Consider the following 59,080-nt stretch of genomic DNA (forward strand, 5'->3'; position numbering starts at 1 on the left):
ACCAACAGCAGCAGGGTAATTTCTTCTCAAGTTCACATGGAACATTCACCGTGACAGTCCAACTTCTGGTCCACAAAACATATCTTAACGAATTTGAAAGAACAGAAATCCTACAATGTCTGCTCTCAGACCACAACAGAATTAGACTATAAATCAATAACAGAAAGATAATTGGAAAATCCCTAAATATTTGGAGATTAAACAACATACTTCTAAATAACACATGGGTAAAAGGAGAAGTTTCAAAGAGAAATTTAAAACTGTTTTGAACTAAATGAAAAACATTACAACTTATCAAGATTTATGGGTTGCACAAGCACCTGGGTGGGTCAGTTGATTGAACATCTGCCTTCAAACAAATAAATAAAAAATCTTAAAAAAAATCCTTTACCAAGCTAGACCATGTACACTGCTAGCTATATCTGTCTCAGTGGTTCAAACTTGGACATGCATCAGAATTACTTGGATGGCTCATTTTAAACACAGACTGCCAAGGGTGCCTGGGTGGCTCAGTTGGTTAAGCATCCACATTTCACTCAGAAAAGTCCTGCTTCAGGCTCCCTGCTCAGTGCTTCTCCCTCTGCCCCTCCCCCCTCCTCGGGCATGTGTGTACTCTCTCTCTCTTTCTTAAATAAATAAAAATCTTTTTTTTAAATATTTTATTTATTTTGACAGAGAGAAACCACAAGTAGGCAGAGAGGCAGGCAGAGAGAGAGGAGGAAGCAGGCTCCCTGTGGAGCAGAGAGCCTGATGTGGGGCTCGATCCCAGGGGATCATGACCTGGGATCATGACCTGAGCCGAAGGTAGAGGCTTTAACCCACTGAGCCACCCAGGCGCCCCACAAATAAATAAAAATCTTTAAAAAAAGATTTATGGGTTGTAGCAAAAGCAGTGGTTATCAATGAACAATTAGAATTTGAAAACACAATACAATTTACATCAGCATCAAAAAAATAAGATATTTAGGCATAAGTGTCACAAAATATGTTCCTATATGAGGAACACTAGAAAACCTTCATGAAATAAATCAAAGAAGATCTAAACGGAGGTATGTTCCATGTTCATGGATAGGAAGACTCAATATTGTTATCATTTCGTCCCAACTTGATCTATGGATTCAATGCAATTGTAATCAAAATCCCAACAAATTATTTTGTAGATATTGACAGACTGATTCTAGACTTTAAATGGAAAGGGAAGACTCAAAATAGGAAACACAATACCAAAGGAAGGGAAAAAGTCAGAAGACTGACACTGCTTAACTTTAAGATTTACTTAAAACTGGGGCGCCTGGGTGGCTCAGCGGGTTAAAGCCTCTGCCTTCAGCTCAGGTCATGATCCCAGGGTCCTGGGATCGAGCCCCGCATCAGGCTCTCTGCTTAGCGCAGAACCTGCTTCCTCCTCTCTCTCTCTCTGCCTGCCTCTCTGCCTACTTGTAATCTCTATCTGTCAAATAAATAAATCTTTAAAAAAAAAAAAAAGAAGATTTACTTAAAACTACAGGAATCAAGTGAATATGGCATTAATGAAAGAATACACAAATCAATGAATAGAAGAAAGAGACCAGAATTTGACCCATAAATATGTAGCCAACTGATCTCTTCCAAAGGAGCAAAGGCAATTCAATGGAGAAACAGTAGTATTTATTTTAAAAAATGGTACTGGAATGATTGGATATGCATATGCAAAAAAAATGAAGAATCTAGACACAGACCTTATACCTCTCACAGAAATTAACTCAAAATGTATCATAGACCTAAATGGAAACCACAAGACTATAAACTTCTAGAAGATAATAGGATAAAACTTAGGTTTGCTGATGACTTTTTTGATACAGTGCCAAAAGGATGATCATGAAGAAAAAAAAACTGCTAATTTAGACTTTTTTAAAATTAAAAATCTCTGTTCTGTGAAAGACACTGTTAAGTGAATGAAAAGAGAAGCCACAGACTGGGAGAAAATATTTGAAAAACACAATTTGATGAAGGGCTGGTATCCAAAATATACAAAGAACTATTAAAATTCACCAATAAGAAAACAACCCAATTAAAAAATGGGCAAAAGATCTGTACAAAGACCTTATCAATGAAAAGATATGTACAGATGGCAAATAAACATAAAAAGGTGTTCAACAGGGGCGCCTGGGTGGCTCAGTGGGTTAAGCCGCTGCCTTCGGCTCAGGTCATGATCTCAGGGTCCTGGGATCGAGTCCCGCATTGGGCTCTCTGCTCAGCAGGGGCCTGCTTCCCTCTCTCTCTCTGCCTGCGTATCTACTTGTGATCTCTCTCTGTCAAATAAATAAATAAAAATCTTAAAAAAAAAAAAAGGTGTTCAACATCCTAAGTCATTAGGGAATTGCAAATTAAAACAATGAGATTCCACTACACATTTATTAGAATAGCCAAAATTCAAAACACTGATAACACCAAAAGCTTGAGAGTATGTGTAGCAATAGGAACTCTCATTCACTGTGGGTGGGAATGCAAAATAATACAGCCATTCTGGAAGACAGTTAGCAGTTTCTTACAAAGCCAGACATAGTCACCATACAATCCGGCTACTGCACTCTTAGGTATTTACACAATGAGTTGAACACTTATGTCCTTACAAACCTGCTCATGAATGTTTATAGGAGCTTTTTTCATAATCAACAAAAACTGAAAGCAAACAAATGTCCTTCAGTTGGTGGATAAACCAACCACGTGTATCAGATGATAGAGTATTATTCATCAATAAAAAGAAACATGCTATAAAGTCATCCAAAGACACGGAGGAATCTTAAATGCTTATTGCTAAGTGAAAGAAGACAATTTGAAAAGGCTACCTACTATAGAATTCCAAACATATGACATTCTAGAAAAAGCAAATCTATGGAAACAGTAAAAAGATCAGTGGTTGCCAAAGGTTTGTGGGTTGAGCTGATGATATACAAGTGGAACACAATGGATTTTTAGGGTGGTGGAATTATTTTATATGATACTGTAATGTTGGTTGCATGGCATTATGCATTTGTCAAAACCCATACATTGTACAACACAAAGAGTGAAACTTAATGTAAATTACAGGCTTCAGTTAAAAACTATGTGTCAATATTGGCTCATCAATGACAACAAATGTAAAACAATAATACAAGATGTTCATAACAGAGGAAACTGGGAGGGGGTATCAGGGAACTAATATGGGAATTCTCTCCTATTGCCTCAATTTTTCTGTAAATCTAAAACTGTTCTAAAACATAAAGATTATTAATTTTAAAAGGATTTTTAACACCCAGTTCAAAGGACAGGTCAAAGTGAGTTGAAATTGTCAGAGAAAGTATCATGAAAGAAGTGAAGTTTAGCTGGGTCCTAGAGGATACACAGGATTTCTAGAATTAGAAAGGAGTAAGGGCATTTCAGCTGGGATTGAGGCATGAAAAATACTCAGAGGGCTCAAATTATGAAGGAGCAAGAAATAACACAAAAGAAATCAATGCAAAGACAACAGGTAGCAATTTAATGGAAGCTAGGGGCCAAGGCAAGGCAAGAAGTGCTGAAGCATCAATTCCACTATCAGATAAACATAGGCATGGGAGTAGACTTGTTCTGAGCTGGGCCCTCAACACACGTTCATTCATTCATTCACTCAGTAAATATTTCATAAGCACCTGATATGTTCCAAACATTGTGCTAGGCACTGGGACAAGCAGTCAATAAAAGAAACAAAATCTCTGTTCTCCATGAGCTTGTATTCTAGTGAGAGGCAACCTGCCTCGTGTTTTCAAGAAACTGCAAATAAGCCAGTATGGCTGGAACGGAGTGAAGGGGGAGGTGGAAGATGAGACAGATAACAGAGGCCAGAGTATGTAGGGCACTGAGGCCAGAATAAATAAGCACTTTGGCTTTGACCCTCAGACAATCAGGGAACAACTGAAGGGGTTCTGAGTAGCAGAGTTGCTTGACTGACACCTGAATAGGGCACTGTCTCTTCCGTGCTCAGAACAGACAAGAGGGTAAGAGTGGCTGCAGGGAGACCAGTGAAATTTTTGTGGTCATCCAGGTAGGAGAAAATGGTGAATTGGGAACATGGTCTTAGCAGTGCAGGTGGTAAGAAAAAGATTATACACTCGGGAAAAGATTGCTGTTGGATTAGGTATGTCATGGAAAGGGTCAAAATGACTCTGTTTTAGGCCTAGGGAACTGACTTGAAGAAAGGGTTGCCAGTGACAGAGAGAGAGAGAGAGAATATGGGAGAAGCAGGGTCACAAAGAGGACTGAGCCCATGTCTAATTCAGCTAAGCTTGTCCTGAAAGGGAGCATTGCAAGAGTTAGAGATAAGAACAAGGCTGAGATGCAATTAAGTGGGTAAGGCTAAGTCAGAGCACATACAGGAAGTGAAGCTGGACAGGTATGTATTCATCAAACATTTCCTAAAATCAACCACTTTGTGCCAGGGATACAAAGAAAAATAAGACATCTTTCCTGCCTGGAAGGAAGTCACAGTCTAATAAGGGAAATATAAATATAAATAAGTGATTGTAGTACATCAAGCATCATAGGAGAGGTATCCAACATTTACGGAACCCCTGCCATATGCCAAGCAGTGTGGTGAGGAAGCAAGAAGTGTATACAAACTTCTATGAGAGCACACACACAAAAATTCTTGCCAAGGTTCGTAAAGACGTTCACAAGGGCTTTCACCACAGTGTGACATGAGGGAGTTGGCAGTAACCTAGACGCCCATCACTAGGGAAATGTATCATTAAAATCTATGGAATACTCAGCAGCAGTTAGAAGCCCAAAACTAGGTGTACACACAGCAACGTGGCTATAGCTCAAGAACACAGTGTTGAGTGAAAACAGTGAGAAAAACATTTCCACCCCAATACCATCTCTGTAAATGTAAAGGCATACACAAAACACTGCATGTCTTAAATTACCAAGGATCTGTATCAGCACATTGTAGTTGGTATCTAGAAGAAGAATGGGAATGTGTATCGAATAAGACAATGAAAACTAATAGCAACAATATAAAATAATAAAAGTAAGAGAGGGGCCTGGCGGCAACTGATAATAACAATATGCTGAGAATTGAGAAGTAAGTTAACTCAACTCTCGGCACCTGAGGTAAAATAGCAAATAGGAATCCATCTGAGGGACGCCTGAGTGGCTCAGTCAGTTAAGCATTTGACTCTTAATTTCAGCTTAGGTCATCATCTCAGGGTCTTGGAATCAAGTCCCACATCAGACTCCGTGCTCAGTGTGAAATCTGCTTGGGATTTTCTCTCTCCCTCTGTCTCTCCCCCTGCTGTCTCTCTCAAATAAATAAATCTTTTTTTAAAAAAAGGAATCCATCTGATAACTCTAAGGAGAAGGGTAGTTCTGGAGAACCAGAAGTGCATGTAGAGACAGGGAGGCATGAAAGTGAACCATAAGTTCAGGGAACAGCACCAGGTTTAGCGTGGCTTATAGAGGCTCTGAAGAGCGGATAATGTTTGAAGGCCTTGGGTGAACTGAACAACACCCTACCTGTGGGTGTTATAACCATTCTCATCAATCTGTTCTCTTTCAATACATTGGCATTAAAGAGCGGGCTCTGCTCCTATCCACCCTGTGGGGAGATTCTGTTTCAGCCATCCTACAGTCTTCACATCTTGTGACTACCCTGGAAACCCTATTCCAGTGGCTCATTTTTGTGTACTGTGGCCTCAAGAAATGTGGCCCTTGATCCACTGCTTTAAAACTCGAGCTTCAGGGGCGCCTGGGTGGCTCAGTGGATTAAGCCGCTGCCTTCGGCTCAGGTCATGATCTTAGGGTCCTGGGATCGAGCCCCGCATCAGGCTCTCTGCTCTGTGGGGAGCCTGCTTCCTCCTCTCTCTCTGCCTGCCTCTCTGCCTACTTGTGACCTCTCTCTCTGTCAAATAAATAAATAAAAAATCTTTAAAAAAAAAACAACTCGAGCTCCACCCCAGTAACACTGGTGCTCTGGACAGGAGTAGGGTGGGAAGGGAACTGGAGGCCCAAGCATGCCTCTAATTCTGGGGCACCTGCCTGCGGCAGTTCATCCCACCTCCACCAACTCTCCCTGGTCACAATCCAGCTGGAGCCATTTCCCAGCTCTGACTGCTCCTCACCCACCCCAGACTGGGTCCTGTCCCACTATCATAGGTGTACCTAAATCTTCATTGTCCTTATCACAGTTGCAACCCCACATTTATTTTTCTGATAATTTGATTTACGTTCATCTGTGCCTCCAGGTTCCAAGTTAAATGCTGGCAATCTTTTTCTTTTTACTCTTCACCTTATTCAAGCTTTCCAAAAGAAACCTAGCTCAAAGTGGATATAAGCACAGTGTTGAAAGAGGAATGAGAAAGAGCTGGGGTTTGTTGTACTGTGGCAGGTAAAGCGGGAGAGCTGCAAGGCAAAGTGGTGCACTGGCCCCTGTAGATAAGTCACCTGACTGCTGCACACATGCCACCCCACTCTCCTGTACAGGGTGGGCACGCAGTAGGGGCTAAATATTAGGAAAATAAAATGTAAAGAAATTAACAAGTGTTTAAGACTTTTTTTTTTAAATGTCAAGTATGAAACTGAATGGAGGGAAGGGAAGCGCATGGGTCAGTACCGGGTCTGAGGGATAACTGACGTTTCCAGAGGTCCTGACACAATCAACTGCCCCTCAGAGGGCACAGTATGTATCCACAGGGCAGCCCAAAATCTCTAGAGGAGGGGGTGGCATTACTCTCACCTTCTGCCTCTAAGGGTCACACAAGTCTGGTTCATCGTGGTTGCCACTGTTACTAGTTCAAAGTCGTCTTCAATCTAATTCTTCACCTTTAGTCTTGTCCCCCACTCCATCTCCAGCTCAGACTCTGCCCCACTTAAAAAAAACAAACCCTCCAACCCAAGCCAGCTCAGACTCGGATAAGTGAATACACTTGATCGCAACAGAAGGACCTTTCCCACGCCTGTACCTAACCTTCTACAGGAATAGACGTTCTGGCCCTTGCCAGGAGACCCGAAGCCGCGCGACCTCGGCCAGCCCGGCGACCTGTCACCGCCCTTCCCGCCTTCCCGCCCTCCACCCAGCCCGCGCACGCCGAGCCCGCGCGCCTTACGTTGGGCCCGGCCCCCAGCTGGTTTCCCAGAAGCACGCATGCGCGCGCTCCAGGGCCCGCGGGGAGAAAGAGGGCGGGGCCGAGGGGCCAAGCCCGCGGGGGGAGGGGCGGTGTCGGTCACGTGACGCGGTTTCACTGTTTACACGCGGAGCGGCCGGAGCGTTCGGCCTCAGTCAGGCGCTCGGCTCCGTTTCGGTTTCACTTCCGGTGAGGGGCCGCCTCCGAGCGGGCGGTGAGCCGACGGCGAGCGCGGGTGGCGGCGGTGACGGCGGCGCCGCTGCCGGGGGGCGTGCGGGAGCGCGGCGGCGGCGGCGGCGGCGGCTGGGCCTCTTGCGCCCGCAGCCCACCTCTCGGGGGCGGGCTCCCGGCGCGAGCTGGGCTTTCGAGAAGATGGAGGAGCTGGTGGTGGAAGTGCGGGGCTCCAATGGCGCTTTCTACAAGGTACTTGGCTCCAGGGCAGGCCCCATCTTCGCCCTTCTTTCCCTCCCTTTTCTTCTCGGCCTCGGCGGGAGGCAGGCCCGGGGCCCTCTTCCTGAGCGCCGCACCCGGGGGCCAGGGTGCGCTCGTTGGGATGTTGTTAGGGAGAGAAGGACCGGAGTTAGGGCCTGTAGGAAGACCCTCGAGCCCCGCTGCCTCTCCTATGAGAGACCCCGGCGCCTATTGGTATGAAAGCGGGCAGGGAGAAGAAGGTGTCCTCTCGGGAGCCGACGGAGAGCTGGGGATGGTCAAGGGCCGGCGGCAGGTACAAGATCCGGCGGGAATGGCCGGTATCCGCGCGAAGTGACGGCAACGGCTTCTTTCCCTTTCCTAAATATCCTCTCCCAGTGGGATCCAGGCCTGACGTGTGGGTAGTTGGCTGAGTAGCGGGGGGCGCTTCCGTCGAGCCGCCTCCTGCCTTGCAGAGAGGGTTTGAGATCTCCTTTGGCTTCTCTTTTCCGGTCCAGCATTGGGACTTCGGAGAGCTCCACTGTTCTGGGCAAGGGGTGTGGAGAAAGAGTAGTAAGAAGCTGTAGTCAGTTCCGAATCACAATGGCAACTGATATTTAGTGGCCTCTCTCTCTGAATTTCAGAAGAGATTTTAGATCCAAAAGTTTCAGGAAGACCGTGAGAAGTTCTTAACCTTAAATATTCGCGGTCCCCCTCCCTTGTTATAAATGCGGCCAAATTCAGGAATACGGATGCTTCAGCATCTAAAAACGTTATAGCAACTCTGGTACTTAAGGGAAACATTTTTAACTCTCCAAAGGCCTGAATATATGCCGTGAAACTTAAGGAAATTAACGGAAAGTACATTATTACTAGAGAATTTTAAATCGTGAGTGGAAATAATTGTTTTGTGCTCCAAGTACTTGACTGTCTTCTCTGAATGTGTAATGTTGCGGTGGACAGTATTGAGGTTTTAAATAGACATGCATAGTGTTACGGTGGATTTTTCTTTTTTAAGTTACACCATTGCAGACAACTAATATCTTAGATTTTCAAAAGGAGGTATAAAAATATTTTAATGTATCGGTCGTGCGTCTCTTGGTACAAACTTACTGTAGATCTAGTGATCTATAAATTATCGCTTTCTCTTGAATGTTCCTCTATAACTTCTGTAGTTAATATCCGACCTTAGTAAAGTATTTGGTTAATAGAAGATACACGTGGAAATTAGTTATTTCTATTGTCCACACAATTCTTAAATTTATTATAGTATAACTTAAACGTTTCAAACGAGACTCATTTGAAAAAGGAAAAATTAACAATTGACTTCATGTGTGTGTTTACCAATTCTATGGAGGTATTTGGAGATCAACATATTTCATAAGTGTATAAAATATGTAAACTCTTTCATACTTTTAGCTAAAAGAAAAAAAAACCTGCAACTATAAAAGGAAAAAACACAGCATTTGTGTTCTTAAGTCTCACCAATATAAAATTGTTTCAGTTGACTGCAGGTAAAATTTTGGTTGCATTTATTTCAGTCATCCATAATAATTCCTACTAGTTAGTGTAGAATAATTTGGTTCCTAGATTGGTAGTTTTGCTCGCTAGGTTTGTGGTGCTAACTGTAATAAATATAAGCAGAGGTTAAGGATTGAGCAATATTCTAATTTGTCTGTGATATTTGCTTAGATTGACACCACTCTTAATGTCTTTCGGTGGAATTTGCCTGCTATAAGAGGGCAAGTAGCACATCGTGGTCTTGAAGGATTTATTGTTTTCTTCCAGCAACCTATGATTTGCTCTGGTGATTTTGCTTGCAAACTGATTGGAATAGAATAAGAAATGCCCTCTGTTTTTGCTATTAATCCCCCATTTTAGTTGTTTCTTTTTTTAAACAAATTTGCTTAATTTGAAGATGAATAAAAAGAATGGATTGTCCCTTAGTTCTTTGAGGAGAAATGTGAAAATTGAAAATTGATAAATATGTATTTTTAAGGAAACCTCAAATGGTCTGTATTGGTAGAAAAATAGTTTTTATAATGAAAAGGTTTAAGTTTTTATAGGACTCATAATATTGTTGTAAGTTATAAAGTAAAACAAAAAGTAAACTTGATTTGCTTGTCCAGTAAAATGGGCAGAAAATATGGGAAATAGACCAATAAAAATGAACTACTAGGAGAAAAGTACCATTATCAAAGAAATAGGAGCGTGTTTCATCAGAGTGATAGAAAAGCCTTTAAAAAACTCTACTCAAATGACTTTGAGTATTAGTGAATTCGACTTTGGTTTGCGGGACAGAACCACCATATTGCAAGGGATGATTCTCCATCTTCTGAGCACGTGGTCCAAGTTTACAGTTTAAACTGGATAGAGTATAGCTGGGCATGTTTGGATTCTTTCTCTGCAAAATATCTAAAGCTCAGGATTCAGAACTAACAGAACCATGAAACCTAAACCAAAGATCGGACTCCTCATTTCTGTTTTTCTCTCTGGTGTTTATTCTTTAAAACGTGAAAGTTAGATTTAGTAGTTGTCAGAGCCACTACTTTTATGCTTAGCTATTTCTTTGACTTAGAAAAAGTTCGTTTTGTGTACAACTTAGAGTCTTACGTTATGTAAGACATGAAGACACTTGGATAAACTTTTACCAAATCTTTATAAAACATTTCCTAAAAACATAATGCTGAGATAAGTTCTTTCTTCTAAGGGCATTTGTCTGAAATAGTGTCGTGTTTTGGGTTTTTGTTTGGTTGGTTGGTTTTGTTTTGGGGTGTGTGTGTGTGTGTGTGTGTGTTGAGGGTTTCTTCTTTTGGGGGACTGAGTTTTGGTATATTGAGAATGGAAATGAATTTAACTTCAATTTTAAGTATAGAATATATGATTTTCTGATATGAATGTACTAGTATATCCTGATCCTAGGTTTTGGGTAGCAGTATGAAAATTACTAAAAATGAGTAAATCATGTGTTGGAAACATAAGATATAACACCTTTTTGTTTTCTGAAAATATAGTGACTGATACCCGATTCATTAATGTAATATGGTGTGAATATGCTAAATTGTATTCTTATTTTTAGGTTTTCATTTGATATATCTTATGTTTTTAAGTTTGGTATCTGAGGACAGACTTTAACATGGTGAGAAATATTATGGAACTAGCAGCTAACTATGACAAAATGTACAGTCAGGAAGAAATATTTTTAAGGAAGACATTGGTGGCCTCGCATGTCATGTTAGCTACATAGCCTGCTAGAAATCCGTGTTTTACCACAAATAAACTTGGATAAGGCGTTATTCATGTTTTCTCTGAAGTCTCCAGATCTAACTTTGCATACAGGTGTTGTTATGTATTTCACGCAAGTGAATGATTCAGGTCAACCACATTTTTTTTTCTTCCCCAAGTCTGACTTTTTAATGTTTGGTGTCTTTGTGGAAGCATCATTTTTCCCCTTTTGAACATGCATTTTCCAACTTCATGTTCACACATTCTGAAAACCTCCAAATTATTAATTAAATACAAAATTCAGTGATATAATAATTGGGTTTCTATTTCCTGTCCACTGTGGGAATTTGCTTCATGAGATAATTATAGTCAAGAACACGGTAACTGTTAAGAGATACTGAGAGCTTTTTAGGTGCCAGGCACTATTCCAGACACTTGTACATCTGTGAATAATTTAATCCTCTACCACAATCCTGAGGTACTGTTGTTATTCCCATTTTATAGATGAGGATGAAGATTACAAAGAGATTGGGTAAGTGGCTTACAACTAAGTGTCAGAGCTAGTAAGGGACCTCAGATCCAGGATTGAGATCAGATAGTCTGACTTCCTGAAATGATGAAAGTTAGCTTGAAGAAACGAACTGGATTTGATTTCCTGCCCATTTTTTTTTATTTCATTGTAACCTTCAATTTTGTTTTGTTTTTGTAACGCCTCCTTAGCATTCTTTAAGTACAGTTGCAAAGTGATGTTACCACTTTTTACTTTTGATACAAAGATGTCAGAAAGTACTCAGCTTATGTATCAATTTCCTTTCTATTAACTTGTAACTTGTTATTACTTGGTAATTCTTCATATGAATGCCCACTAAGGAAAGAGAAAGTTGGAAATCTCCAACCTTGCTATGAAATTTGCTTTTGTTACGTTGGAAGCACGTAAGAACTGAAGTATTACAAAGTTAGATTACATGCACACAGGAAAGTTCATACTATTCTCTCTCTACCTGTGTGTTGTCTTTGTGTCAGGATGAATCAAAAAAGCATGCATTTTTCTCAGAATTTGTGGTAAGTGCCCAAGTCAAGTATTCCTGGACCTGTGCTGTGGTTGGAAGGGTTGTTGATGAGGTTAATTGAGGTTAATTGGGGTTTTCCCTTTCCATTTTCACTCCTTTATGTTGTTAGTGCCCACATACAAAGGTAACAAAGTGGTAACTCACTTTATATGTAAAGCCTTGGGTTTAAATTCTATACCCCTGTCCTCTAGTACTATGTGTTTTCTTTAGGAGGGACTTTTTTGCAGTGTTCTTTCTACATTTTCTCTAAGGAGAATCATTGCCCTATATATGTGTTGTCTTCATTGATAATGTAGTAGTTGTTCTCAGTGGTGGTCAGGGCCTTACTTTGAAATTTTGTCTATACAATAAGCACTCTTGTGACCAGTGACTCATTTGTGAATTTACTAAGCCAAGGAGTGTGAGATTGAGGGTGAGGGTGAGTAAGAGTTCACCCAAATAAGGATGGACTTCTTAGTTTCATCAGTCCTTGTAACTTAATGTTCGAATTGGATAACTCTAGTCATCACACATTTTGGTAAGTACAGTTTTGTAACTGCTTCTTTAATCTATTTGCCAGTAAGTTGGGGATCCCATAATGACTTTTTGATTTCTTGCTTATTCCCCCGATGAGGAGCGTGTATCTGTCTTTAGCACTGCACTTTAGCACCTTTCTCAAACCCCAAGGATTTTCGTCACATTTTTTTTCTTCTCAGAGTCTAAATAACCTTTCAGTATTTAGTATCTTTGAGGATACAGCCTTTTCTTTTTGTATCCCAATTTTTAAATCTTTTTTTAGTGTGCTTTTGTTAAGATTTAACTTTCTCAACTGCAAGACTATTTATGGTTCTGCCTCTTTTATAAAATATGCCCCTCTCTGCTTTACCTCTCATTTTATTTAGTGTCATCTATGTCTCAGGTGGGCATTGTAGCAGGTAATAGACATGTGCGATTTCATTACAACACTCTTAGAAGGCAGGTCCAGTCCCCCCATATCCATTTGTTACTTGTATTTGAGGAGTCTGAGGCTCAGAGACCACTTGGGGAATTGAGTCTCAGCTTATCTGGTAGAACCAAAATTTTGAGCCTACATCTCATTTATAGCAAAACTCTTAACTACGAGGTTTACGGACTCCTGTAGGATCCCTTGCTCTCATTCAGTAAGATGCAGCTCCTTTTGCGCATTCTATTACTCAGTCTGCCTACTTTGGTAACCTCTCAGGAGTCCCCTGAACCTATCTTCTCCCCAGAGGATCACCACAAAACGTAGTTTTTCCGGGTCGGTCTGGTGGGGTGGTAGTGCTCTGGGGTTGTCCAGGGCACAGAGGAGTGTGGGGCTAAGAGAGGGGTGGCCAAAAGAACGGTTATTGGAGAAAATAGGAGCAGCAGAAAGATGGGACCTTTGTTGGAAGTGAATGACGGTTTAGTAAAAAGGCCTTAGAAGTCAAAAGAGGTGTTTGTCCTTGGTATGAGCACAGGGTGGAATCAACCAATAGTTTCTTTTATTTAGTGTGTTATAGCAGCAAGAAGGTATTACGTGCCTTCTGTATTTACTTAATGTGCAAACAGTGACTAAAAATGACTGATTTTGGAATAGTCATGTGAACATCCACATACAGATAAGCCTCATTAACTTGAAGGCCATGGGCTAGTAGGCTGTGATGATTATTCAAACCGTTTCTGACACTCTACATAGGTAACTGCCTTGGAAACCTTTGAAAGCTTTTGTTGTTAATAGTCACAACAGTTGCAGACTTTCCTCCTTTGAGGGAATATTTGATTTTAGGAACTAGGCAGATGTGGTGAATGAGTATGATTAAACTGCAATAACTTTGTGTCAAAGAGAGAAAAATAAAAATATAGCAATAAAGTAATGAAACTGACTTTTAGAATACTTTTAAGGTGGGTTTGAAAACAGTCCCCAACATTTGTAAATGTTTTATTAATCAATTAATTAACTAATTAGTTGATTAATTATAGAGGGAGAGAGAAAAAGAGAACCCTAAGCAGGCTTTATGCCCAGTGCAGAGCCCAAGGCGGGGCTGGATCTCACAACCCTGAGATCATGATCTGAGCTAAAACCAGAAGTCAGACGCTTAACCAACTGAGCCACCCAGGTGCCCCTGTAAATGTTTTAAATCTGTTCCATCCAATGGAATTTTCTGCAGTGTTGGAAATGGTCTCTACTGGTGCTGTTCACTACAGTAGACACTAAGCTATGTGTGGCAATTGAGCATCTGAAATGTGGCGAGTGTAACTGGAAGACTGATTTTTAATTTAATTGTAATTACTTTAAATATAGTCACAGATGACCAGTGGCTGCTATGGTAGACAGAATAGTTTTAGACAAGGGCAATAGTACTGGAAAGATACCTGAATAAGTGAGAACAGTACCTCACTCAGCTATAACAAGGTTCTCTTAACTGACTAAAGGACTTAACATTTTCAGTGTAATATACAGTATGAAGCTAATGTTAATTACATCCAAGTCATACAAACATAAAACTTCAGACAAGAATGAAAACAGAAGCAGTGGGCCTTCTTGGTAAAGAAGGTATCACCTCCAATACGAGTTTTGATTTTCATCCTTGATGGACTGACTCCCTCCCCCCACAAGCAGATAATGTTAAATTGGTATTAGCTATCAAGTAAAGAGAAGGGAGAAATGGGGTGGGGAGTCCCATTATTCCCATTCTTCATAATTTGGGGGGCTTTATAAAACTAATTCCTGTACCAATTCCTGTAACTTTAACTCAAAATCAAGCCTTTCTGTTGGTGAAGTAATAGGAAAACGACCCATTAAAGTCTCGGGGCATGCACCCTTACGAAATCTAGTATATTCTAAAACATCGTGGTTGGTATTAAACTAGAGTTTTCAAAAGCTGCTGTAGAAAGTAATCATGATTTAAATACAGCTGAGGAAAAATAAGGGAAAATGATGGGAAGAAAATATTAATTCCCCCCAAACCAACATCTATAGAAATATATACACATATTTAACTTAGAAATAATAATTTAGCCATGCTGGGTATAGCAGAACACTTGGATTCCATTATAGTCCACCTTGATCTTATAAGGAGACTTCTTTTTTTAGCATAGCTTTTCTTTTGTTCTTTTAAGCATAATTGCAGAAGATTGATGTGTCTGTTTATGTAGTTTCTGTATAAATGTTTTCTAGGGCCCTGGCTTACCAGATTATTTTTCTTAAGAGCAGCTAATTAATATTTGACTAATAAGTTTTAATTTTATATTTGAAGAAGTTTAAGGGTTTTTAAAAATCCTTTCACTTCAAGCCTTTCAAGATGTTTACCAAGACATTTGCATTGGATCGATTGTTTATAGTTCTAGCTCTTACTTTTTGGTCTCATGCATTTTCAGTTGATTTTTGTATATGGTCTGAGATAAGGATCAAACATTTATTTTTTTGCACATGGATATGCAGTTGTCCCTGGCACCATTTGATAAAAACACTATTCTTTTTCACATTGAATTGTGTTGGCTTCTTTGTTCACAAAGGATTTATTTCTACATACCCTAAGCTGTTTCTCCAGGTCAGAGCCTTTGTTCCTTACCTCCCCACCCCCTAGGCCTGGTGGGCCTCCGGTATCCACCACTCCCTTTTGTGTGGCTAATTCTTCCCCAGCCTTCAATGTTTGATAAGGAAACTCACCTTCACTTTGTCTTCCTTGATAAATGCAACATACATACCCCTCACACACATACAGTCTTTTCTCTAAGGACAGAATAGGAACCCCTTAGGCAGTGGTTCATTTAATAACTACTCACTGAGTTCTTAGTGGTCACTCTGAAGTCCAACAGTAAATAAAATAAGACCTTAGGAAACTTACTGTTAGTGGAGAGATGGTAATAATAATACAGTGGGGTAAGTTTATAGTAGGGATAAGCACAGGATGTGCTATAAGAATGCAGAGGACGGAATTTAACCTAGTCTGGGTTTTCCCATAGGTGGTGACATCTGAACTGAAACCTAAAGACTAGAGGTATCTAGATGAAAAGAGGGGAAAGACAATGGGAAAGAAGGAACGGCATTTAGGGAGAGAGGCCCAAGTAGTTTAGTACTGCTGGATCCCTGCCTCCAGGGATGTGAAAGAAGAAGCCTGGAGAGGTGAGGGGTGGGGCCAGGTCATGAAGGGCCTTTTATAGCCAGAAAAGTAGCTTGGCCATAATCCCACAGGCAGGGAGAAACCAAGGAAGGAGAGAAACTGTACAGAACAAATTTGAGTAAGAAGCTTAAATCTCTCAAGCCATTTTAAAATGAATTAAGATATAAAGCCTCTTGGGTTTCTTTATGTTTTATCCTTCTCCTCTAATTGTCAAAACAAAAACAAAACCTCCTTTCCTGAACCTATTAAAAACTTAATTTTATAGAATTACGGACAGCATGCTGCTTAAAGAATTCTTGATAATTAGTTAGCTATTACTTTAGTTATGTCATTTTATAGAATTACGGACGGCATGCTGCTTAAAGAATTCTTGATAATTAGTTAGCTGTTACTTTTGTTATGTCTTTCTGCAGATTACTAGCAATTGCGTCATCAGATTTAGAAGATTTAAACCTCTACTTTGTATTACTGTTTTTTCCTCCAAGTGCCTATGAGATTGAGAATTTAATTAAACTCTGGTAATTTGACATTTTAGTGGCATTAGCAGCATATTGTTGTTAAGGAAAATTCAGTGTGCTTGTATATTCCTAAATTTGAGATTATATTTAGTCACTTACTGTGGTATTCTCCTAAAATTTTATCAAGGAGAGGAAGATAAGTTATAACAGATCTATACTGGTTGGCATGTGGCGCATGGAACAAATTTCTTTGTTTTCAATAATCCTAGCCTAAAGTGCACCTCCAGGTTTGTACTCAACACCTGCATTGTAATTTTCAATTATTTAGCCCTCTCACTCTTTCATTAGATGCTGAACTCTGGAGCATTTTTTCATGTTTTGTTTTAACTAATCCATATTCCCAGGGCCTTACACATAGTAGGTGGCCAGAAACAGATGTGATCCATGAATGAGTCATCCTCACAAACTAACAAACTTTCATTTGAAGCTCCATTTTTTTCTTAAACAGGAATGTTGGTATCTCTATAAAATTTAAATAAAAACATGATCTTTAAGCTTAGAAGTTAACCGGTGTTTTTCTTACAGGCATTTGTAAAGGATGTTCATGAAGATTCAATAACAGTTGCATTTGAAAACAAGTAAGTGTCTTGATATATTTTTAATGTTCAGGTTCTGTATTATTTTATACTAATTATTTTTACTAGTTGAAAAAAATTCAAGTCTAGTTTGAGTGTTTTTCAGGAATGGATCTTCATGTTACTGACAAGGAAGTTCCTGAACAACTAAGTATTAAAACCAATGGAATGACTCTTCCCGCTAATGACCTTAGAGATCCCTTTCATTTAACCTTGATCCCTACATCCCAATCCCCTTGAATGTAAAGAAAAAGCCAGATTCTTCTGTATTAATAACTGAGAGTTTGGATAGAAATATTTGTAGTTGTTACAAGATGAAAATGGATTCATGGGTATTGGTAGAATTAATGTGGGTTTTATAACGTTAAATCTAAACTTGATGGTTTTAGTTGTCTAGTACATTTTATCAGGAGTAATCATATTTACTTATTGGCTTATTTTATATCTGCTTCATGTATTTATAATCAGTAATAGCAGTAAACAGTCTTTTGTGCTGGAAGAGTAAATAGAAATACTTGTAGGCCTAGGAACATTAGCTATATGAAGACATCAGTGGTATAGATGTTAGTATTTTATCAGGAGAGACAAATCTGTTGACTCAATTTTTTGAATGCTAATAAAGGCTATTTTCAGAGTAGCCATTCAAGATGCTAAAGTACATATGAACTCCTTAGCCAAAGTGTCGATGTCATGATGTTAGTATTATATTGAACTCTGAAGAATGGTCAACAATTATGTTTTGGATTTTGTGTACCAAGAGAATTGATGGTATCCCAAAAGCAGGTTGCAAATCTATAGAGAAAAGAAATGGCTTAGTAGTTGTGTAGGGCTGGAGGGGGGGTGGGGAGTCATAACTAAGGGCATGGGATTGCCTTTTGAGGTGATGAAAATGTTCTAAAATTGACTGGTAATGGTTGCACCTATCTGTTAATATACTTAAAACCATTGAATTATACATAGTCAAGTGGTTGGATTATATGGTACATGAGTTGTATCAGTAAATTTGTTGAAATAGAGTATCTGGCCCAGGCATACTATAATTTGACTGTTAGCAGATTCTTTTAGCTACCAAGAGGACAAAGTAGTATACTCTTGGATGCCTGCAACACATTTAGGGAACAGAGATAAAAGGATTTAGAATATCCAACCCTGTTCCCAGCTCTAGACTAATCTCAGTCCAGGATACAAGTATGAATAATAGAATAACTTTTTCTGAATGCATAGAGCCAAAGTTTCCAGAATTTGCCTCTGCTGGTTGAAGTATTCATGGATTTGCATGGTTACGTACTAGATAGCAACATCACACTTTCAACAGAAGAATCTTTGATAACTTGAGAGTAATTTTTTCCTTTGTAATTTACTCTTACCTGCTTGCTCTTATCACTAGATAAACACTATTTCCCATATAGGAAGAGTTATCTTTATTTGCCACTCTTTTAATTTCTCCTGTAGTCTTTAATCTAAAGTGTTAAGCAAACACTCATTTCCTCCATGCATTTAAGAATGTGTCTGCTTAATACACTGACTTACAAGATTAGTTCTCTTTTGTTTTCAGTCAGATTTCTGCTATAAACCTAAAATTATTCTCCATTTGGACCTCCTAATTCTCTTCTGTTCTGTAGCTACATAAAACTTTTTCTTCAAGATGTCATCCTGGGAATTTGAAACAAATGAACTGTTTTCCTTATGTTCATGCAGTATATTTGAGATTCAATACTGGATTTGAGCACATCACTAGTGTATGATAGGTCTCTACCAAAGTTGTCTCTGCCCTTCCTTGGGTGTTTCCTTTTTGTTTTCCTGTTAAAAAAAAAAAAAAAAACTTTTCTAGAATTTCAGACTGTATTTACCCTTTCCTTTCAGTCATAAAGCAATTCCTATTACTGTAACACCAGCTTATTTTAGATGCTATGTTTTTACCTCCCATATTTCACATTTTTGAGGAAAGAATTTGTATTTTCATCTCTGTACACTTAAGACTTAAAATAATTCTTCCTTTGGAACCCAGAAAATTATATTATGTATTATTATGTTTTTCTAGTCACCTTTAGCAATGAATTTGTGACTTGTTGAAAGTTATTTTCAGTAAATATAAAAAGGCTTTTCTGAAGTAAAGACAGTGTTTTCTAAAGCTTCATAGTTTTCAAATTGTGTAATTCAGAGAAAGGGTTCAGTCTAATATAAACTTAATCAGATTTCCACAGATTCTGACTTTATTACCTACCCTCCTACCTTATATATGGCTCTTCTTAAAAAAAAAAAATTAGGGGCTTCTGGATGGCTCGGTGTCCTGAGATTGAGCCCCAAGTCAGGCTCTGTATCAGTGGGGAATCTGCTTAAGAATCTTTTCCCTCTTCCTCCCTCTCTGTTCATCCCTCCTTCTCGTACCCCCTCATGTTTGCTCTCAAATAAGTAAAATATTTCTTTAAAAAAATTAGCACTTAGTAGGATTTTACTAAAGAAAGCTCTTTGGGAAAAAACCCAGAAGTTACTGCTTCAGCAGTTGAATCTGCCAGTGTTTTTGCAAAGTTTGTCTTTTAATATTTTATATCATTTTGCACATAAAAGAATAATTTGGTGTTTTTCAAAATTGTTCCATATCGTTTTAAATTTAAAAACATAGGCAACTTACCAAACTCCTGTAGGCTGTCTCCATCGGGTTTCTGTGGTTTAGCAGACCCCACCAGGGCATGCTGATCAGCAGCCAGCTACTCATGGCAAGAATTGACCACCTCGTGGGATCTTAAATTTAAAGGGGGAAAAGTGAGTTGTGAATTCCTGATGTGCTGGCTGCCCCATTTTGCTTGGGAATTAGAGGGCATTTAGGACCAGTTTCTGTGGTCCTTAGAATGTGGTTCAGATTCCTTTACAAGTAGAAGTATAGTGATGATGTTACTAACACTTACTGATACTAACATTTAATTTAAGCATCAAGGAAATTGCTGTTGTGGCCTTGCATTTAGTACTCTTAGAGATTGAAATTACTGAAAGAAAGACTTATTTGGAAAATTGTAATGTTGATCTGTTGTGTTTAGAGGAATATTCCAAATAGAACTATGAGGCTGCTATGCTGCATGCAGACTTTGTTGAAATGTTTCTACATTGCCATTTTGCCCCACTCAGCAAAACACTGACTGTTTTCAAAGCATTTGTTTCTTTAAACTGGAAAAACAGAAGGTCACACTTAACCAAGAGTTGATGGCAGTGTGGTCACTGTTTCCATCAAACCAGAAAGCATGTTAATTATGTGTTTGCTTATTTGCAGCTGGCAGCCAGAGAGGCAGATTCCCTTTCATGATGTGCGATTCCCACCACCTGTAGGTTATAATAAAGATATAAATGAAAGTGATGAAGTTGAGGTAAGTTTCCCCTGCCCTCAAGTTACTAAGCACTGAAGGAGGGAGCATTTAATTTGACTGTGCCTTTTGTACCTGTTGTCTTTAACACTGCTTAAACTACCTTGAAAATTATAGCCGTGATGGACGTGTTCTTTTGATTGAGCCATCTTAATAATGATCTGATATACTACATAATGCTTAAATGGGGCTGCCTGAGCAGCACTGAGGGTGCATCTTTGGAAGTCACTGCTAATTTCCTTTGCCGGCTAGGAAATTCCTTTTGCCCTTTCCTTCAATCTCTCAATCTTTATCTGAATAATGCATTGTTAGCTTACAAGTTTGTCTTCATTTTAAGCAAAATGGATTAGGAGACTTAGTCTTACAAAGAAAAAGAAATCATGCCTTGTAATAGAGTAGCATTCTAGAATTTCTTTGGCAACGAATCCTTCTGGTGTATTATTAAAAACCCATCTATGTGTTTTAACACAAACACATATAGGGAAAACCTCTTTTCACTGGGCATGCTGTGAACCACCTGCCCATTTGCCATTGATGTCTTTGACCAAAATGTGTTGTAGAGATAAAACACAGTAACAAAAACATTGTGTTCATAATTTCTCTAGCTACTGAAAACTGTTTTGGGACTTAAAGCACTTGGAGTCTGCTTTATGTTGCAGTTGGTCTGTGTAGTACCCTCTCCTTTCTCCCCTTTCTCACCATTTTAAGTTGCTTCTCTTCTTTCTCCACAATGTCTTGTTAATAGTTGCAATGTCATGAATATTTGCGGTATGAAGGAAGCAGCTAAGCAGACATTTATATACAGATAGGGCAAAGCTCACTAAGTCCTTGAATTCTTATTTCCTGTGCTAGAGGACAGATGGTACAGTGAACCAGAAGAGTCCCCTGCCTTTGATGAGGTCACATTCTTGTCAGGGTATCTAACATTATGGCAGATGGAAGAAAAAAGTAAGAGGATGGAAGGTGATTAGGGGCTTGAGTACTATTCTAGAGAAACAACTCAGGGAAGGTCTCTGAATGTCCATCCAGGCCTGTGTTCTTCTGTCTTCTAAAGTAGAGTAGAATAAACTACTATGTAATTACCAGAAATGTACTCAGTACCTACTAGGTATAAGGGACTGGGCTTGATGTTGTGAGGGATCCTCCTAGGAAACAAAAACATTGTCTACACTTGAGGACCATTAGTTGTCCACTACCCCAGGAGACTGCAGGCTTCCTGAAGGCAAGGACATTTGGTCTGTCTATGTCAGAAACGCTCTAGTAATGTTGAGGTGGACAGTGGAGACGTTTTTTTCAACTGAGTCACATGACAGGTGGTGATCAATGAGATGCTGTTGCTAGAGTGGTCTTACTATATTGCCTCACAGTGATGCATAACTGAGGTTATTGCTCTAGCTAGAGAGTTGAAAGGCCTGGGTGGTAGCAAGAGGGAAAGGTAGGTTAAATTAAGTTGTATTAGTCACTGTATTGTATAACCATTAACTTAGGACTTAGGTTGTAAAAAGGGACACAAGACACTGGGTCTTCTGATATGTCTGTATCAGGAATGCTCATAATCGTGATGGATTAAGGGAACTTTCCCCCCAACTTTGTCACATGATATGTTGGGGACCAATGAGGTCCTATTGCTAGGACGACCTCACTGTATTACATAACAATTAACTGAAGTTATTTCTCTGGCTAGAGCAGAATTGAGAATAAGTGATAGGGCAAGAGAGAAAGGTAGGTTAAGCTATGTTTAGTCAGTATGTAACTTCAATTGTGAAGGGGAGACAAGAATTGGAACCTTGAGTTACTCATCAGCCTTGGGCTCTGAGTTTTCTGTCCTCTCCTCCCTGCTTTCTGTTTTTGAGTATTTCTGTCTGTCTCTCCATATATACTATGCCATCTCTTTTCCCATTATCCTTTATTTGCTGGTGTCTTCACAAAAGGTTCCATGCTGCACGTTGTAAGTGAACTTTAACGTGATCGCCAAAGAGATCAGTTAGAAGAAATGATCCAGTGTGCAAGAGAAGGAAGGTTGTATCCAGAGGATTGCCAGCCTAGAGTTGTCCATTTTAGTGGAGTGAGAAAGGGAACAGGAGACCAGGGAGTGACCAAGAATTTGTTCATTTAGGCACCAGGAGACATGAATGCCAGGGTGGCATCCTTAGTGGGTTTGAGTGGTCAGAGGCCCTCACCCATTTAGTGACCAGGCAGTAGGCCAGGTCAATAACTTCCAATCAGTTATTTACCTACCAGAGTAAAACAAAAACAAGTTTATACAGTTTTAGATATATTTTCATAGTTGACAGAGTATCTAAGGCAAGTATGCCTAGGTTTATGAGCAATCTGCTTTTCTCGAGCATTCATATGCAGAGGACTGATTGTTATTGATCTGAAACAAAACAGGAAGGTGCTTTGTTCAGGGCTCTCCCAGGTAATCAAGTAGTTTCTGATTATGTATCTGTAGTGTTGCAGTCTGCTTTAAGGCATACAGCATATGGGTTTGAAACACACCTGGCTCATTTTAAGAATTTTCTTCAATGTCTGATAATCTATAGATTTTTGAATGATGCTAATTATGAAATAATCTATGTTGTAATTTTTGTGTAGGTTTATTCCAGAGCAAATGAAAAAGAGCCTTGCTGTTGGTGGTTAGCTAAAGTGAGGATGATAAAGGGTGAGGTAGGAAACTGCATATTTAAAAATTTTTGTACTGTTTGCCTTTTCTAAACTCAGGTATTACATTTCAGTGTGGATTTCTATTTTAAATTAATATCTGACTTGAGTCATTAAAATGTTTTCTCTACATGTTCAGTATCTTTTGTGTATTTTAGTTAATTGATCAAATAGAGTTTTTTCTTCCCTCTAGAGAACTTAAAAATAACTGTATAGGTATAGCTTATTGTTCTTAATTTAAAAACTATGACCAGGAATGACTTTTATCTATTTCTGTCAGTTTTATGTGATAGAATATGCAGCATGTGATGCTACATACAATGAAATTGTCACAATTGAACGTCTACGATCGGTTAATCCCAACAAACCTGCCACGAAAGATACTTTCCATAAAATCAAACTGGACGTGCCAGAAGACTTACGACAAATGTAAGTTAATATTGCAAGAAGTGCTGAGAACTTACAGGTGATATGCAGTTAATTTAAAAGAATATAAAATTTTAAAATAATACCAATTTTTAAATTCAATGAACTTTGGCGAAAAATGGTTTGCAAAAGTAGTGCAGAAATAAACTTTGTTCATAGAATTTTGAAAATTTTAAAAATGATCAGTGTAGATCTTAATATTCTCAGACGAATATGTAATGAGTAGAGTAAAGAAGCTTCCAAAGGTTGTCTCAATCTTATAATCCTTGGGCTGGAGTTATGCTTAAAGACCTTTTTAGGTGAGAGATTCCTTTTTGAAGATTTCATCAGGGAGGTGTAATGAGTTTGATTTGGATGTGTCACACTTTTGATAAACATTAACTTGAAATTCAAAGTACATAGAAATCCTGCTTTTTCAAGTGATTTCATATGTGTGTAAATTTTTGTGCTTTCTGATTCATATACATTTCCTTCTTTCCCTTAAATTGGTCAGCCGTTTTTCTATAGAAAAGAAACAGCAGAATAAAACTGGGTAACATGTAGCTATCCCCAAAAGTTTTCAACAGTTAAGAAAATTACTAATCATATGTAACTGAAATAAGGAATCTTCAGAGGAGAGTGTCCTAAATAATGCCACCTTTGGTAGTCTAGGAACACTAGCAATCCCTTAAAAGCATAACTAGTTTTTTCATTTCTCTGTAATCTCAGATGTTTGATTTGGCTGAGTATAACAGAGGTGGACAGCAAAGGAAACTTTCTCTGTAATCAAATACTTGAGTGGGCTAAAAGTATTTCAGGGATGTCCAGCAAAGGAACTAAACTTTTAAACAGATACAACATTTTGTGTGTATCATGTTTAGTATGAATTCATAGTTCTACTAAGTATAAGTCTCTGCATAGACTTAATGCCAGTAGTTCGCAATCATTCATCTTAATTTCACAGTGGATATTCTTTTTATTTCTAGGTGTGCCAAAGAATCGGCACATAAGGACTTTAAAAAGGCAGTTGGTGCCTTTTCTGTAACTTACGATCCAGAGAATTATCAGCTTGTCATTTTGGTGAGTGTTTTTGACCTGTCTCTTTTGATGTACTTCATTTGGAGTATTTAGTTTGATAATAATAGTGTTAATTTAAATATCCTTAGTCTATCAATGAAGTCACCTCGAAACGAGCACACATGTTAATTGACATGCACTTTCGGAGTCTGCGCACTAAGCTGTCTCTGATACTGAGAAATGAAGAAGCCAGTAAGCAGCTAGAGGTATGTGGCTTTCCCTAGTGCTGCTTGTAAGGCTATCTAGAAATGGTAACTGTGGAGTTTCAAAACTTGAATATGGGCAAGTTGTCCTTTATTTACTGTGTCTTAGCAATTCCTTATTTTTATATTCCTTATTTTTATATTTATATTTTATATTTTATATACAGTGCCTAATCATACTAAAGGTTTTCATGCCTGAGGTTTCAGAATTAAGCAGCAGTTGATATATATTAAGGAACTTCTGGGCAACTCACTTTTTCTAGAAGTTCATCAAAGCTGTTAATTAAATGAGGCAATGCTTCTTCCATATAACATGTTATCATTTAAGTACTAGAGAGTATTTAAATATCTAATCATATTCCTTTCATTATATATGTTTATCTCTGTTTAAAGGGGTATAGAACTTCTTCATTCTAATTGGTTGTCACTCTTTAAAACTCCTGTCTTCAGATTCCTGCCAGAGGCTATTTCCCTAACTTACTATTTCGTCTCGTCAGGTGCATTTTATCTACTTTTATTAATCTTCCAGTAATTTCCACCACCGTACATTTATTTTCATTGATAACTGTCTAGTATTTCCATCCATAACCATAGAAACTAAATGGATTTTAATGTCCCAATTCAAGTGTATTACTGTCAGATTCCAGAGTTCTTCATCATTATTCATTTCATAGAGGGAAAACACCATGCATTTGAAATAATAAAGAAAAAAAAAAGTTCCAAATTGCATATTAAGGGAGAAGGTAGTCAAGGCTATAGTCTCGTAAAACCCTATGAAACTTGCCACCTTCCCACTTGATGTGTGATTGCTGAACTCTCAGCAAGAGAGAAGACACTCATATCTCCTTTTGTTACTGTTTTCCTTGTGGCCATGGAGGTCTGATTAATTGGTTTTTACTCTCATTCTTTCTTGATGTCTCTATGTTCACATATTTGTGGTTTCTTTAGCAATTCTTTCATAACTTTAGACCAGAACAGCCTCCTTACTGTCATTGTGAGTATTATGGAAAATATACTCATGCCTCTTCTTAAACATCTAATTCTTCTTAAATGATCTGTTATGGTACCTTTGGTTTACCATTTATCAGTGAATTATCCGTGAAAAGAGTAAACCAGGCGAATGAACCAGGATTCAAAAAACAAGACTTCTTGAAAAGTCCTAGGAATATTTCATACATTTTGTTACTCTTAATCTACAGAATGGCTATTAGACTTTTTAAAATTGCTTACAGTAGTTAACACTCATACATTCCAATTAGTAGGTATGTTGAAGACTGAGAAACTAGTGTGCATGCCTATCTCTCCTCACTACTAATATTAAAGAGATCCACATATTCAAATAAGAAATTTCCATTTTCAACATGAGCCACTAATATGTTTGGTTTTCATTTATGGCATGCTAGAACTAAACATGAAATTTTGATAATGCTGTTTAAAGAGAGAGCAATTATCCACAAGTTCGGGGTGTTGACTGTAACATATTTCAGTCATTACTGAATATTTGAAAGAATCCATCATACTTGTGGATCCAGATCACAAGGTCTTACAGACTCTCATATTAGGTTCCAGGTGCATATGCAAGATAAATTGTAAGTCTTTGGCATTCTGTAATCATTTGATTTCATGACTGCACCAACAATTTTTATGATTCCATTCCTCAGGTTGGGCAGTGGGGGAAGGAAAGTATTTTAATATCACCACTTCGCCAGAGGGATGGATATCTAGACCACAATATCTAATGATAAGTTAAATAAATGGAGCAGTTTCCAGGAAGAAAACTGAAAAAAAATGTCTATGTACTGATATTCTTTAATAAAAATGAAGTGAGGGGCGCCTGGGTGGCTCAGTGGTTAAAGCCTCTGCCTTCGGCTCAGGTCATGATCCCGGGATCCTGGGATGGAGCCCCGCATGCGGCTCTCTGCCCAGCGGGGGGCCTGCTTCCATTCCTCTCTCTCTGCCTGCCTCTCTGCCTACTTGTGATCTGTGTCTGTCAAATAAATAAATAAAATCTTTTAAAAAATAAATAAATAAATAAAAATGAAGTGAATACAATTTTCTGTGAAGATGGTATTTAACTTTTTTTTTTTTTTTTTACTTAAATAACATTGAGTCTGTCAGATCCGGTGGGCTGGTTTTTATTTGGGAACCTTTGATCTGCTTCTTCATACTACGTTATTGCTGTCATTGGTTACCTAAGGCAGCCTTGCAAATAGGTTTTTAAAAGTTACCTTGGAAAGTTGACAAGAAGCCCTTTCCTATTAACAAATATATCAGATGGTATAGACCTTCAGTAACCTAAAAAGTACTTGTGCTGTGGGAGGTGTTTTCTAAAACCTTTTAGTTTACAATTGAAACTAATTTATAGGCCCCTGATACATAGGGTCAAGATTATTTATATGGCTGACCTAAATACAGTTGTCTTGATAGTTGATAAAGCATATTAATCGGACGTGCATTTCTCTACAGAGTTCAAGGCAACTTGCCTCAAGGTTTCATGAACAATTTATCGTACGAGAAGATCTGATGGGTCTAGCTATTGGGACTCATGGTGCTAATATTCAGCAAGCTAGAAAAGTACCTGGGGTCACTGCTATTGATCTAGATGAAGACACCTGCACATTTCATATTTATGGAGAGGTAAATATTTCACTACGTAGTTTTTTTCTAAAATAACAAACAGTATTTCATATGGCTCATCTTTTATCTTAAATCTTTTCCCCTTTGTTGTTAGGATCAGGATGCAGTGAAAAAGGCTAGAAGCTTTCTTGAATTTGCTGAAGATGTCATACAAGTTCCAAGGAACTTGGTCGGTGAGTCAAAAATTACCCTTGACATACACTACAAAAACACCAGTTAGGGAAATAGTTCAGTTATACTGCTAGAATTCCATGTTCACTCACTTGGAGAGTCATTTAACTGAAGCTTAATCTTTGAAATATGGTCTGTTGTTATGTATACAGAAAATATTTGATAAATATGATACTCAAAAATTAGAAGGTATACAAAAGATACTGCTTTGCTAGTTCAAACCTGTTAGAGCCTGGAAGAATAAATTCTGTACAGCCTCTTCAGTGTGTAGTTTCTGTATCTTAAAATTAAACATTTTTTCAAGGGACACCTGAGTGGCTCAGTGAGTTAAGCATCCAACTCTTGATTTCGGCTCAGGTCATGATCTCAGCGTCATGAGATCGAGGTCTCATGTCAGGCTTTGTGCTCCGCAGGGAGTCTGCTTATCCCCCCCTCTTTAAGTCTCCCCCACTCACACTCCTGTGTGCTCTCTGTCAAATAAGTAAATCTTCAGGGGCGTCTGAGTGGTTCAGTCGGTTAAGCATCCATCTCTTGGTCTCAGCTCAGTTGGTGATCTCGGAGTTGTGGGATTGAGCCCTGCATTGGGCTCTGTGCACTGTACAGAATCTGCTTGGGACTCTCTCCCTCTGCCCTTAACCCTGTATGTTCTCTCTCTCAAATAAGTAAATAAATCTTTTAAAAAATCGATCTTAAACCATTTTTTTTCAAAATGAATGACATTTGAGGGCTTTATAATTTGGAGGATATTTATATTTATTTGATCTCTCTGATGGGACTATTAAATGATAGCATTCTGAATTATCTCTGAATTGAGAATTTGAATATAGGTTACTTAAATCTAATGAGTTGCAAAGCTAAAAGTAACTCTGAGTGTCTCTGGGGCTTTTTGCAACACCAATGGTAGTTCTTCATTTTGACTTTGAATACTTCTGTTTCATTACTATCATCATCACGGGTACCAGCAAATACCAGAAACTCTCTACCAATATTCTCAAATGGTGAAGATCTCTTTAGCAGAACATATCAAGCAAGTTGCAGGCTTTTGGTTTTTTTTTTTTTAATCAAGAACACTACCTGTGTCTTTATACATAAAATTGGGACATACTGCCTAAACATTTTTAATTTACTGAACTTGAAGTCACAACTGATTATAAAAAAGTAATACATACCCTTTGGAAAGTTTAAAGAACAAGAAAATAAGAACTTCTATGCATTTTGTTCCCATAGTTTCGGTCCTGCTTAGCCTGCTTTAATTTTTTGTCAGCATAGAATTAATAAACATCTTCCTGTGCCATTAAAAACACTTGGAATAATATTTTTCACTTGAATAAAAATTAGTCCAAGGGTAAATACCAGTGAAATTAATGCAGAATTATTCTTTCAGCTGTGTTCTACAGACAGCTAAAGAATGTGATGTTATTGAGGTAACTTGGACACAGTTTTGTGTGTGTGTAGCACTGTCCTTATTACCTCTGGATAAGTGGGGTTTTGAATGATGATGCTTATTTTCCTTTTAGTTACAGTTTGCCAAGCAATTGTATACATTTTATAGTTAGAAAAGTTATTTTAAATTTAGAAATTCTTACATAGCCAGTAGACAGTTTTTTCAATAATTACCAAACAGAAACTTATGTGTTGGATTCATTCACTACAGTTCATTTGGGACGTGGCATGATGCCTCTAGGGGAGAGTTCTTAGGTGTTGGAGTTGGAGTTGAATGTAGATTTCAGTCCCTACCTCACTTTTTGGTAATTTGACCTTGTAACTGACTCTACCCCCTTGAATTTTATTTTCCTTACCTCCAAAAAATGTGAATAATAGTGTCCACCTCACAGAGTTGCCATGATAACTAAACAGGAGGATGTTGATAGAAAGGTTTAGATAAGCTCTGGACATAGTATGGGATTCTGTAAATGTTACTTCTCTTTTCTCCTCCTTATTTAGAACAATTCCATCCAGTTCAGTAGAGCAAAATTGTAGTAAGCTGTCAGTTGGGATTTAGAAATAACCATGTGGTATAGAATTGCATTATCTGTTATTAAAAATAGACTCTACCTCTGGTCATACCTGAAGAGAAGAGGGTTCCAGCAGTGACCTTTCACCAGAAAGCTTGCTGAAGTACAATCAGCCTCGGTTTTCTTTTGTTTCTATCGAATAAAATAAAGCAAGTCTGTTTTAGAGATTGTCTACTACAACACTAGGAATGTTGAGAATTTTCAGAAAGCATTTTTGTTTAAGAGAGTTGGCAAGGCACATCTTTAGGGAGATGTCTAATTAGTATTGCATGAGTTTTCTTTGAGTCCCACAGTATGATTTATGATCTCTTTATTTTTCACAAACTCTCTAGCACGTACACGGATTTGTCATTCTTTCCTAAAAATTTACTTGTTCTTCATCCACCTTAACAGTGCATTGGTTTAATTATTCAGTTAATTATAGTTAACACAAGACTTAGGATAGTTAAGATATTAAAAGCAGCATGTGCCAAGCTCAATTTTCTTTTTCCTGACTCATTTAGACCTTTTTTAAAATCACATTAATTCATGAAAATATAAGTGTTGTAGAAACAAACCGTGGGACAACACCGTGTAAAAACCTCTATTCATTTGAAGACAGGAGGAGCAGAAATAATTGACAAAAGGACCTGCCTATATCAGGAGTCCTGATTTAATGTCAGTTCTGTTCCCTGACCACTGAGCAGTCAGAAAAGATTATAAGGGTGAATGAGGCTGTCTGGCGTGGCTGGAGTGCCGGGGTAATGCTGATGAGAAGAACCACAAGTTCCTGTTGTGACGCTTTCCTTGGTTTCTTCTGTAGCATTGACTCAAGGCAAATTTTGGCTTCCAGATTTTTCCCCATCCCTGCCTTAGAGGAGACACTGGGACAAGCACATGATGGTCTTAGCCGGTATAAGGGTGCTTTTTAGGTATCTTGGGAAGGCACTCAGAAGCCGATGTAATTCACATGTAGACTACTGGAACCAATAGTTCTTTTATTTGCAGGGTCTTGCTTTATACTAATGGATGATGATGGCTATGAAAGCAGTCATTTCCCAGTTAAAGGGTATGACTGAGTTTTCTAAAATGAGGAAAAGAATGCCTATTTATTACCAGTATTCAAAGTCTTTGGAGTTTTAACAAATACCGAATAATAGTTAATCTTGAACTGGTTTTTAAGTTTTTTCATTGTGGTTTTGAGTTATCTTAATAAAGTGTGATTTCTTAATCTTTTATTCTGTGGCTAATAAGATAAAGAAGTCACACTTCACCTTTTAATATACCGATACAATCTATGAGTGATACACAGGAGTAATATTATGTTAACACATTGGCCTGGAAAATGTATACTTCTTTTAGATGTATGTACAGCTGCCTAAGTCCCTTTTAAACTTGGAGTATCTTTTATAAATATGACATATAAAATTCTAAAAATATTTGTCATGGGCAAAGAAGCAGATTTAAATCAGGTACAGACAGAACTAAAATTGTCAAATGAATAAGCAAATGTATTTTCTATTATCTGTCCTTTCCCTTAATTCTTTTCATAGAACTTTGCAAAAAGAGTGATATATAATACTCTGTACCAGCAAGTTTCAAGTAGACCCTTTTAGGCAAAATAAGAGCCTATCTTCAAACTTCCTTAAAAATTCAAAATTATCCCATCAATTCATGAGATTTGAATAGTTCTGATACTTGACCAAAGTAGTTTAAACAGTGACAGACAACCTAATAAACAGAAAGCCTGTTTAACTCTTTTTGAAAAGAGTTTCTGTTTTGGTTTTGAAATCTTACGTTTTATGTGATAGTTTACAGTGGGGTACGCTTACTGGTTTGAGATACATGTTTTTAAAACCAAACATGAATTACTCATTTCTTAGGCAAAGTAATAGGAAAAAATGGAAAACTGATTCAGGAAATTGTGGACAAGTCGGGAGTTGTGAGGGTGAGAATTGAAGCCGAAAATGAGAAAAGTGTTCCACAAGAAGAGGTATGTTATAGTGCATGTGTTTCTGGTTTGATAAAAGTTTCTTACTGTTTTTTTCAATATGTTAATTTAGAGGCCTCTGTAGTATAGTATGCACATGCTAGGAATGTAAAAATTCTGACAGTCATGCCAGTCATTGTTGTAGCTGGAGAGTGACTTGGGACTGGTCACTTGAATGCCCTCACATCTTTCTCAGTCTTTAAAATGGATGGTCATAAATTCTAAAAAGAGTATAAGGCACTTTTCAAATATAACTTGATGTTACTGACAGAGACCAGGTTGGGACACTAATCAGGTTTTCTGGCTTTTATCCTTTGTCTTTTTTTTTTTTTAAATAATTTAACTTTTTTTTTTTTTTTAGCGTAACAGTATTCATTGTTTTTGCACAACACCCAGTGCTTCATGCAATACGTGCCCTCCCTATTACCCACCACTTGTTCCCCCAACCTCCCACCCCCAACCCTTCAAAACCCTCAGGTTGTTTTTCAGAGTCTATAGTCTCTTATGGTTCGCCTCCCCTTCCAATTTTTTTTCTTTGTCTTTTTTAGTTTGTGTGTATGTGTTTATTTTCTGTTCTTTACGTTTTTATCTGGGCATAATAATCTCTTCCCAGTCATTAAATTTTATAACCCTCACTTTCATCTTCATGAATATATGGTTTTTGGTAGCAACCTTTAAAGTATTTATGTGGGTTGGGGGAGGTAAGGGTGTGCTCCTCTGTACAACGATACTATTTAAAATAAAATCCCCCCAAATACATATTATTCAGTGCAAAAAAATCCATACGAAGCCCATGGGTTTTCAGTGGCACCTGACTCTTCAGCTGGTCATTGCTACTGGGAAGCGGTGCCTTGCCTACCAAATAAAGGTCAAATTTTGCCGTATTTTCACATATTATCTAGTCTTTTCTTTTGTGAAAGGTTCTTTAGCTGATGTTTGATGTTTTGGGGGTTTTACGGCATAATATTTGCATTCTCTAACTCTTTCTGCCAAAAATGTTTATAATAATTTATATTCTTAAAATATGATCATTGATATAAAAAATGGGGCTAAATACAGTCTTTTAAATTGGTTCTCTTTTCCCTTTTGTGTTTTGTTTTTTACCAAGGAAATCATGCCACCAAATTCCCTACCTTCCAGTAATTCAAGGGTTGGACCTACTCCCCCAGAAGAAAAAAAACATATAGATATGAAGGAAAACAGTACTCATTTTTCTCAACCTAACAGTACAAAAGTCCAGAGGGTAAGAAATATTTGTCACTTTGAATTATATTAAAAGGAATTTCTTTGACCCAGATGTCACGGTTGGTGTTTTGGGTGTTTTCTCTGGTTAGGCTTATAGACTACTCATGTTTTTGTGTTTTTGTTTTTTTGGTTTTTTTTTTTTTTTTTTGGTTTTGGTTTTGGTGTTTTTGGTTTTTTTTGAAATCTGATTGCCATCTTATGAAAGGTTACAAACCAAAGTGATACCTACTTCTCAGTTTACTCACAGTGACAAATATGGTATAAACATAAAATATGGGGTTACAATTAATGATCACATTTTTTTCTTTTGAGGGTGGTCTTTCATTTTTTCATGCTGTTTCTTGAAATTTTGCAGGTTGTGGTAGCTCAAAATGTACCTTCTGTTAGATACATTTAGTTACTACTTAGAACCATATTTTAGAAACTGGTTTTCAATATTTGATCTAACCTAACTATTTAGAAATGGGTTTAGAAGTCCTACAGTGAAAGTCCTGCGTTCAGGCTTCTGTGTATCATTTGTTATAGTTAATGACATCACTTGCATTCCTTATACTGCTTTAGGTGTTAGTGGTTTCATCAATTGTAGCAGGGGAATCCCAGAAACCTGAACTCAAGGCTTGGCAGGTAGGAAAACATTCCTTGAAAAATACATTTTAATTTTATATTTTAATGTTTATTCCCCTTGTTAAGAAAGACTACAAATGGTCAGCAGGGTTGGGGGATGGTGGAGGAGTGTTTTGGGGTATGTTTATCCATTGCCCTGGGGAGAAAGCTCAAGTTCCTTCCTGTTGCTTATCAGGCCTTTCTTTGATGCTCACCTGCCCAGTGTCACCTCTTATCATTCCCCTCCTTTGCCTTCCAGAGTGGCTTGAACCATACTGAAGTAACTTAGAGTTCTCTGAACACTATTGCCTCTGTATGCATATGGATCCTTCACCAGAGTGCTCTTTACCTGCCAACTTCCCAATTTGCTTTGACCTTACTCCTTGTGCCTCTTTCCTTGTGTACTTGCCACAGGTCTCCTCCCCCTGACTGGCCCAAGGGCCTTTCCCCCTTCTGTGTTCCAGTGTGCTCTTCCCTCTCAGTAGCACTTCCTACATAGACATTCACTTGTTAATCTCTTTGGCCACAACATGAGTTCTTTGAGGGTGCAGGGCCCCCTACCTGGCCCGTGAGAACTATTTATGGGAAAAATGTTATGGCTCACCAGAGACTAAAAGCAAGAACTGCCATTTTATAAAGAGAAATATAACCACAAGTGCATGGGATATTCCTCTCTGCTGGGCAACTCATTTCTTAGCCCAGGCAAGGAATCCCCTTCTCCTTGCATCCATATTGAAGGCCGCTGTTGTGCTCTTGGCCCTTCTTCATTTGACTGTTCTAGTCCCCCAGTGATGTGCTCAAATTAGAGTGGCAGTTGGGTACAACAGTTTGGACGTGGGGAAGGAGAAAATGTTTTAAAACTATTTGCTCCAAAGTGATCAGACTAAACCTGTGACATAGGGTTTTAAAGTTTATTTTGGACATACGTGATCTAGAGGGAAGAGTGTAACATTTCATCATACGACATTTTGGAAAATGATAAGGTTTAACTGCTTTGTAACAACATCAGTTGGAGAAAAAACAGTCAAAAATGTTTTTGAGAAAAGGAGATCTGATGCATAGGCCTGATCATTTCCATAGTTCATATATTATTCAGTGCAAAAAAATCCATATAAACCCCATGGGTTTTCAGTGGCACCTGACTCTTCCGCTGGTCATTGCTACTGGGAAGCAGTGCCTTGCCTACCAGATAAAGGTCATTTTACAAGCATTAATTCCTAATTGTTCAGGGTTTTTTTTTCTCCCACATCAACAGCCATGTTAATGTGGAAAGGAAAAGAAAGAAAAAAACTCTTCCAGCCCCACATACATTTAAGTAGCCCAGCAGTAACCACACCTATCAAATGAATGCTCTTTTTATATAAAAGAGGTGATGCTTGCTAAAGAGACAGCTTCTTGATTTTTCACACCTAGAAACTTCGGCTAGAAAATTATGTCCTCATCAAAGCCACTGTATGGTCATCTATGGTCACATGTGTGAATATCAAAAACCATGTGTATTTCTCCAGTAGTAAAATATTGAAGTATTCTCGATTTTGAATGTCCTAATTGCCAGCTATAAGTTAGCACAATACCTTGGCTTCTTTAGAACTTTTTTTTTCCTCATTGATGGGCTAGAAGTATAAATTTTTTTGTATACTCCTTTTTGAAAATCTGTCTTTATATTAAAGTAGTACCGTAGAGAAAAGATCAAACTTTCCTTATGATTCAGCCTTTTACAATTTTTAGAGTACATTATTGAAATGTTAAATTTTGTGCTCATGGATCTGCCTCTTACCCTCAGTCCCCTGCACAGAATAATTAGTGCAGGGAATTTACCCTAATTCTTCTGGTTTGTGTTTTGTTTGTACTCTCTTGACTTGGTTAGCAAAATGGAGTTAATTTTACTTTTGTGCCCTAGTATTTAACTTTGAATTTCTCTGTAAAGAATTTGATCCAGATAAAACCTGTAGTGTATGAATTAGAGTACTTTAAAATATTGTTTTGTTTATGCATCTCGTGTCAGAGCTTATATAATTTTGAATTACATAATTTGTGATTTTGCCAACATTTAATAGTAGCATTTATAACATAATTATCTGGTACACTCAAGGGGTTGCTGTATTGATGTGTTGTTATTCACAATAGATGTGTATAATATGCCAACTACTTTTGTTTCCATATATTGATTGATATTTTCAACAAACATTTATGTACCTACTGTTTGTCAGTCCCTGTGCTAGAGATTTAGTTATTATTTGCATTTTTGTCAGATTAATCCATTATTAATTTTATAGGATTATTGTTGCCGTTTATTTTTCAGGGTATGGTACCATTTGTTTTTGTGGGAACAAAGGACAGCATTGCTAATGCCACTGTTCTTCTGGATTATCACCTGAACTATTTAAAGGTGAGAGCAAGAAGAACTTTAACTTCTAATCCTTTTGTACTAAAATATAAAAACTCCACAGTCAGTCTTTCAGCAGTAAAGGTTCATTCTAGCCTGTACATTATAATGAATGACCTCTAAAAGGTAATAGAGCAAATATTCACTTTGTTTTGCTTATTATATTCCTTTTGAAAACTCAAGTCCATTTGCTGTCATTATAAATTTAAGGACCAATATCCCAGTTCTCAATAAATCCCCCTATTTCCTATTATTTTTCTGTTAAACCCTTAACACTCAATGTGGGTACTCTTGTACATAGCCTTTTCATCCAGTTGATCCTTTCTAGCCTCTGAGTTTTTTCCAGGCCAAATTTTGTCTGTTAACACTTGCCTTTGTTTGTCCCTTTTATGTTATTTATTAAGGAAATCCCAGTGTTTCATGAAGTCCTCTGTTTAAATGTTTATCCTTTGTATTTTTCTCTATACTCTGTTACACAAAATATAAACAACTCATGTCTTGTAGATGCTCTTTTTAGTTAGTATTTGTACAGTTGTACCTTCTCTAGATTGCAAACTGGCAATCAGGAACTGGGAGGCTGAGAGGTATAGTGGAAAGAGCACTGGATTGGCAGTCTAGTGATTTGCTTCTAGTCTCTCTCCTACCATGAACTAGCTTATGTGACTTTAGGCAAGTCACTTCTCCCTATACTGGATGCTTTTTAAAATTTCTTTTAGCCAAGATATTGTATAATTCAATGAAATAAAATCTTACCATGTCACTTTTATAATTTCTTCTTTATATCCATATGCATCAAAATTACAAGTGACTAGTACTAAATAGGATTTTAAAAATAATCCAGCTTTCTGTTTTATTTATGATCCTATCTTAAGAATGTTTTTGCTGACTTCTTGAAAGAAACAGTTTTTAGATGCAAATAAGGGGGAAAATGTACAGTAGTTAGGCATTTCATTCATCTTATGGTGGTCAGTTAATAATTGAAAATGGGAAGGTTTCATCCAGCAAGGTTTGCATGGGTAGGATACCCTGTTGGTTTGCTTATTTATTTTTGTTTTAAAATGTATTTTATTTGTAATCTGTTCTGTGTGTTTCTTTTTTTTTTTTTTTTTTCATATTCTTAGCTTAAATAATTACGATGACCTGGAGAGTTAGGGTTGCATTGTAATCAATCCCTTGTTCTTTTGACTAATGTTCTTTTTTAGATCTTTTTATTTATTCTTCACAATTGAATATCTTTTTTGATTATCAGCAGCTGTCCTGTTGCCATTCTTTTCATCACCAGATCTTCCCTTGATTGGGCCTGGCATCTCTCACCAAAAGGTGACTGCTTTGCCCCAGTGGGATAACCTGGACTACCATTCTGTTTTGCAAGATAACACTCATTCCATGAGCTATAACTATACTCGTGGAGTAAACTACTCACTCTCATTGCTCAAGTCCTTTGTAAAACAGAAATTCTGGTTCAGAGCACAGATTAAATGTGTCTGTCCTTTATTTTCCAGAAGCTTCCACAACCAAGATTTTAAGAACTTGGCTTAACAGGGGCTTATCCAGTGACTGTCCATGTCAGCAGTCCCTGTGATGGCCACTGCTTTACTCAGACACCCAGCACTATAGTTATGGATACAGTTCCCTATTAGCCAGAAAAGGAGATGTTTTATGGGTAGTTTGGAAGGACAGGGGTTAGAATTGAGGCTTCATCTGGATTTGACAGAACCCAACATATCAAACATATCAGAAGCACTATGTGTAAGGGTCTGTCATGACCCCAGGTGTATATTTTGATCAACATTAATACTGTTCATTGTACTTGTCCTAGCATAGTTGTAGTCTTTAAGAGGTTTCAAGGCATGATGTTAAGATCTAACTTTTTTGGTTAGCTCTTAAATAGTTGTATCCCCGCTTCCCTGCCATATAAGGAATAGGAGCATTTTCAGTTCCCTGAAAATAATTTTTCCTTAATGGTGTAATCCTATCCAAAGGCCTACCATAATATATGTTCTTTGAAAGCAGAAGATGGCCCAAACTCAGTGCTTCATAAATTAAGATACTAGCTGGCAAATATATTTCGATTAAGATTATTTACAGTGTGTGATTCTTTTCAGGTTAGCTCGGTAAACCTTAAGTGTCATTAACCTGCATTTTAGAGTTGCTTTATTCAATATCCTATCATCAAGAAGTCCCCTAACTAGCATATCTGTGCCTTAGCAGATTCTATTGGATAATAGTGCCAAATCAAACAACTTTAAATTCTATTCAGTAGAATTTTAATGCTGAGTATTTTTGTTATATCTCTAATTATGGACATCAATAATCTGTTATCTATAGTAATTTTTCTTTTTAAGGACACCATTCAATTTCCTGATAATTCTGTGTAATAGTGTTTACTATAAATTTAGAACTGAAATTGAAATATTTCCAGTATATTTTTTATCTGATGAAAAGGAGAAAGGTATTATTAAGTAAAATGTCAAATTATTTTTACTGTTATCTTGTATATTTTAAATAGGAAGTAGACCAGTTGCGTTTGGAGAGATTACAAATTGATGAGCAGTTGCGACAGATTGGAGCTAGTTCTAGACCACCACCAAATCGTACAGATAAGGAAAAAGGCTATGTGACTGATGATGGTCAAGGAATGGGTCGAGGTAGTAGACCTTACAGAAATAGGGGGCACGGCAGACGCGGTCCTGGATATACTTCAGGTACAAACTAAGCATTTTACTCAGTAACTTTATCTGTTCCTAGACTTAATAGCTGCTAATCTCTAATATTCATTAGAACCCCATTATAACGGTTTCTCACTACATGGTTTCCAATTCACAGTGGGTCAAATTGTGTTGCAAGAGGCATACAGAGTTAAAACCTGATGATAACACTTAGAATTTACAGGGCAGGTGTGAGTTCTGTCCACGTTCTGACTTGGGGATAAATCTGCTTAAGCCCTTGTGTGTTGATGACTTTCTTAAGGCCTTTCCTGATTTTATTACTGTATAGCCAAAATTATTTTCATTTGTGTACTGTGGCTCATTTTTTGTCAGGCATGTGCTGGTCATACTTGCTGGATGGACTGTGTAAATCAGGGCTCTGCATCCTATGGCTCATAAGGTGATTTTGAGTGTCATGGCCAAAGTCAGCCCTAGGCACAGTCAAGAAGTAGGCAAAGTTTCTCTTTGCCTTCCCAGCTCTTCTGTCAGTGCTTCTTTCTTCTCTCCCAGTACCTTCCACTGAACACTGTCCCCACCTGCCAGTGCCTACTGTCTTTCTTGCTCAACTGTGTATCTGCTATGTAACTTGCTAATGGTGGTATAAGGTATAATCCATCTCACAAATATTTGCATTTCAAAAAGGAACTCTTTAAGATGGAAAAGCCTTCAAGATCCACAGGAAAGAAGCTATAATGGTGAAGCTATAATTGGTCATTAGCTCCAACAGAGGAAGAGAGAGAGGTAGTAGAGTTGATACTCTGGAGTGGGGGAGACAGACACCTACTCCTAAGGCAAACCTTGAACCTAACCCCTAACCCCTCTCCCAACAGCCTGTCCTTTTTGCTGTTGAAGTCCCACCTCACCGTGGAGCTCTTTTCTCCCACTCCAATCCCCCCCTACATCATTAATCCACCCCCTCATGCATAATGAGCTTATCTTAATAATTCCCTTATTAATGATAAATTATTTCAGTGGGAGAGGGAGGGAAGGTTGTGAACCAAGCATCAGGCAAGCATATCCCCTTTCAGCTAAGTTCAATCCCAGATCCCACAGAAGACCCTTCCCTGAGACAGTTGCCATGGTGGCCTTCGCCATCCTCTCAGAGGTGACCAAAATGTATGCATTCCCCGCTGTCCCTGGGCCAAACCTTGTTAAAAGGAACTCTCTTTATAGAGGTTTATTTATCAAGGTATTGCATTTAACTGTTGTAGACAACTCTTCCTCCAGAGAGTGCAGATGTTTAAAGGAGCACAGCTGTTTAATGATGTGGCATACTCAGGTTTGAACTTAGATGGCTAATAAAATACCTTTTTTTTTTTTACAAGAACCAAAAACATTTAAAACCAAAATTACCTCAAGTATTGTGAAACCCTTCATTTTGAATTTAAGATAATTTCTTTTACAAAATGGAAGGTGATGATACTCTTTGGGTTTATAAATTGGGAAGAGTATTGGATTACCCCTGAAACGTCTCTGGAAGCTTCTGTTAACCTAACTTTTTTTTTTTTTAAGTCAGACAATGGTATATAACTTTTAACTCTCGATAGGAACTAATTCTGAAGCATCAAATGCTTCTGAAACAGAATCTGACCACAGAGACGAACTCAGTGATTGGTCATTAGCTCCAACAGAGGAAGAGAGGGAGAACTTTCTACGCAGAGGAGACGGACGACGACGTGGCGGTGGAGGAAGAGGACAGGGAGGAAGAGGACGTGGAGGTGGCTTCAAAGGTACAGAGATGTTCATTTCTTGATAATTAAAGGCGAATTTTAACAACTGAAGTTCCGTGAAAAATCTTGGTGATTCAAGGATATATTACTTAAAACCCCATTTTTCCTGTTTTCTACTGGTCAGCAGAAGAAGGGATCAGCAGTAATCAACAGAACGTCAGCCTTCCCATGGCTTGTGTAGAATGTAAAAATAAACACCAATAACTCGTTCAGCTTCTTTGGGGATTCTGCACATAACGTGATCATTAGCTCAGGTTGACCTGTGACATAGTTGATGGAGAATTGTAATGCCTTTGAAATATTTTCTGCTTCTTGGTTGCATGGTAGATTTCTAAGCATTATGTAACTGGAATCACTAGATTGTTGATTATGTTTTATATTCTGTGGTCTAAATAAATTGAGAATGTAGGAATAAAGAACTTCTAATAAGCACATTAGAGTCGGTTAACTGTTGAACCTTTTAAAATTCACCCTGTAGGAAATGAAGATCACTCCCGAACAGATAATCGCCCACGTAATCCAAGAGAGGCTAAAGGAAGAACAGCAGATGGATCCCTCCAGGTAAACTGTGTGCCTCTTTACATCTAAATTATTTGAATTACTGTAGTTTGAGACTTACAATTTTATTTTACTTGATTTTTAAACATGTTGAAAAGTTGCAGAATTGATACATGTGACATGCTTTCCTTTCAACATTATAATTGTGGGCAGTCTTAGTTCTTCGTGACAAATATACGAAGAAAATTTCTCTAGAGACTATGCAGTCTTAAGCATTTGTGAAGACTTTGACAGTCCATTAGGACTTGAATACCACATGGGTGGTTCCCTGCAATTCTCCCAAGGAAAGGGACATCCTGGAATGTACTGAGAGAACTGAGTAACCCTGTGGACCCCTCTTCCCCTGAGTTGCAGGGATAGGGTGATCTCTTTGAGTGGAAAGTAAGGAAAAGGAGGTATCTGTCTCATAGGTAGTAATTGTAGTAGATAGGGCTGCTGGTGCTCTCAGCTAGTACATGCGAATCAGCCAGCTGTTGGTTTATAACCAGCCTCTATTCCGAGATCCCTTTTCAGTTGGTCATCACCTATGCTGAATCCATTATTAAATAACTTTAAAATTACTCCTGAGCATGTCAGACACCATTGCTAAGTGCTGTGTGTGTGTGTGTGTGTGTGTGTGTGTGTGTGTACCTTATTTACTCTTTCAGCAGCCCCCTAAGGTAAGTAGTTTTATTTTTTATTCTTTAGATGAGTAAACTGAAGCTTTTAGAAAGATTCAGTCCTTTGTCCACAGTCACATAATGATCATACGGTGGAATGATATTTGAACTCTGGTATATGATTCCCAGAACCCATATTCTCCTCTGCTTCTTAAATTCTTAATCCTTAATCCAAGTAGTTAGGGTTCCTTATTGACTATGGATTGGTTTAGGACCAACATTCAAGATGAGTGAGATGCTTTTCAAGAGCACAAATTTCATGACAGAATATTCTGTAGGATTCCTAGTAGTTGTAAGTAGGTGTTAACTTTTGGCAGGTTCTTAAGGAATAGAAAAGACCTTAGGTCTAGGTAAAGAGATGAGGAAATGATGTACGTACATGTGTTTTTCAGAGATAGAAGGCCTTTATCTGCCGGTCTTTTAATTCTCTGCTGAAAGTGACATGTTCCAGGAATTTGGCAATCTGATCATATTGCTTAAAAGGATGCATATTCATAATTGTATTTATAATTAAAATGGGACAGCGAATAAAAAGGTCTGTGTTTTCCATGTAGGAGAATAGATCCAAGTCAAAGCATTAAGCCTTTGATGGCCAAACATTTAGAATGCACACTGAGACCCAGCACTTGAACACACTTTGAAATTAGAGCAATCCATTTTGAGATCTATGTAGCATTGGTATTTCAAGCAGATCAATAGTTGTAGTTGTTTTAAGCCCATTGGTCAATATTCTCTTATACAGCATCTGGAATTGTTAGCAGTGTTTTAAGTGTTCCGTGTTGGCACTTAAACTATTTTATAGATCTTAGGATACTATTTTCTGAATTGCATTCATCTTTACACATGTCTTGGCATTCCAGTCCTTTCACACATAAGTGTTGTCGAATTTCCCTGTACCATTATTATTCTTCAGAGTTCAAGTCTTATGATTATCTGACTAGCCTTACTGAAAATACAAGCTGTAAGAAAGCAAGGCTCAAATTTTTCTACTGTAAGACTGTAAGCCTCAGTATAGAGAGGTTAATCTTACCTATGATAGATAATTCAGGTGTAAACTAAAGGCTAGTTACTTAATAAGCGAGTTGAGTTCTTACCCTGGTAAAGGGGAATAGGAAGGCATCAATCTGGGTCCCTCATGGGTTTCACAGTCTTTAAGAATAACCCATTCTTTTGAACTCTAGTTTTATAGGTATATATTATCTCATAATTAGTAATAGTAATTAATTTTAACTATTTTGTTTCTCACTATTTTATTCTGCTTAGAAGAAGACACGGTAGGATTGTGAGTTTTTATCTAACTTTGGATGCAGTGAGATGACCAGTGTGTTCCAGTTAAAGAAGAAGAGTGTTTTAAAAATCATAAAATAAATAAAAAATCCTTCCTGACCTTAATTTCTTGCATTTTCCTCTATTCTCACTCCCATTTCCCCTTTTACCATGTGGAACTTACACTTCAGGCTTAAATTTCTTGTCAGGCCAATTACAGATTACAATAGGATATGGTCTGTGTATATAACAATTATAACTTGTTTTAGATCAGAGTTGACTGCAATAATGAAAGGAGTGTCCACACTAAAACATTACAGAATACCTCCAGTGAAGGTAATCGGCTGCGCACGGGTAAAGATCGTAACCAGAAGAAAGAAAAGCCAGACAACGTGGATGGTCAGCAACCGCTTGTGAACGGAGTACCCTAAACTGCATAATTCTGAAGTTATATTTCCTAAACCATTTCCATAACTCTTATTCCGTATTAGAAAACTTTGTTAGGCCAAAGACAAATAGTAGGCAAGATGGCACAGGGCATGAAATGAATACAAATTCTGTTATGAATTTTATTTTTTTGGTATTGGCCATAAGCAACAATTTTCAAATTTGCACAAAAAGATACGTTGAAATTTTGAAACGTTGCTTTTAAGTATACATTAGCACTTCAGGGCAGGATTTTATTTTGGTTTATTTTTTAAAGTACTGAGCAGTGATATTTTTTGTTAATTTGACCATTTTCCTGCATTGGGTGATAACTTGCCGGTACATTTCAGTTTTTCTGAATAAATAGCATTTTTAGTAATCATATTACAGTTCTGTTTTCAATCTCCTATAGAGAAATCCATGAAATACTATGTCATTTCATGTCCTGTGTCAGTTTATGTTTGGTCCACTTTTCCAGTATTTTAGTGGACCCTGAGATGTGTGTGATGTGACGTTTGTCATTTTCATTAGCAAAAAAAAAAAAAAAAAAAAAAAAAGTTGTATGATCTGTGCCTTTTTTATATCTTGGCAGGTAGGAATATTATATTTGGATGCAGAGTTCAGGGAAGATAAGTTGGAAACACTAAATGTTAAAGATGTAGCAAACCCTGTCAAACATTAGTACTTTATAGAAGAATGCATGCTTTCCATATTTTTTTTCCTTACAGAAACATCAGGTTAGGCAGTATAAAGAATAGAACTTGTTTTGTTTTTGTTTTGTTGCACTGAAGTTTGACAAATAGTGTTATTGAGAAGGATGTGTAATTTTTCTATATAGACAGGAGAAGAAATAACTATCTTTTCATTTGAGAGAGGCTAAAATAAAATGTTTTCAGCTAGGAACAAATCTTCCTGGTGGAAAGTTAGTAGGATATGCCTGCTCTTTGGCCTGATGACCAATTTTAACTTAGAGCCTTTTTTTTTTATTTTGTCCTCCCCAACTTTTGTGAAGTTTTTCATATTTTAATTTCAAGGTTATTTGGGGGAGATAGAAAGGTCATTTTCATGTGTGCATAATAATCCTGTGAAGTACAGGTACTTTGTCTAAAAAACATTGGAAGCAGGTTAAATGTAAGCCTTGAAATATGAGCTCTAATGTATAAGTGGAATTGGAAAGCGGACTAGAATTGGTTAACAAATACTTCTTTTCTTTAGTTTTTTTTTCTTTTGTTTTTTGATGTGTTGGGTTTTGGTTCTGTTTTTGAGTCTTTTTTATGAATGAAATTTACTGAGGAAAAATATGTGAAGGACCTTCACTCTTCAGATATTATATTTTTCTTAAAAAATAACTCCAAGTAGGGGTACCACTGAGTCTGTACAGAGCCGTGTGAACCGAAGTTCTGCCTCTGATGTATTTTGTGAGTTTGTTTCTTTGAATTTTCATTTTATACTTACTTTTCCTTGCATACAAATAAGCATATAAAAATGGCAACAAACTGCACATGATTTCAAGAATATTAAAAAGTCTTTTAAAAGTATTGCCAAACATTAATGTTGATTTTTAGTTATTTATTCTGGGAATGTATAGTATTTGAAAACAGAAATTGGTACCTTGCACACATCATCTGTAAGCTGTTTGGTTTAAAATACTGTAGATAATTAACCAAGGTAGAATGACCTTGTAATGTAACTGCTCTTGGGCAATATTCTCTGTACATATTAGCGACAACAGATTGGATTTTATGTTGACATTTGTTTGGTTATAGTGCAATATATTTTGTATGCAAGCAGTTTCAATAAAGTTTGATCTTCCTCTGCTAAATTGATGTTGATGCAATCCTTACAAATGATTGCTTTTAAACTTTTAAGATAGGAAAAGAAATCTATAGAAAGTGTTCTGTTACAAAATGTAACTGTTACCACTGGAAGTTTCACATGTCTTAGGAAGTTAGCTGTTATCTACCAACTTTCAAGAACTTGAACTTGTTTAATAAGGTGGAAAAAAACCAACAAATGGTACAAAAGCACATTGTGCCATTACAATATGCACTAAGTCTCTTTTTTTACAAAGGCTGAATTCAGCAAGGCGCTAACTTGCTTAAATGTGAATTACTAACTTCTAAAACTGTAATTTGATTCACATGTTTTCAAATGGAGTTGGAGTTGATTCGTATTACAATATTTGTGTGCTAAACGTGTATGTTTTTCAGTTCTAAGTCATGTTTTTAAAATCTTATTAAAGTTTCAAAAATCTGAAGATTGTTTATCTAGATGTAAATTTTTATTAAAAAGTTGCACTTATGAAAAAGCAAAAAATTAGTCTGACAGATGTTTGCTCCTGGTCTTAAATTTCTAAATATAACAAATATTAGCAGCATGGGGGGTGGGGGAGTTATTCATCATGCAAAGCATATATGCCTTGCAAATAATGTTTTTTGTGCCCTTAAAAGGCAAAAACATAACCACTGGAAAATGCTTCTCCATATTCCCAGTCATAATATTTCAACACATTAATTACATAGGGTGCCACCAAACCATATTGAACACATAGTCCTGTCTGTGCTCACATAAATAAACCCTGCCACTTGAAAATACTAAATGTGTCTGTGTAGTTTAAAAAAGAAAACCATAATAAAATAAATGATGGGTTTGTAGGTAGAAGGTGCCTGAAATGGCTGTTGTAGTCACTTCAAGAAACTTGGGCACAGCCGAGAAAAAAGGTTAAAGGTGGAGAGGAGATCCAGTCAAAGTTCTCTGTGTTAGCATCCAAAATGATTTAAGGATGCAGGAGTGTCTTCTATATTGATGGCCTGCCTCTCCCCTCCCCCGCTCCCCCTCTGAAAACTCCATCTTTGTTTTCTGCCTTTCTGGGTTTTCATTCTCCTACTTACCTGGTTTTCTGCTACCTTGTTCTGCTTTCTGCCTCGTTCTGGACTCTTCCAGGGCCAGAAGAGCTGAGCACAGTCCATTAGATGTGGTAGGTTAAAACCAATCTATGAGTAATTTGGTTGGGTTTTCCTGGTTTCACAGTGATCTTCAGTGCTATGTATGAAAAGCCTGTTGGCAACATCCGCCTTGACACTCAATTTGGCTTACTCAGAGGCCTTTCTCCCATTTGATCATGATCTTAGATCTCCTGATGCTTAGGAATACAATGTCTTTTAGAGTCAGTATACTGATTTGATCCCTGTTGAGTCCATTTGTCTCGTGGCCATAAATAGCATTTTTCCTTCATGACCTTCTGATGCCTCAGATAACCAGTTATTCTGAAATAGCCTTTAGCAGATGCTAATCTTTATCGCTCAAAAAGCTTAACAGGTACCAGTACTTATTTATTCTCAGATTTTATTTATTTGAAAGAGACAGATAGTATGAACATGGGGAGGGGGGGAGATACAGGCTCCCCATTGAGCAGGGAGCCTGATGCCGGGCTCGATCCCAGGACCCTGGGATCATGACCTGAGTTGAAGGCAGCCACTTAACCGACTGAGACACTGAGGTACCCCACAGGTACCATTATTTAAATCTTGAGCATCTTTTCCACTGTATGTTTATTTAGGACTGTTTAAAAATTTTATTTGGGGCTATTTAGAAGTTTTCTTTCTGCAGCGCCTGGGTGGCACTGTCAGTTAAGCATCTGACTCTTGGTTTTGCCTCAGGTGGTGATCTCAGGGTTGTGAGGTTGAGCCCCGCGTCAGGCTCAGCACTCAGCACTCAGAGTCTGCTTGAGATTCTCTCTTCTTCTGCCCCTCTTGCTTGTTCTCTCTCTCAATCTATTTTTTTTAATTTTTTTATTTTTTTTAAGATTTTATTTATTTCTTTGTCAGAGCACACACAAGCAGGCAGAGGTGGAGAGAGAGAAGCAGGCTCCCTGCCAAGCAAGGAGCCTAATGTGGGACTCGATCCCAGGACCCTGCGATCATGACCTGAGCTCAAGGCAGCGGCTTTTCAAAATTGAGTGCATAAAGGTTTTTCCCACCAATTTGTGTATGCCATAGATTTGATTACAGGGGTAGGTTGAAAATTGGAAGACTGAGTGTCAACAAGAGACAAACAGAATCCTGGGAATTGGGGTATATGATAATGATTCAGCTTTATTCAAAATTTGGATGGCTTATGCAGGAAGGAAAAAAAATTCCAGTGTTATTTCTTCAAGTATAAAGTTCCTTTGATAAATACTAAGGCATCTTTGTCAGATTTCCCCGGAAATCAAAACCTGTTAAGATACTGTGTCAATAAACAGTACTGGTTCTCAAGGAATATGTATCATTAAAAGTTGCAAATGCATTGTAGCTACTACATGACAGGAACGGACATAGGGAGTTAATGCTGTGGAAAATGGAATTGCGGGGTAGATTCCACACTTGTCCAGGGCATAGACTGGCTCTGTGGTTACTGCATAAGTCATTTCAACTCCATGTTTCAGTGTTTCCATGTGTTAAAGGAATGGTTGCTAAGGTATCCCAACTCCAAAGTTGTATATGCATTCATATTTCATGTATAAGTATTCATGTTTTATGTGGAGAACGCTACAGAGAGTCTGTGGTAATGAACCATCCCCCTGATTTCATCTCATTAAATCATTACTAAATATTTATTATATAGCAGGTCTGTGACAAGTTTCTTAGGGATGCAGGGATAATATCTCAGACCTTAAAGAAGTTCACTGTCCAATGGGAGAGCTTGAGTCTATGGGCAGTTGCAGCATACAGTACACAGTAAGTGCTAAAATGCACAGGGCAAGGTGGGAGCATGCAGAGGGACCCGCCGGGATCAGGATGGTGTGGAGCCAGGAAGGGGCTACTTCTCAGGTGAAGTGAGTCTTACTTAAAGCAGATTGGAGGAGTTAGCCAGGTGTACAGGTGCTGAGGGCAATAATCTACGCATGAGGAAATCTGTATGTGGGAAGCTTCCAAGAGTTCCATGTGGCTCGGGCACAGAATTTGAGGGAGAGAGAGGTGAGTCGAGGTACTGTCAGGGAGGCCTACAGTGCCATGTTAGGGGTTGGACCTCAGGGTGCCTTGGAAGGGTCTGAAATGACCAGGTTTCCTCTTAAAGTGTGGCACACAGACAGGATTGTCCCATGACTCTGGGAGCCCCTGTCAGTTTACCTTGTAACCAGCTGACAGGAGGGACTGGGCCCAAATCCAACTCTCAGGAGGCTCTTCTGCCCCAGTGCAAAGCCAGCTTCCGACAGGGTCACAGGGGCCAACGGCCTGGGTTCCCAGACAGCTCCCCTGACAGCCGGCAGTTTTAAGCCCTGACTTCATTGTCTGCGTACAAGGTTGCTGTCAGGCTTGCCCTGTGGAAGGGTAGACCCCCAGAGAAGAAATAACCTTCCCCTGTGACCTTTGCATCTCTGCAAGAGAAAATGGGCATCCCTGTGCCTCTTCTTGCTGGTAATTTTCTTTTATTAAAACCTCTTCCTTTTGGATGGTGGTGTGGTGTTCGCCTTCACCCACCCTTTCACAGATGGTGCCCAGCGTGAGGCAAATGCCACTTGTTCCAGCTTCGGCCTTTGGGAAACTGAAAAAGGGGTCAACTAAGCCATACCAGGATGGATAGCAACCCACCAAGGGTAGTAGGAAACCTAGCCGAGCTGCAGTCGCTGGTGAATATGTTACTGCAAAGGCCCTGGACATGTAAGCCCCTCCATGTAAGGCAGATTGAAATGATTGGATCCCTCAACGCTCTCAAGTCAGCCAGCCCTGTGAGCTCTAAGAAGAAAGAAATCAGGAGAAGAGGGCCCTTGGTCCCAAGTGCCCTTAGAATAGTTGATTCAGTCTAACTTCTTGGATTTGAACCCTGTTCATTATGGAATGTACCACGCAGGGGCCTGTCAGGGGTGGGGTTGAGGTACACTGACAGTCACACGAATCTCCTGAGGCTTGAACTGCTTGCATGATGAAGAAGTTGCACCCATGAGGTGAGTGACACTGAGTGTCCAGCATTTGGGGTTTACCACAGCGTTCCCTTTTGCCGAATGAATTTACTATCCTGACCAATGAGAGAGCAGATGTGCCTGCCCTGGGCTTGAATTGAATGCTCATGGAAGTCAGATTCACACATCCACAAAGAGGAGACTTCCTGAGACACTGAATGCAGAGTGAGACATCTCTACTGAGGTCCTAGCGGCCTTGAGGCGCTCTGACACTATTGGCATGCTTGTAGGAAAACCCTGGGCATTGTGATAAGTTGTGAGCAAATGACTTTAATTCAGAGACCGCTGACAAGGCTGATGGCGTCTTATGTGAGGAAGACAGCCCTAATTTTACTCCTGTCAGGGAGTAAGGGATGGGATAATCCTCCAGTGGCTGACTTAGGCCCTATCCAAAGGGGGAAAAGATACAGGGCCCTGTAAGGTGCCACAGGTCTCAGCATAAGTGGGAAGGCATCAAAGCACCACTTCAGATCTCATAGGTTCCCTCAGGCAGCATGTCATGGTTCTGGGGCTTGAATGAAGGGATCGCTAAGTAAGGAAATGGGACAAGTAGTGAGGTCGTCGGGCTAAGGGCTAAGTAACCCAGATCACTATAAGGAGGTTGCAGAGAGAACATAAGGAAGTGTCCAGGAAACAACAAGAACTTACCCTTTTAAGATTTATCTATTTATTCTAAGAGAAAGTGAGCGAGCCAGCGGGGGGTTGGGGAGGGGAAAGGGTGAGAGAATGGCAAGCAGACTCTGCTGAGTACAGAGTCCCGCACCCTCCCCCCCCCCCCCCCCCCCCCCGCCAATACCGGGCTCGATCCCACGAGATCCTGAGATCATGACCTGAGCTGAAATCAAGAGTTGGACGCTCAACCGACTGCACCACCCCAACACCCCATCAATAACTGATTCTACATCAAGCACACCCTTATAGAGAGCTAATGCCAGGAGGTCCTGGGTGGGGGTGATTCCCTTTGGAGATGGAGGCCATTCGTTTTCCCTACTGCCTGGCCAGCAAATCTGCAAAGCCTCCTTGAAGAAGACTCCAGAGGAGGAAGCCAAGTGGCTAGCCATATCTTAACACTGCTGAAAGAGACTGTCGAAGACTCCCCATCTCCAGCAGGCCTCTGTGCCACCCAGGAGACTGATTTTCTAGCCCAACTGCTAATTGGCCCTTCAATTCAGATTTGAGTTCATTCAAAAGCGAACTTGGCCCAGGGCCCAGTCCTCTGCCCTCTTAAAGGGGATTGCTGACTTTCTGTGCGGGTCCTTGTAGCCTAGAACACGTGTGGGGAGGATTCAGCAGATCTGGACCTACCAGACACTAGAGCCCGAGGCACTGTTGTTCTTGGACCAGTAAGTGCACAGTAAATGAATTTCCCTGGCAGGGTTTGAGGTGGGTTTTCCTTACAGCCAAGAGACTTGGCACAATTACTACATAATAGGTATGAACATGCTGGGCTCCCTCAACCCAGCGTGGTACACTGACCTATTGAGTGGGTGTGGCTATTGCCGTCTTTCCCAGTAAATGCAGAGCCTCTTGTATTGCCAAAGCCTGCCACGATGGGGCAGTTGAAACAGAATCACATCCCAGTAGGTGAGAAGGAATATATACAAGGCTTATCCCATTGCCAGGAGGGAGTGGTAGGTCACAATGTTTTCCAATTCCCAGTCCTCTTTAGCCAGTGAGTAAATCCAGTGCCTGTCGCCCCTGATTGTACATCACTGGTTTTAGTGGTGGCTGCCATGACACTCAAAGTATCTGATACACAGTAGGTGACTGAACTGATGGCAGCCATTCCTGGCACCTGGTATGTGGCCTTAACGTGGCACCGGAAGGATGGTCTGGAACTGAGAGACAATCGCTTAATCATCGACAACATGCCACGAACTGAGAAAATGTGAAATGGAAGTACCTCCAATCCGGGGTTAAGCCATCTGCAAGAATAGGTGGCTACCACTCAGCAGAAACCGAGATGTCCCCACTGGCTGCTTACCCTGAGTGACTGGCTAAATAGGGACCTCCATTTTGAGACTTAGTACCATATAAGGAAACTTGTTTCACTGATGGGTGAACAAGTTCCGTAGAATACCAGGCCATCTGTTATGAAGATTTTAAGTGCTGACAACCCGTGGCATTAATTGCTCTACACAATGGGGCGACCTGAAAAGTGATGCTTTTGGTAATAAAGCATTCTGCTCCTCAATGGATGAAATACACATTTTCATGGACTCATGGGCTACTGCGAATGGCCTCACTACAGTCAGGCCTTTAAGTGACCCAGGCTGAGAGTAGTCAAGTTATAACATGATGAAAACAAATACAACTCACCCCCAAGCTCAATTAATAAGTCACTTATGTATTTGTCTCCACATCCTCAGAAAAGCAAAGCATCCGCAAGAAGTAGGTCAACTGAGCCCGTGAGACATCAGTCATATCCATATCTATGGTGGCCTACTAGATCTATGTCCAGACCCAGCACAGTGACAAAACCACCATGAAAGGCTGTCATTTGACATACAAAGAAGCTACACTCACAGGCAGCATCCTAAACTGTAATTCAGAGTGAGCTTTGTCATACTATGGAAGATAGGACTGGCTCATACTGGCAAATATACTTCACGGGCCTGAAGAAGGATGGAGTAGGAAGGATCTGAGGCTATGTTACAGTTCCAAGCAAGTTTCAACCATGCTGATGGGGAGTTCTTGAACCAAAGTTAGCTGTTACAGTGTTTCTCCTCCTCCTAAGAATGGATCTACATTTGTACCCCGACTGTTGCTCAGTCAAGGGCTAGAAGTGGTCTACAGGAAACATGACCTTGGCACAAACACAGTCTTGGCTGCAGAAGGGTAGCAAGTGGGGCTCTCAGGCACAGCTGCACAGACACCACACTATGTAATAATACTTCCCCCTTTCTTTGGACCTGCACTGACCATAGTGAGTAACTGGAAAATTTTTACTACATAGATCACAGAAATGTGGATGAACACAAATTTAAAATGGCATCTGGTGTCCTTCCCCACCAGGCAGACAACTCTGACACTGGGTTTTTCATACCCCTCCTCTGCAAGTTGAGGACACTCTTGCTCATGCAGTAAGTCACCTTTACACTGTAGCCATCTTCCTTGATGTCAAGAGACTGACTCCCTTTGGTAATGGAATTGCGAGCCCCTGGTCTCTATGGAGCTTTTCACTCCAGCATATAAAATACATCCTGGTTCATTACTGAGGGGAGCTGATGGACCCCAACTGATTGGGCATGGACAGATCCAACTCTCGGAAGCAAGTGGAGGATCAAGGGGCAAATAACCACTCTTTTTCTAGTCCAGATATTGATAGACTGTACCAGTCTGGGGCAATGACCGTACTACTAACTATCAGAAAGCTAGCTATGTCACCCCCAATTGATTTGGCTACAGGGGAATCTTATCAGCATTGCACTATCATACAAGACCTCTGATATTGCTTCTACCAGGCAGGGGACTCAACCACTCTGCCTTGATTTTCTATATTCATGTATCCATCACCTGTGGTGTCCATGCCAAACAGGTACAGAGATTCACCTTGAACCCAATTCAAAGCAGGATTTGTGCTCTTCTCACCCACTTCCAGGGCTAGTTTTTCTATGTAGTGGGACCACCTCCCTTGTCTCCCCTGCCTTCTACTTAGATACAAGTTTACCCACTTCCTAAGAACAGCCATACAACTCTTTCGTAGCCAAAGAGCCAGTGGGCAAAGACTATATATCCCCAGATTCTGGTCCCATTAGCAAGATCTACCTGAGGGCATGAGGGACACAGTTTATCACCATTTTATATGGGTTTTCCTCCCATCAGAAGATGTTTCTAAGGCTGACTCCACGAGATTACCAATGAGATATCTAGGGTCACACTACCAAAGATATTCTTGATTCCCTACCTCTGCGTTGTTGGATAAATGCATAGCTTTAGCTCATTTACTGACTAGGCAGTATGCACTGTGGCCAACAGCTCCTGCTGTTTCTGCTTGAATACCTCACTGCAAGTGGCACGATCTAACATCGACTATAGGGGTTAGCCACATGGCTCTCAACCACATCCTACTGAAGCCCTACAGTTTTCATGATGAACTTTGTATCTCATTTGGGACCCTCTTCATTTTACAATGTCTTCATTGCCATTGTCACCACTTCTAGAAACCCTACTGGCAAATCCAGTTAATTTCTGGTCCCAATGAGAAGACAGGTTTCACTGTGGGATAATGACAGAACATGAGACCATGTGCCTCATCTTACTAACACTTAACAATAAAATCTATTCTTGTGTCCATTATACAGGACTGGTGTTTTATTTCACTCACCTCCCAGAGATACATTAAAGGGAGCAAGACTAGAGGCAGGGAGGCCAGGTTGTTTGAATAACGAGCCAATGCAATGGCATCGAGAATGGAGATGGTGAGATCACTATGATATTTAGGAGAGAGAATCAGTGGGACTTTGTGATTATTATGTGGGGACAGAGAAAGGGAAGAAACTAGGGTTATGATTCACATAGTTTGGGCTTGATTAATAGTTTTCTTTTAGAGGAATGAGGATTTATTCATACAACTAATGTTTATTAAACATACACCATGTAGTACCTGGGTGGCTCAGTTGTTAAGCATCTGCCTTTGACCCAGGTTCCTGGGATCGAGTTCCGTTTTGGGTTCTTCTCCCTCTCCCACTCCCCCTGCTTGTGTTCCCTTTCTCTCTCTCTCTCTGTCTAATAAATAAATAAAATCTTTAAAAAAATACACCATGAGTCAGTGTATTTGATGTGGAGATGCAGAAGAAAATGACACTGGGAAACAGAAAAATTAGCATAAGATAATAGATAATTACAGGGACAAAGAGATAATCATGTCTCTTCATAAGATACACTGAGAAGGGCACAGCTCACTCATCAGTGTTCTTGTTAGAAAAATTAATAAGCTTAATCTAATAATGTGGAAACATCAGACAAGTTCAAATCGATGGACATTTTACAAAACTAAAGACTTGTATTCATCACAATTATTGAGGTGATAAAAGATAAAGAAACACCGAGGAACCGTTGACAGTTGAAGCATACTAAAAAGGCATTACAGTTAAATGCAACATGTGGCCCTGGATCTTGAACCAGAAAATATTGTTGTCTTCTTTTACAGTAGGCATTATTGGGAAACTTGACTATGAATATGGTCTATAGATTACATAATAGGACAATGCTAATTTCCCATTTTTGATAACTGTACTATGATTATATAAGAGAATATTCTCGATTTTAGGAAATATGTGAAGTATTTAGGAGCAAAGGGCTAAGATACGAGCTGGAAGAACTTTCTAGCAGTAGCATAGTGGCTAAGCATGCTTAGGTTCTAGGGTTAGACTGCGGGAGTTCTAATTCCAGCACAGTTATTTACTACCTATAAGGCTTTGTGCAAGTTATTTAAACATTCTTTAGTGTAAGTTTCCTCACTGGTAAAATCGATGATGCTAATAACAGCACCTAACTCATCAAGATGGCATGGGAGTGAAACTGGCATGTGTAAAGAGCACTTAGACCCGTGTCTGGCATGTCTTCTTAACCAGCGCTGGCTGGATTTCAGCTCTTCTGCCTCTGGCCTGAAAATACAGAGAGAAATGGGACATGGCTCCCTTGTTCAAGGATCCACAGTCTAGTGGAAAAAATCAGGTTAACATATAATAACAAAACCATATGATGAGGGTTCCGCTAGTGATTTGAGCTGAGTGTGGCTGAGCCTGGGGCAATGAGCTCTGCAGGAGGAAGTCAGGAGAAGTTTCACAGAGGACTTCCGGTTTGAAATGGATCAGCAGGGGTAAACAGGAGTTTGCCAAGAATGCATTTTTCCTACTTTGGTCAGGCCCAGGGCATCATGGGCGCAAAAGCACAGAGATCTGGAAAGGGCATTAAGTACGAGGGTACAGCGTCGGGAGTGAGCAGCGGCTGGCAGGTTCAGATCCAAGCTTAAATATCACTCACAGCCTCCAACAAATCACACCATCTCCCTGAACCTCAGTTTTCCCCCAAATATGGAGATATTAACACTTGCCTCAGGCCTGTTAGAAGGATTAATATAATGTGCTTAGCACAGTGCGCTGTACATGGCTCATCCCCCCTAAACGATTGCTGTTCGTATTAATACTAGTGTTACATATTTCTAGGGTTCACCATGGTTCCTGATTCTTCTTTCCTCACAGGCACATGCCTCCCTTGACTGAAGCCTGGCCCTGTAATTTCCTGTAGCCAATGAGGTGAAAGCAGAAAGGATGCACATCATTTCTGGGCCAACGAGATGACAAGCCAGGATGCTGTGATTCTCCACACTCTCTAACCCGGACACGGCAATTTGGAAGCTCAAGTTGAGATGGCAGCATCATAAGACAGCGTCACCTCCATCGATCTGGGTAACAGGGACAACGATGAGCAGAGTGTCCCTGCTCACCTGTGTGGGGCATGTAGCATGAGCAAGTGATAAACTTTTATTCTGTTAAGGTACTTTGTAAAAGGTACTTTGTAAAAGACTTTGGCATTATATCATCTTTAGCCCACCCTTATAAACCCTGAAGAATCAGAGACTTTTTTAGACACTTTGATGTCTCATGCCAGTTCCAGATGGGGAAAATAGACATTCTTCAGTCTCCCACCTTGTTGATAGGGTGATAAAAAATGGATGGAAGATTTAGAAGTATGTGTGTTTAACAGAGGAATTCAAACTCAGTGTAAACAGTGTAAACAAAGTGTAAACAAGTCAGTGTAAACAACGAAAAGTCATCTTGTCTTGCAAAAAACCCCAACAATGAGTGAAAGAGGTGATAAATACAGAGCAGATCTTTCTTTCTCTGAATTCACTATGAATTCAGTTTTTCACATTCAAGCACGAGTCTGGGCAAGTCATGTGTGGCCATCATGGAATGATGGAGAGGGACAAGAGCTGAGGCCAGGGGGTAAGATAAATGCAGAGCAGGTGAGCGCTCATGAGCCAGGAACCAAGGAAAGGCATTTGGGCCATAACCAGCTGTCTTCGGGGTTTACAGAAAAGGAGAGTGACCTGGAAACAACAGCAGTAGATGGAATAGAGACATTGTGTATCGGTCAAGGTTCTCCAGAGAAACAGAACGCATAAAATTTACAAAATAGATATTGATTTAATTTGAGGAACTGGCTTGTGCAACTTGGAAGCCAGCAAGTTCAGAATTCCTAGAGCAGGCTGGCAGGCTGAAAAATGCAGGCCAGAACTGATACTGCCATCTTGAGGCACAATTTCTTCCTCAGGGACATTTCAATTTTGCTCTCGGGGTCTCTCAAGTAATTCGATAAGGTCTGCCCAGATTACTGAGGGAAACGTCCCTTACTTAAAGCCAACTGATTGTAAATGCTAAGCCACAGCTATAAAATACTTCCACAGTGACACCTAGACTGGTGTTTGATGGAATGACTAGGTTGTATAGCCTGGACAAGTTCACACAGAAAACTAACCATCACACTTAATTTCAGAGTTAGAATAGAGAGCTTTTGTTGATTGACTGATGGGGATTGAAAACTATGGAGGACTCAGTGAGTTCTCCCAGATTTCCCATTTGAGCCACTGGACAAAAGGTAGTACCTCTGATTGATATAGTGAACAGCAGAGGAAGGGCAGATTTGTGGTAGATAATCATTCAGTTTGGGATGTGAGCAGATTTAAGTGCTGTGAGTCAGCCAAGCAGAAATGATGCTTCAGTGGGGCTCAGGAGAGAGATCTGAACTGCAGTTTTTTGAATAATAAGGACATAATGGCAAATCAGCTGCAGGAGTGTACGTGATCCTTTGCAGGGACAGGGTAGAGTGAGGAAGCAAAGAGAAGAAGCAGTGGGTCCAGCACCAAAGAAAGAGACTGCTTCCTGAAGGAGGGAGCAGATTTATTGTCATCATTTATACTGTAGCCTTTAGGGATCCAGCAGAGGTTATTTTAGTAGGAAGAATTGTTTGACTGCAGTGAGTAGGGTGCATTAGAACTGTGGAACCTACTTGTAGAGATCTCTCAGGAAACCTTTGCTGGTCAAGGGAAGAAGTAATGTAGGTCTAAGCTGGGACTCTTTAGATAGAACTAGAAAGGAGGAATGGAACTGAGGAGTATTTTGAAGCAAAATCAACAGGCATCTAATTGGACATGAGGTTGTCAATCAAAGGGATCAGAAGGATGGGAACATCCACAGGAAAAAAAGAAGTCAGGAGCAGATACTGGTTTGGGAGAAAAAGATCAAAAGCTCAGGTTTGTACATACTTTGAAGTATGGCAGAATATTTATCCCCGACTCCCAAACATACCATATCTATCATGTCCTTCCATTCCTCTGGGTCTCTGTTCGGCCTCCTCCATAAAAAAAAAAAATCTTTCCCATCTTGTTGGCCTGAACATTTTCTATTCAATCTTCAAAACTTAAATTAAATGTCACTTTTCAGTAGCTTTTACTGACAACTCTATGCTGAGTTATTTGCCCTCTCCTCTGTGTTCCTACAGCACTCTGTTCATACCTTTGTTTTTAAGAGCATTCATCATACTCTGTTATAATTGCATTTTACATGCCTGCTTCCCACACTAGAGTGCAACTCCCAGAGCCCAGGGCCTCTGACTTATTCCATCTGCTTCTCCCAGAAGCAACATCATCGAACTTCCTTTGTTGATCTCCAATTTGGAGCTCAGCACAGGGGTGAGGCTAGATATATAAAGAGGAAAGCATGACTGACACAGAGTGACCACCAAAGAAAAGAAAATAAGTATATCACTCAGGAAAAAAAAAAGACAGCACAAATAGGTAGCAGAGGGCTAAATCTCAGGGAATACCTACATTTAGCCTACGAGCTAGGGATTAGAAGGCTGTGAGAATTGTGCTCTGTCATAGCAATTACCATTAAAATATATTTATTCAGTGGCTACTATGTGCCACTCACTGTGTAGGCACTAAAAATACATCAATAAATAAGCAAGATCCCTGCTCCCATAGAACTTACCACACTGTAGGGACACAGCTTCCTTACAGAAGGAGGAAAGTTAACGGTTTCAAATGCAGCAAAGTGTTTGAGGGAGATAGATACTTCAGTGCCCTTCTGATTTGAAAATTGGAAGGTGAAAGAGCCATGTAGACAGTTTCATTGCAAGGATAATGGCCGAGAATTGAGATGTAAAGAAGTCAGAGAAGTAGAGAATAGAATTTAGTAGTAGTAGGCCCTTGGGATGTAGAAAAATGAAACAGATGGTATAATCAAATAATGTGAGCTCCCAAACAGAAGACATCCACCACAGGCATTGAAACTATGGCCTGGGGCAAAGGGATCTAAGGTGTTTACTGCCCCCCTTCTCTTCACCTGGAAGTGGAAGGAGAAACAGCGTCCATCACAGAGGATTTTCAGGACAGTGATGAACGTGGGAAGGGTTAATCAGTAGGAAGCTACACTTTCCTTCAAGGGGAAGGAAAGCAGGGAAAAGGAAAAGTATGAGGATTTAGAATAGTTTCTTTGCATCGGGATGGAGATGTGCGGATGGACACCTGGGTGGCTCAGTGGATTAAGTGGCTATCTTTGTCTCAGGTCATGATCCCAGGGTCCTGGGACCAGTCCCACACTGCGGTCCTTGCTCAGCAGGGAGCCACCTTCTCCCTCTGCCTGCTGCTTCCCCCTGCTTGTGCGCTCTCTCTCTCTGATAAATAAATAAATAAATAAATAAATAAACAAATATTTTTTAAAAGCTGTAGATGTAGATGTAGGATGCTCTATGACCGCAGGCATAGTAGAAGGAGCTGGTAGAGTGAGTCAGAAGTGGAGTGTACATGGGTGGCCGTAGCCCTAACCTGGCTGGGTGTGAGGTTATTGAAGGTGACAGTGGCTTACTCAACATCCAACCTTTGGGGGTTTGCCTTCTATACTAGAAAAACTAGAAAGCTAAAAACTACACTTCCCAGATTACCTTGCAGACAGGGTTTTGGATGTGATTTCGGTATGGCCAATTAGACAAAATTATACTATGCTTGAATTCCAAACTGAGTCAAATGGGGAGCAAAGCGTC

General features: G+C 39.2%; 1 protein-coding gene across 12 annotated transcripts; it reads left to right on the top strand.

Moving 5' to 3' along the window:
• The first annotated feature begins 7,269 nt into the window (after positions 1 to 7,269).
• On the top strand, positions 7,270 to 45,346 carry FMR1 (FMRP translational regulator 1). Of its 12 annotated transcripts, none has more exons than XM_045995332.1 (17): positions 7,270 to 7,538; positions 16,965 to 17,017; positions 20,280 to 20,373; positions 22,966 to 23,037; positions 23,312 to 23,460; positions 24,423 to 24,516; positions 24,603 to 24,719; positions 27,183 to 27,353; positions 27,448 to 27,526; positions 31,402 to 31,511; positions 32,617 to 32,751; positions 33,315 to 33,377; positions 35,659 to 35,745; positions 38,252 to 38,447; positions 40,034 to 40,180; positions 40,659 to 40,741; positions 42,933 to 45,346. In XM_045995332.1, exons 1-17 carry the CDS (start codon positions 7,488 to 7,490, stop codon positions 43,092 to 43,094), a joined length of 1,863 nt encoding a protein of 620 aa, XP_045851288.1. In that variant the 5' UTR covers positions 7,270 to 7,487; the 3' UTR covers positions 43,095 to 45,346. The 12 variants fall into 12 exon arrangements, with proteins under 12 accessions (XP_045851288.1, XP_045851292.1, XP_045851291.1 ...); XM_045995336.1 differs by having other exon boundaries at positions 42,984 to 45,346; XM_045995335.1 differs by having other exon boundaries at positions 40,073 to 40,180.
• The last annotated feature ends 13,734 nt before the right edge of the window (positions 45,347 to 59,080 follow it).

This window comes from Meles meles, chromosome X (assembly GCF_922984935.1).
Source record: "Meles meles chromosome X, mMelMel3.1 paternal haplotype, whole genome shotgun sequence".
Lineage (NCBI taxonomy): Eukaryota > Metazoa > Chordata > Mammalia > Carnivora > Mustelidae > Meles > Meles meles.

What these genes read in the sequence shown, in the direction of transcription:
- FMR1 (XM_045995330.1), top strand. Translation starts at nt 7,488, where the DNA reads ATGGAGGAGCTGGTGGTGGAAGTGCGGGGCTCCAATGGCGCTTTCTAC. An exon ending in AAAGTGTTCCACAAGAAGAG is followed by an intron (nt 31,512 to 32,616) that starts GTATGTTATAGT and finishes TTTTTTACCAAG; the next exon opens with GAAATCATGCCACCAAATTC. An exon ending in CGGTCCTGGATATACTTCAG is followed by an intron (nt 38,448 to 39,997) that starts GTACAAACTAAG and finishes AACTCTCGATAG; the next exon opens with GAACTAATTCTGAAGCATCA.